The following is a 72,089-nucleotide window of genomic DNA, read 5'->3' on the forward strand; positions in this document are numbered from 1 at the left end:
CAGTCTATTTCATACCTCTCACAGAAACGTAATATACTATAAATAAATACTTCAAATACATGTAAAATATACTTTATGATTCAGATTGTATGAAAAGGAGCAAACGATTGAAGATTAATGAGAGTTTCAACCAAAAACAAGAGCAAGGTAACTCGGTGAGCGTCCTCTGGGAGACTCAAGTGGATCAAAGCAACTTCACTATGTCGTATTTTAATCTCATAGGATTACATTTCCTTAGAGGACGCATGTTTTGTGTCTCACTGCACAAACTTCCAGAGTGCAAATCAGCTAGATCAAAGCCATTTTGTAGTGTATACATGTGTGTGTTTGTGTGTGTGTGTGTGTGTGTGTGTGTGTGTGTGTGTGTGTGTTTGTGGGTAAAGCTGAAGACTCACGCCCCACTGCAGACTGAGTGACGAGGCTGCCTCTTGAAAAACTAGAGCCGCAGTGCTTTCACTCTGCACCAAACATCATAAGAGCAGAGAGGAAGAGATGCTACGTTGACTCTCTTTCCACACTAATGGTCTGGGTTTCGCAAAATGAATGGCTGCCAAATGCAGTACACCAACAACAACAACAACAACAACAACAACAACAACATGTTTTGGACACAATAACAGTGAGGGGAAACATGACACTTTAATATATGAAAAGTAACTGTTATGCTGTTTTTCTGTCTATGCCCTAGGAGGTTTGGTCGAGCCAGTACCTAAACTGAGAAGTTGTGCAAGTAAATACTAAAAAATTCATGTTGTAATGTGAATTATTGACTTGAAATCGACTTTGTTCAAACCTCCTTCTGCAGTCCTGATGTTTTGTTGATTGAAATGTTGTTTATGATCTCTTTCTGGAAGGTTCAAGTGTTACAAAACTAGATTATCTCAAAGCACATGTGCCGAACACTGTGCTTGTACGTGTCTTTAAACCACGGTTACATAGATATTACTCTCAACGATGCCGTAGGAAATGTAAAAGCTACTATGGCAACAGGTCTTTTAAGAGCAACACATAGAAAGGAAAGCAGTCAGTTTAGTGGCTCCTCAGAATAAAACCATGAGAGCAAATTGCTGCTGATGGAAACTTGCCATGGCAACAGTTTTCTCTCCAATGTTGGCGAGAAAAAAATGCTTGAAAACTTAAAAGGTCCCATCATGTCATGGCCATTTCTACTGATCATAGTTCCATCGTTGAGGTCTACTAGAATAGAGTTACATTGTGCAATTTTTCAAACTCACATTGGTTTCTTATACAGCATCTCTGTAAAGTATGTGTATTCACTCTCTGTCCTACACAGCCTCCCCCCCCCCCTGTGAGCCCACTGTGCTCTGATTGGTCGGGACGTTGCGAGGCTCGTTGCTGCGAGGAGCGGACATGTGAAGCATTTTTTTAAAGTACAGATACTGTGTTTGTTGTGGAGACTTTGGAAGCAGCCTTCATTCATTTGAGGTGCAGAAGGACCTGCTTGGCTGACATGAATCAAGGAGTCTGAACCAAAACAGAGCGTTTAAAGCAGCGTTGTGTCCGTGGATGTATAATAAGAACTGGATGCAGCGTGGGAGGCGGGGCCTCGTTCATTCCTATGAGAGTTGCTCATTGGCGCATGAAGACAAAATGGCTACTTTTGAGAGAGCGAAACGTCACGAAAGTATTCATATAATCATATCCATGGGTAAAGGTAAAACCATAGGCTGTATATATAAATGAACGTAGTGTCCGCGACGTCACCCATAGAATTCTGCAGAGTTGCCGAGAAGCCTAAAGTAGGCGTGTCGGCCACTAACGGCTCGACAGCGACGTCAGAGTCTAACTCCCGCCTGCTCCAGCCTGATCCAAATAAGGGCAAAGAGGCTGAACCTCCAAAAGCCATAAGATAAGTCCGACATTTAAATGAAGAATACTCCACCAGGCACCAACACAACAAACAGGTCCGGGTTCAAGTTGTGTTCCCGGGATCAGCCGAGCAGTTGAGCCCCTGTAGCATCCTGGAGCTTACTGAGCTAACGGAGCTACTAGCAGAGAGACAGAAAGCTAGAAGCAGCACTCACTGCAGAGACCTGTCACTCAAGGCGACCACGCCCTAATTTATGCAAACACTTTAACACCTAATATAACTAAAAGGGTTGCGTTATAAAACAATTCACCCCCACACAGTAGTCATGAAGAGGGGATCTAACTATACAGAGAATATGGTTTTTTGAACCACGATGTAAACATGTTTATTTCTGCTGTAAAGTTGATCATTTTAACATGGGGGTCTATGGAAATTGCTCCCTTCTGCAGACTGCTCCTACTGGCCACTAGATGAACTGCAGTTTGAGGCACTTCCTTATTGGTCTCCCGGCTTTTCCCCAGAGTTTGCCGCTTGGGTAAAACTCATGTAGTACGGAACTCGTCACATGAACGTGCCGGGCGGCGCGGTCCCGTGAGTTAGATCTGCGTTCAAAATGCCGAGGAAAATAACTCTCAGAATAACGTTATTAGCACATTTTACAACTTGAGGACCGAATGTTTTTAATAAGGGCTATACAAATGTTCATTTAGTTAAAAAAAAAAAAAAATCCAACGATTTATGTTAGTCAATGGGAAAAAGTATTTCCGGGCCCAGCGACTGATACGGAAGTGCAGTACCGCCGTTTGGCCACAACGAATATTTTCCTCAGAATCCGGCGCACTTCCTGGGGGCTTGGTGTGACCCACACGTTTAACTTAAGGTATGAAATTATAGAAAAGCGGTTTCAAAGGCAGCTTTGATAGTGGGTTTGAACCGCTAAACTTCATTTATCACAGGAATTACAGTGGCATATTACGTAAATATTGGTAAATGTAAATAAAATACACCAGAAAAAGTTGCCGCTGCCCAAAATGTAGACTGACTGAAAAAGATAAGGTTGATTGAAGGATTATATATCACTCTTGCTGATTTAGATACATTAAGATAGCTTTCTGCAGCTATGGTTAAGGTAGAGAGTACTTTAGAGAGTCTGCATTGAAGGGTCATAATGTTGGGGGACTTGTATTAGCCTGGTTTAATAAAAGAGCGGTCAAAATCAAAGGGGACGAAGAAATTATATCTTGATTTTAGACTCGTAAACATGGGATTAAAAGCTTACAAAAATGCCGGATGATTCATACTTCTAAGATGCCGAGTACCCAGTCATGCTGACCTCAAGAAGTACGATTATTTCATCTAATATACATTATAATTGTACAGCTTGTTCACTCTCTTAAAAGATCCCTAAAGGCCTAATCACCAAATCAAATGTCTCTTAAATCAGTCCCTGCCTGCCAAGAAGTATTCGGGCGGTGTTCCACATTTTATGTCCAAGTTTCGAAGATAGTGAACCCTAATTGTTCCTGATAGTATAGCCAACGATGTGTACATGCTTTTGAATGAATGGCAGCATCTACCTCTGTAAGAATGTGTGTGTAAAGCACTTAATAGATGTGGTCCATTTACCATTCAAGCAACACATCCAAAAGTGCTCTGTCAACGAGAAATTACTTTTGGATTACCGGTAATTGCTTTATTTGTTTCCACCATAAAAGGGAGTATGTAGGATTATCGTTCATTATTTTGTTCTCTAGGCCTTGTTCCTGAAGTTAATCCTCATTGAAAGTGTTTTATTTTTATACCGCCTGCACACAGGAAGCTGGAAGGTCATTATCTCGTGGACGGGGTGATATTTCAAACAGGATGTGTGGAGGCAGGTTGGATTTCAATGGCTGCTATTTTGTGGGTTGATGTTCTAAATATAGTCGACAGGGGCACCGTGAGAAGATGGCAGGCAATGACCTGGTGTCCCGTCTCTTGATATTTAAAGGAGGCCAAGGAGAGTCATGCAAAAAAGGGAAGTACTGCGCAATGGATCAAAGTATTTGAAGGTATATCAAAAGGTACAGATAGAGACACTTGGCCTTTTTGTTTATATCTACGATGCTGTCGACTGGCAGCTTTAGACTTTTCTCAGGAATTGTCGATGTAACACCCAGCTTTTTCCCCCTCTTGTAAGCCATGTAAAGGTTTCCGGTGTTGTGTCAAATTATGCACCCCCGTCGTGAAATGCACCCCTTGACACGGGAACGCGCATTTGAACGTATAGTCCGCTATTCTATGTTGTCTTGTTGATGGTTGGGTTGTCGAATCCTGGATTTTGCATCCATTCGTCACTTATTTTTCATTAAATTTTTTATTTAATATATGTTTTTATTTAATTGTGACGTCCTCAAGGTTCAAGGTTCTTTATTGTCAAACTAACATAGCTACAGAGTAATCATGTCGTTGCAAATCTTAGGTCACAGGCTTCTCTGTCCTGTCTGTATATTTGTGCTTTACAATGTATTGTTTATTTTTACATCAAGTGCTTGAGGGTGGGATTGGTTGCCACGATATGCACTAGCCTTGCTATCTCTGACAATAAACCCATCACATACATGAAACTTGCTCCATTTATTGTTACTAGTCCTACAACTATACCCTCCAAAGTGCTTGAGGGTGGGATTAATAGAAGCATCTTTTTGTGGGGGGTGCTTTTTACGGCAGGCCAGGGGGTGCATTTCACGACGGGGGTGCATAATTTGACACAACACCGGTACCTACTTCCTGTATATTGTGTGTATGTCTTTGCTTTATTGTAACTAAAAGAACAATTACACATAGAGAGGATTGGCAATTAACCTCTTAATGAAGTGGTTTCCGTCACTCAACAGAAACTGCTTTTCCTCAGAGTCTCACATCACCTCCTGATTAACAGTAGAGTCTTTTCCCGTAAAAGGTCCAGGAGAGAAAGATGACGATAACCCCCCCCCTTCTTCACACAACTGCTGTTAAAATGCCCCTTAAGGCACTTCCTACACGTTGCAAAAAAGTACAATCGTAAATGTTCTGAGGGATTTGGTGTTTCTCTACAAACGCTGAACAATTACTTTACTCTAGAGAAGTCCTTGGAGCTTGTAGAGCAACTTCACACCAACAAGCCGTCTTTGGTGTTGGTACTGCTTTCTCTGAGCTGTGATTTGAATCATGGGGATGAAATACAGAGTGCTAAGCTTTCTGCAAGTTCTGGCAGTCTGAAGTGAAGTTAGCTTGCACTTCCCAGGTGTCTTCAATCACACTTTATGAGCTGATTATTTGGGCTTGTATGCAAAGTGTGTAATGATATGATAATAAGGAGGTTGACACTGCATCTCCTAGCAACACCAGTCATCAGATGTCTCTGTTATGTCTGGCTGTTTCCACAAATATGTCCAGAACGACGTCAACAAATTGACATTTATATCAGCTGCAAAATCATTATACTTAATATCATTTTAAGATGAACTCTAGATATACTTTTGTAGATAATTCAAAGTGTTTTTATGCATTAAGAAAGGGATCTGTAAACACAGAACAGTGATAGAAAGTTCCCCGACCGTAATGCAATCACATGTACATTTCTCCAGCTTCCTTTCTCTCTGAACAAAGTGCTTTTTGTTGCAGAAACTTGAGCGCAACCTCATTCAAAGCCAGTCTAAATCTACTCTCTGCAGAGATGGCAAAAGTACACACATCCTTTACTCAAGTAGAAGTACAGATACTGGTGTTTAAAAATACTGAAAGTAGAAGTACTGACTAAACTTATTTACTCAAGTCAAAGTAAAGAGGCTTTGAAATGTACTTCAGTAAAAAGTACCCATAACTAGCAGCTGTTTTAAAGAGTACCTGACCTCCCTTTATATTAATAGAACAATAATGTCATTGTTAGCTAATGAATGTTTCCATGGTGACCAACGGCAACATGACAACGTTTCCATTGGTCCCTCTTCTTTAGAGAAGACCAGGAAATGATGGATACACGGATCGTGTTCAAATCAATAGGCACGCAATGACTCTAAATAATAATGATCACGCCACCAAACACACATTCAAACTAAAGGAACCAGACTGTTTGGAAAATGAGAGAAGTAGAAAGTACAGGTATTTGAGTTCAACATGTAAGAAGTAGAAAGTACAGATATTTGAGTTCAACATGTGAGAAGTAGAAAGTACAGGTATTTGAGTTCAACATGTAAGAAGTAGAAAGTACAGGTATTTGTGTTCAACATGTAAGAAGTAGAAAGTACAGGTATTTGTGTTCAACATGTAAGAAGTAGAAAGTACAGGTATTTGTGTTCAACATGTAAGAAGTAGAAAGTACAGGTATTTGAGTTCAAAGTGTAAGAAGTAGAAAGTACAGGTATTTGAGTTCAACATGTAAGAAGTAGAAAGTACAGGTATTTGAGTTCAACATGTAAGAAGTAGAAAGTACAGGTATTTGAGTTCAACATGTAAGAAGTAAAAGTAAAAAGTCGTCAGAAAAATAAGTAGTGGAGTAAAGTGCTGATACCAGAAACATGTACTTAAGTACAGTAACGAAGTGTCTTTGTTCTCCACTACTTCCCACCTCTGACTCTCTGATAGTCTGAACAGACACTATTGATCTGAAGAATTTATATTTGAAAGAGTACCAATGCAAGTACTGACAGTCAACACATCTATCGCCACTACTACAGATACAGATGTGTCATCACAGAGTTCAAGGGATGTCCTAACGTAAAACTGTTTTTAAAAAAAAGGTATAAGGACATGATTTTCACAAGATAAAAGGAAGAAACTGTTTAAGGTTTATTTAATTATTTGGTTTGTTATTTTATCTTTTCTTGATTACCATTTACCTCTTTTATGTATTTGTTTATTTATTAGTTGTTTTTATGTTTTTCAATAACAAATGTATTTTTTTAAGAAAAGAGAAATATATAAGTTAATAATTGAGTTTTGGGGAGAAGGGGTGGGATTAAATAAGTGTAAACTTCTTCCCACCCCTTTTTGGATGTGTAATTAGTTAGATAATTTCTTTATATATAATTTAGAATCAGTAATATTTTTGTTTATCAATTTGACACTGCTTAAGTTTGTACAGGATAATAATTCTCATGATACATTTCTGTATTATTGTTCTACACATTCGAAATAAATCAAATCAAGATCAAAGCAAATCTATATCTGACCTCACCACCTTCAAAAAACTTACAAAAACTCACCTCTTCAAACTGGCTTTTAATGTGTGATTTTTGTTTTATTGCTTAGAATTAGAATATGGAGGGATGAACCCCTCTGTAATGGTCTCACATGCAGAGCACACAGCGACATGTGTTCTCTGCTTTTAACCCATCCTAGCACCAGGAGTCTAGCACTAGGAGCCGTGGGCAGCTAGTGTACAGCGCCCGGGGAGCCATGGGAGTGAGGGGGGAAGGGGGGTGTCCGGTGCCTTGTTCAAGGGCACCACGGCAGGGCAGGAGGTGAACTGGGACCTCTCCAAGTAGCAGTCCACACTCCATATTTAGGTCTGGTCGGGGACTTGAACCGGCGACCCCACGGCTCCCAGTCCAAGCCCCTACTGACTGAGCCACTGCCGGATTTCAATGTGATTTTTACTATATTTAATTGTTGTCCTTTTTTTTTGTTACTGTCTTTAAAGCGACTTTGAGCACCTGTAAAAGCGCTTACAAAATAAATCTATTATTATTATTATTATTATTATTATTAAATCAAATTGATGTTTAAAAGAGTACCAATGCAACTACTGACAGTCAACAGCACATCTGAAGAGAACTGCAAACACTATTCAGTCCAAAACACTCACATCTACCACAGATACTAGTCACCACAGAGTGAAACTACACGCTTCCTAGCAACGCTTCCCAGTATGGAGCTCCGTGACACACCCACCTGGCAGAGAGATGGGGGACAGCTCGTTATAGCCCCCGAAGGAGGCATTTCGGATGAGTTTGCGTCCGTCGGGGTGCGGAGGTCGGAGCGACGCTGTGCCGCCGCACGTGGAGAAACGGCGACGACTCAGCAGACCCTCCTGCTTCATCATCTGGAAATGTGGGGGGGGGGGGGGGGGGTGGAGGATGAAGGATGGATGAAGGATGAGGGAGTGCTAAGCTAAGGAAACTCACGGGAGGAAGATCGACGGGGAATCCACGCAGCTAGTGAGCCAACAAAAAGCGAATAAACCCACCGAAAAAACCACACACACATGAACACACACAGAGTAGCTGCTCTCCTCTGTGCTCCTCAAGCAGACTGCTGCCTCACACACTCCCACTCTCTGCCCTGTGTTTGAAAGCAGCAGCCTATAAGTACTTAATAATGAGTAAGCTGAGCTCCTCCCTCTCCCTCTCCCGTAGACGGAGAGTAGAGCTACATCTTTGCTCGAAAACAAGCCCTCATGCTCCACAATTCATCCTTTTGTAAAATAGGATGGTTTATTTAAAAAATGCAGGTGTTAATAAGTAACTAGTTAATTAGTAATAAGCATAAAACTGGATATATGACACTTGATTTGAGGTGGTACTGGTATACCAATGATCATTTTATCGGTAAAGTATTCCTTTTAAAGCCGTGAAATGTCCCTTTTTTGTGTTCTTCTTATCTCATTATTCTCTTGTTGTCTTCACTGAGGTAACACAGCTTGTAAACTGTGAGTACACACACACTAACACACACACACACAATCACAAAACACAGGCTCTATTGAGGACAGAAGGAAGCACACCAGGGCCCAGTCAAGCCCTATATATTCCCCAGGCGTAAACTAATTACTTCCAACACAGGTTACTTTTCAAACTGACAAATAGCCGCAGGGAAGTGAATACATCTTTCTATTTCCAGATGTCCTATGTTCAGCTTCATGGAGCTCGGATGTACAGAGACACACAAAGGCTCCAGTGTACGGTTAGAAAGGCTTAAAACAAGTCTTTGTCCGTGACCAAGCAAGTGACAAGAATAGTACATTGATTTGTTTTGTGTGACGCATGTAGGACTTTGTTTTTTGGGAAATGTTATCTCAAGGGCGCAAATCCAGCTGTAGTTTCAGGGATATGTTGCTCAGACCAAATGAAAAGACGTTGTTGAGAACAAGTCAGTCTTTTGCATGCTTTGGTTAGCTATTAGGGCGGCACGATATTGGAAAAAACTGACATTGCGATTTTTTCCCCCTGCGATATGAAAAAAATACAGGAATTGAAGAAAACACCGTTTTTTTTCCCCGCAAACCATCCTTTCTCGAACTTTAATGCTATACAATTGGTATTTTTTTTAACTATATCAGGGCTCGACAGTAACGGTTACCAGGTTGCCATTGGCAACCATTTAGAAAAAACGTCAACCACTTCTTGGCCTTTGGTTGCCATCAGTGGCAACCCGTTTTTAACAAAGAAATAAGGACAGCAATGTTAATTATTGTTGTGACCAGTCGGAACCTGATACTTAATTATACAATTGGTATTTTTTAAACTATATTTAACCGGATGAAGGATTTTAGTCACGGACGTCTGGATCTTAAGTTATCAGAGCAACAAGCTGAGCTAGCGCGGTTAGCAGCGCCGAACGCCCCTGGAGAAACACATGAAACTACTTTATTTAGTGTTTTCACCTTTAATCACCGGGTCCGTTTGCTTTGGAGGTTTGATTGTGATTGGTGGTTTGCTGTCACTCACTCAAGTACCCCTGACATGAGAGCCGCGCAAGTTTTCCTTTTGTAGCAAGCAGCAAAATAATTGTAACATGAAGTGTTTGAGTTAATTTACCTACTTAATATCGCGAGTCCTAAAAAAAAAAGAATATCGTGCATGCGGATATCGCGATTATCGTCACGAAACGATATATCGTGCAGCCCTAGTAGCTATGTTAAGTAGTTGAAGGTAATTCACTCATTCAAGGCGTCAGTGGTTACTGTATCTCTGCTAAAATGATCCACGACGGCCTGGAGATGAAAACCAAAACAACCGTCTCTGAGCTGACTGATGAATATTTGAGCCAATACATTTTGAGCCCAATCACATTCAAAAGTGCTTGAATTAGCGAAGGTAATTAGGATGTTCTGTGAGTATAATTCAGAGCCCAGACCTAATTAACCTGCTCGCAGAAGGAAAGGTCCATTAGTGCTGGTGTTTGAGTGGCTCTTGAGAAACATTATCATTATCTCCAGGGCATTGTGACGTTATTTCCAGGAGTTTAGGCGTGACTTTTCTTAATGAGAACTGATTCTGGATAATCCTACCCCTCACGACGTTCACTGACTCAACACATCGAGCAAATGAAAGGTGTTGAATATGGAAGGCATAATACTAACTGTGGTATATGTAATCAAATGTGTGTGTGTGTGTGTGTGTGTGTGTGTGTGTGTGTGTGTGTGTGTGTGTGTGTGTGTGTAAAGCACCACTGCTGTGTACCATCGGTTTGCATTTCTGCACTTGCATGTATTGATCAAACAGAAACAGTGACTCAGCGGATCACTTAAGGATTAATGAGAGCTGTGGCTGAACCCATTTGTTTTTACTTACCAAACCTGAAGTGGTGCAAATTAAACGTTTATGATAAATAGTCTCAAATAAAGAAGGATTAGACTTGCTACCATCTAAATAACTGACAACATGTCGACCCTGACGAATGTAGATTATCTTAAGAATCAGATACAGGTTGAGATGGCTGAGAATAACACTTTTGAAGCCTTTCATGTCTTACTCATTTCCACTGAGAAACATTTTATTGGCGACAACACCAGTGTTCGAAATGGGGGGGAGCTCCCCTGAAGCCCCTGTCGCGAAATTGACACCCGATGGACATACGAATATGGAATTGTGAATCTCGCACGAAGATGGCCTCGAACCCCACACGAAGGCAACTTTTACATTACATTTAAGACAAACAACTGCAACGAAAGTAACACAAACAATGATGTTAAAGTATTATGATACTGTACTGATATTTTCAGACTTTGTTCTTTACTTTCTCCGTCTTTATATGAAGAAGATATTAAGTTTTCTCCGTCGTGTTGTTTCCATAGCAACAACAACTTCCTCGCCTTCAAAATAATATATGATATCCTTTTTAGTTTCACAGAACACAAATTGGGTTATTTACATAATATGTTTACATGATTTTGTTGTTCAATAAAACAACCAGATGGACACACGATAAAGGAAATGTTCAAATTCGGCTCTGATCGTAGCGACATCGGGACATTCGTGAGGGCATGCCAAAGATTTTGCCTTAATCGTGTGTCCATCGGGTGTCAATTTCGGGACAGTGTGACGTGGGCTTTAAGGCCGACTTTGAGATAAATAGGGGGAGCCCAAAATAATCGTGCATATTTGTGTCACACAGATTAGAAATGTTTAGTTTCTGTAAATACAAGTTCTTGAAATAAATAATAGACATTGTTCATTACAGTTTCTGAATATCTGTTTTATATCTGTGAATATTTCTGGGCGTTGCCATCTGTACGTGGGGTCGCTGCATTCTTTACGCTACTTACGTTGCTATGGTTACGGCAGGCGATACTGGCGCGGTATTTGATATTTTCATACTGATATTTTTTTTATCTCTGGCTTTGTAATAACAAATATGGCGGAACGAAAAAACAGCCAAGCCCCGCAGCTTTTGGATTCACAAGCAAAGAAGTCTAAAAATGACAACGTGAACGGAACAACTTTCAGTTGGCTAAAGTCAGAACCACCAGTGGATAGTAATCCTTGTAGTCATTCATAAAACTAATGAATAAGAAACCTCAAAATGAACTCAAACCACGACCACACTGCAGTCGAACTATGGCACCATGAGTGCAATGCAGTCTCTAACTATCCAAAGCAGGTGATACATGCACCGCATACAGAAGGTCACATGTAGACACATCTAGTCTTACATAAACGTTGCGAGGAGACTATGTAAGCCTTGGATTAGCGGAGCAACAAAGAGGCTTTCTGATCACTAACCTCCTCCAGGCATCTCACAGTAAGAAGTGGATCCTGTTTCTGTCCACATGACATGAGTACAAACCATGGTGTGATCTTTGTTCTATCCTCACAAGGGCTCACGTAGACAACACACACACACATAGAGGAAGACGGGTAGATTCACATAAGGAGGTTCAAAACACATCAACAAGTTCTACCTTGGTAGTTGTCGCTCCGTCGTAACGTAACCTTGCTTTCCTTCAGGCTCAAACCTAAATAAAAGTGTCCCAAAGCACCTCGATCGTCCGAACCATGCTACACCTCTTCCTAATTTAGTTCCAGGTTGCATCGGTCAAATCGAGCGTCCGGACGTCCGAGCAGAGCTCAGATCCAAAGGCTGAGATGTTACCCATCGCTTTAACATCCACAGACTCTTTGTTTTAGACGCTGCAATATCTCCGCTGCCGAGCTTTGTACCTCTTAGAGATCAGGCTCAGTGAGTCATTGGATGAGAGCAAGGGATGGAGAAGGAATGCTGGATTGTCAGTGGCTAAAGGAGAAGCTAAGACCAGCGTCCATGTTGTTAACCCCGTCCGACAGGAAGTAATCCCTGAAGCTGAGCTTAGATCCAATTGACCCCACCTGCTCCGCTTTCCAATCTTCTCCTACCTTTTGTTATGCTCCCCACAAAATGGAACCAACGCTGAGTTCTTTTAAAGGTCACCTATTCTGCAAAATCCACTTGTCCACGTCTCTTCTACATCAACATGTGTCCCCTCTTCTTCATGTCTCTTCTACATCAACATGTGTCCCCTCTTCTTCATGTCTCTTCTACATCTACATGTGTCCCCTCTGTCCCCCTGAATCTCCTCCTAGAGCACCATTGAGTTCTTTGTAACCAAATGTCTCTCAGAGGGGCGTGGGGAGGGGCTCCTTATTTTCATCTTAAGTAACAGACAGAGAATCAGCACTTTGGAAACAGGGCTGAAACAGAGGGGATTATGGGTAATGCTGCAATGATCTGTTTGGTGTTTATAACAGTATACTAGGAGACCTTTAAGTCGCACTTTTTACAATGTTGTTTTTAAACTATTCTGTTTTTATGAATCTGTCATTCCATTGTGTTTATTTATTGTGTTCGTAGACATACTACTATTAGTAGTAATAGTAGTATGTCTATTACTACTATTTATTATGTGTTAGTTTTGATGTAAGCCTCTGTGTATGAAAATGTGCGATATAAATAAACGTACCGTACTTTCAACTTCCTTTAAACTCTCTGGTACAGGTGGACTCTCTGTTTACCTGGAAAGAGAACTGCAAGTCGTTGTAAAGACGGTTAAAGCGAGAGCAGCTCCAAAGCCGATTGAGGAAGATTTGTCAAACAAACTCTCTGGGTTTATTTCTGTTCTCTGTGAGTCATAAGGAGAGGAAGAATCGCTTGGCAGACGGACCAAAGATGCCTCAGTTCGTCAGGAAACTCACATTGAAGATACTTTATAGAAGCAGTTGGAATCATAAACAATAACAGACATGTTGTATTATACTATCCCCATCATTAATCTCATCAATAACAGTACGGACGGAGAGCGGCACTGCAACACAAGCAAGTGGAATCTTTAGTTTCTGAATATATGTCTTGTACTGAGTGGTAGTAAACTATCTGCATTACAATCATGGTGACCCAGAAACAAAATGGCCTCTGTGGTGAGCGAGGTAATATGATACTATCACCGTAATTAATTAATTAGGAGACATACTGTGCTGAGTCATTAAGGGATAATGTAAGGTCATGCAATATGTGCCTATATGAGGGGATTGTGTTGGATGACTGAGGTGTAATTTGCAAGTAAACACTCGACATCATACACTGTCTTTTTGTTCGAGAAGTTATACAAGTAATAGCTTTATGAGACACAACACAACCTCCAATGAAGCCTCTTCAAAAGGGCTAAAAACTGCAGTACATAAAATGGCAGCTTCGAGTCAAATAAACAGAGGTAGAATTTAGAGATATAGAAATAAGCATGCTTTGAAGCCAGGTACAAAAAAGGCGGTTCATTTGTATTCTAATGATCTTGTTTGATTGAAGGTTTAAGGTTCCACATTATTAGATGCTTGGCCACCATGTGGAACAAGTGTCAGTGGTTTCTAGTAAGGAGAAAGGGGAGAATCTGGGTAGTATAATACTTCATTACTTGTTCTTTGCTGGACTATTTTTTAGCTAAGTTACACGAGATGCTTTGACAGAGATGGAACATTTGGTGAACCTTTTTTTATCGGTGCATTTGGTCATAAATAGAGCTGCACTGTTTCATTGTTTAAAGATGAATACATTTCAGCTGATACAGACGTCAGTGCAGCCACACGTCTTCTTTCCAACTTTATTGTTTGACAACACTCTTATAGTTAGTCGTAGCTAAATCCGGGGACCTGCAGTTTATTATTGGACCACTCGGAGCTACATTTAAACTCAATCCTGATCTCGTAATGTTAACGTAAAATAAACATAGTCGGCATTCAGCCTGTGTTTTGGATCCCCTCCAAAATGTGAATTGCTCTTTCTAAGTCCATGCTGCACCCTTTACGCAAGTTTCATTCAAATCTAACCCATGAAATCCTGCAGACAGACAGTCAGAGATCCTAGCTGCTGCCACGCTAGATGATAGGCCAGAAAAAACCATCAAAATACCTTTAAGAAAGTCAGATTTGAACTGACACAAATTGCGTTAAGGTTACATCTCCCAGAGCCTTTCGCTTCGTGACTCCTTCCCTCGGAGTGGAAGTCAAGCGTCAAGAGTCAGCTGTCAATCATGTCGTCTTAACCCCTTTTTTATAGCATCATATAACCAATTCAAACCAAACTAATTGGAAAGACAAACACAAACACATTACGTCGACTATTGTAATTCTCTCCTCTACGGCATCAGCTCCACCCCCCTCAGTGGACTCCAGCGTGTTCAGAACGCAGCCGCCAAATCATGGCATCACATCACCCCGGTCCTCAAAGAACTCCACTGGCTTCCCGCTTCACAACGCATCCACTACAAACTCCTGGTCCTCACTTACAAAGCCCTCCGCCATCTGCCCCCCCCCCCTCATCCTCTACCAACCCCCCCGGTCCCTCAGATCCACCTCAGCCGGTTTGCTTTCCACCCCCAAGGCCAAACTCCGGAGCTTAGGGGACATAGCCTTCTCTGTGGCTCTGGAAGTCCCTCCCCCAAGACCTCCGTGAGTCTGAGTCCCTCACCCTGTTCCAGTCCCGCCTCAAAACCCACCTCTTCAACTCTGTATCCATAACGCCCCCCCCTCAATCAACTTCCTCCAGACTGCCCTTTCTGTTTATCTTATTTTATTTGTTGTGTTTTATTTTATTCATTTATTATTCTTTTTGGTTTTGTTTTGTTGTTTTTGTTTGTTTTTGCCTGTCCTTGTCTGTCTACCCTCCCCCGACTGTAAAGCGTCTTTGAGTTAGAGAAAAGCGCTATAGAAATATAATGTATTATTATTATTATCTGCGTGATAACAACAAGCTTAAATTACAGAACAGGTTGCTATAGAAATTTTTCGGCTTTGTTGTCCATCAATATATATGTTCACAAGTCATTCAAGGTTACATCAAGGGCATCAATACACACCGATTTTATGATGAGAAAGGAATCTGATTATTTCCCTTCTATGGCAGTGTCTTGATTTTGAAAAGTCGACTTGAAACCAGGTTTTATTTGGGAAGGAAACTGAATTATGATTTGCAATGACGTGCCTTCTTTGGAGAGGGCAGAGGGCTTGATTAATGATCAGATGTTATGCAAACAATACGGGTTTAGTTGTGCATGAATATAGCAAATTGGTCATTTAGAGGACGAACTTCTGGGTACAATCAAATGTAATTATGTTCCAATAGAAATACCCTCGAGCAATCACTTGTTGTCGTCGGGGGAAGCATCAGATAACTGGAAAAATACTGTCGTCATAAAGGCCCTTCGCACCTTAAGTGTGAATTTTCACCCGACTCCGACAATCCCCTTCTCAATTCAGAATGACCCACGTCATCTCCTAATGACTGAGGATCTTCAAACAGAGCAAAGTACAAACTGTGACGCCAGACCCAGGACTAGAAGGCGTGAAGTCCGTTGCCATGGATATCCGTTTTTGTGCTGGAGTGTCATAAACAAATTGAAAAAGAAGTGTTAGAGCCATTTTCCTTTTGTTATTCATGTCTGAATGTTAAATAATTAATTAGTTAGTTAATTAATCTTAATAATAATATAAATTAGATTATAATGTAAATTATCGGCTATTTTTGTGAGTCACACTTTGGTTTAAAGTGTATTAATTTAAGGCTCACTCATTATTTGTTATATGTGCGTCAGTATCCATGCATGGCTATATGCCTATATGGTAGGTTGATAGGACACAGCTGGGGGGGATGAGACGGGGAAACGGAAAAGTCTTTTGACCGTGTTCTTTTGTTCTGTTGGAGATAAACTTTGAGTTACTATGAAGCAAAGACATGTGTCCTCCTGTATATGCCGTGTGGATCAATGAATAAAGCTCATCTGATTCAACTACGATCTCCGCTGAATTGTTTGGAAACAAAGAGAGGCGCGTCAAAACCCACAACCCCGATAGAGGTGGTTATTAAATTGTAGACAAAGATTAAAAAGCCACCACATTAGTCAAAAGACTCCGTAAGCTGTGGGTAAAAACTTCGAAGGACAAGCACAGGATTCGTGTGGATTTCAGCTCTGCTTTGGAAACAGCGAATGGACGCTCTAAAGTGCAGAGGAGGAGGAGGCCGTGAGTAAGCCATGCCGGCCCGGAATTTATGAATGAAACGCAGTTTACAACGGGATCGCTTCGTCAAACAATGCAAGGACTGATGTGTCCATAGTTACGGATGTTTGACAAAAAGAACCGGGAAATCCATCCAGTGATGTCATGATGCTCACTGAGGATGATATGAAATGAAGATAATCCGCAATTGCTGTAGGAATGCTTAAACAGTGAAATGCATGAACGAACTATCACGCAGTTAAGGAAGCGGACGTTAAAGGAATGTTTGGCACGACAACAGGATTCACGAAAAGCAGTTCTTGGAAATATTAATGACTTTATTTAATGTGGATTCATTGAAGAAAAAAAGAAATTGCTGTTTTACCGACTCTTGCTTCACATATGGTGCAGTCAGGGTTTTTGAAGGGGAGGATGATGGACAGTCTGCTTTTGATGTTCTCCAGCTGCTGTATCAACACTCGCTTCCAGAGGACTCGTTTATATTCAATCATGTTGATATCAGTATACCGGAGCAACTAAAGTGTGCAGAACAGACGCAGAACTGCACATAGAAGGGGCTTCAACGACTCCATCTTTCTCCATGAAAACACGTCTTGCTCTTGATAAATATATGTTAATGACTACACACAATGTTTTGCAGCCGTTAGCGAGCTTTTTAAGAAGCTAAGTAAGTGGGTGATGTTGCATGAACACACGTGATGGGAAAGTGTGATGGCCACAGCCACACGGGGTAAACCAACTACACTGCATCCTCATCTTCAGTAGTTTTGCTTCAGTGCAGCTACAATGAAACATGCCAATTAACACCACACATTTGATCTAAAACTCTTTATTTGATTGTAATCTGACATTACTTCAAACAGTTTAGCACAGCTAACACAAGTCTTTCTTTGTATTAATTACTTTCTTTGTCTCTTGAGTTACCATGTCCATTGGGGGAGGTTACTTCCTGGTTCAGATTGGGACAAACCACCTGCTTCCATGTCAAAGGGGGGATTTGGGTTTTGTCAGTGTGTATGATGTGACTATTAATTATCCCTTGGGTTCAACTTGGTTTGGCCAAGCCACTATATAGGTTCCTTGGTTTTTCATTGTAGGGGGGTCAGTTTGTTGAGTTAACACCTGTTATGTTTCTTTGAGTTATTTTCTGTTGACCTCTTTTATAGTTATTATAGGATGTTTTTGTGGATTTTGGGTAAATAAAAACCCTAGTTTATTTAAGCCACTCGTGTGTCCTGTTGCCTTACTGCTTGGTCCCTGACAATAGGAAAGTCATAGAGTTGAATGTGTCTGATATGTTGAGTGGAGGTCAAAGATGTGTATCATTGCCATGTTAAGCTCACTCCCTCTTGTGGTAGGAAGTAGCTTTACAGCCTAGTTTTAAAAAACACACTCAAATAGATTCATGCAAATGGTTCAGCGATACTAGACTTGCCCAAATGTGAGCCTGAGGTTTAACAACCAAATGCAAAAGCCATCAGGGATGAGTCACATGATTGCAATTATAAGCTTTGCTTGTGAGGTTACACAAACACAGTTTTAGCTTCAAACTAGACCAGAACGTATTCCTTTCCTTGAAATGTAGCAGCAAACAAATGCTCCGATAGTTTTGACCAGTGATTAGATTTGAAACGGCTATTTGATTGGTCGATGGACAGCACATTAAAGCCAACTACTATGAAAATTGTTCATATTTAAGAGATTTTCAAGAAAAATGTAAGAAAATGATGTCTTCAGTTTCTCAGATATGGATGTTCCTGTTTGCAAAATGTATTGATATGATATATACATATTAAAACAAAGACGTTTAAGGACATCAACAAAAAGGGATTGACATTTTTTACTACTTTTTTTATATACTAAACATTTGATTGATGGAGAAAATGATCTGCAGATGTATAAGATAATGAAAGGAATCGTTGTAGCTCAACCCTAGCCCTACATCCAGACTACCAACAGCAGGCCAAACAAAAACATTCATATCATTTGCATATTAAGCTTTGCCCTTCCCATCACTGAAGCCTGTAGAGAAACACATTTCCCTGTGATGTCATGATACAAAATCAGACTACTGGTATATACATCCTTGGATACTTCGATCACAAGGGGGCACTGCAACACAAGAACACAGCACCATCAGAGTGAGTTGTAATGAGAGCAAGCATTTCCAGACAGATTCTGACGACGTCTGAGGATCAAACATCTGCAGTAACACTGGAAATCATCCCCGCTGATACTTTGAGATATGTGGAGTTCTAGGTATTATACAGCAGCGATGTGATCTACTGCATATCAGAATCAGAATCAGAATCCGTCCCACAGTGGGGACATCTACAAATATATAAAACTATAAAAGGCTGAAGCAAGACAAAAAAGAGAGGACATGATGGCTGAGCATCAGTAGAGGAGGGACAGTTAGCCTCCAATGAAAAACACACATGGTCCTCTTACCTAGGGTGACCTAGTAAGTTCTGGTGTGATGGCGTGAGTATTGGAGATAAGCTTCTCTCCCATATGATGAAGCTAGAGGGTGTGTGTTGCTCAAAGTGCAAAAGCAGATAACATGCCCAGGTTACTCGAGATCATCCTCAGACATGTTGTGAACAGCTGCACCCAGCAAACGTGTCACTGTGCATGAGAAATAGGGCTGAACGATTCATCGATTTGAAATGATGCAATTATCATATGGTGTGTCAGTCCTCCACACCAATCAGAAGTGCTGTGCTCCACATGTACCAGTCATTGTTAACCAATCAGAAGTGGCCCATGATAGAAGGTGATAGACAGATTGATCCAATCACCTGCCAAGTATTTTTGAAAGTGCCTGCCCTTTCCAAATGGCTTCCAGTGGAGCTCTAGATGGTTTGGTGAAACCATCTGAGTCAGGTTAGTAATGCTCCATCACATGTTTCTATTACAGGGTGAGTCTTAAACTGAAGCTTGACTTTAAAGCAACCCAACGGAAGTTTCCTGTAAGTTCAGTTCTTTCACTCGTAGATCGGGCTGCAGGGGTGCTAGAGACGGGAGCACGTTGATGCGACCTTCCTAGCCGGAGATATGGCCGCATTTTATAATAAACTTCCGTTGGGTCGCTTAAAAACAAATATCGCAAATCGAATCGCAATCTCTGTTAGATTATTTCCCCAAATCGTGCAGCCCTAATAAGAAAGTGTGCACAATCGCTGCATTGACTGTAATTCTGCATTTAATGTGGAGGGGTTCATCAAAATCAGATTTCTGGAGACCACCAACACATTATTTTAGTAACAAATCACCTCTCTTGGATAACTTAAAATCACACTGTACATGTTACACTTATATTCAATCTAATATGTAATAATCCATTCCTTGCACAATTATTGGGTACCACTTTACAATAAGACTACCCTTATAAAGGATTCATAAAGGGTTTATAATTAGGTTATTAATTAGGTTGTAAACACTTTATTAATCATTAAGAACCATTTATAAACCAGTTACGTCAACACAGGCTCACTATTTGGCAAGATGACAAAGCCTTATATTGGCTACCTAGCTTACTTCGTCTTCTTCATCAGCCAGCTTCCTTGGTTCCTTGTTGCTCACTGAGTTGATTCCCCCCCCCCCCCCTTCCATCTTGATGTTTCTTGGCATCACTTTATGACCATTTATTTACGAGTTACTAAGATTTATAGTTGCCAAAAGGGAGCCTTATTGTAAAGTGTAAAACACACATTCCCATTTATTAATGAGTCACTACCGTTTCTAATACGGCTTAGCAGCACAGATAAATGTGGGCTCACTATTTGGCAAGCAACCGGTCACAGTCGCCCTGTTTATCTCATGTCTTATAAAAGCTTATTAAGGATTTATAAAGTGTTCACAACCTAATTAATAAATGAATTACAAACTATTCGTAAACCCTTTATAAAGGTAGTCTTATTGTAAAGTGCTACCGATTAATGTATATATAATATCCTTCTTCATACTTTGTTTATTATCTCCACATGTATATTTTATACTTTTTTATTTCTATTTGAGATGTTTACATTTTGGATTGTTTATTTCTAGTCTTTTCATTTCTCTAATGTACAAAGCCTTTTTTTATGCTGCTGCAACGCAAACATTTCCCAAATTGGGATCAATAAAGTACTTCTTATCGTATCGTATCGTATCTTACTTAATCCCATGCAAACCCTTACCCCATGGGTTTCTTACCGTGGGTGTAGCTGACCCCCGGGGTGAGTGCAGAGGGGGTGGTAACGAGTTCCCTGTTGGGCGTTTGAAGACCCGCCTCTTTCTCCTTCTCCTTCTCTTTCTCTTTCTCCTTGTCCTTGTCCTTGTCTTTGTCCTTGTCCTTCACCTGGCGCTGGCTCATCCTGCCTGGGGTCAGAAGGACGGGGTCATCACTGCTCACCACGGCAGCTACAGACGAGAAGAGGACATGATGACAGGGAAATCTAAACCAATCAGGAATAGACCCTCAAGAGAAGATGACATGTGTTATAGGAGGCAGCAGTTTCTAAAGACAGACATAACAAATATAATACAAAGAAAGCCACAAGTTAAATTAATTTAAAAAACAAAGCATGTAAGAACTGCTCCATGAAAAACTGCATTTAATGGTTTATTAAGGTGCTGTTCGAGCAATCACAACCTAAAATGCACCTGAGAAAGCCTATATTACCACTTAAGCATATTCCCTTATGTTATATGTTACCTAAACAACAGAGATGCCTCTAATATGTGACTGTGTGCACTGTCTTTAGCCATGTCTCTGAAAAGTCACAGGCTTACCGGGGGCGGAAAGGCTCTCTTTCAACTCTGCATGGTGCTAGCGGGCGGAAAGGATAGACACAGGAAAAGAAGAAATAAGAGATATTTGGGGGAGACAGAAAGAGAGAGAGAGAGAGAGAGAGAGGCAGAGATTTGGGGTGAGGATTAAAGGAGGGCAGAGGTGTGTCCACAATGCAGATGTTGGTTTGGAGACGGTAGTTGGCGGCAGCGGCAACACAGGACGACGACGATAAAAAAAAGAAAATAGGAGACAAGAGACAGAAAACAAAAGGAAAAACAAACATTAGTTGAACAGAAACTTGAATTGAAAACATGACTGGACAAAAAACTGGAAACAGATCGGAAACATTGGCAGATAATCAACGGGCACACATTAACACACACGAACACACACATTTGTTCCATCTTAGATTAGATTAGGATAAAGATTTGTTTTGTGCACTGCTACTGATTGTTATTATTTACTACTGTCTACAAGACGTCTTTACAATACATTAGATATTAGTTGTTCACCTGTAGTATAATTATAATCATATATAAATGCTGTTATTATTGTTTGTTTAGTGGTGGAAAAAGTTTGTAGATTCTTCACTGGAGTAAAAGTACTAATACCACACTGTAACAATACTCAACTTCAAGTCAAAGTGCTGCATCGAGAATGGTACCTAGGTCAAAGTATGTACGGTAAGTAATGGCGCATTTCCACTGCAGGGCCTCGCTCGGCTTAGTACGGTATAGCTAGGCCTTGGTAGGCCAGGCTCACTTTATGCTGCGTTTCCATTACAGTTTAGTAGCTGGGGCAGTAACTATAGTAACGCAGTGTAGGCGGAGCCGTGACGTCATCTTCAATGAGAACCACAAAATCAACATCAGCCGTTAGCTGTTAGCCCTCAGAGCTCACAGCTCCTCATATCTGTTCAGAAACTAGACAAAAGTTAAACAAGTACAAACCACAGACTGTCTGTGTCATGGAGAATACAGTCGCTGGTTTATTTATGTCTGTAGCCCGTTGTTGTGAGTGTGGACGGTCGGAGCATATACTGCGTTAGCTTAGCCGATCTCCATTCACTCCAGGTTGTTCTCCTGCCGTCTGTCTGCAGACTTGTCAAAGCATTAATTCATGGTTTTTACTAACCGGTATCAGTATGTTGTTACTTCGGCATCATTTAGAAACGTGTATTATAATTAAATCACGGTCACATATGTTCATCTGGTTGTAGTTGTAGCCCCCTTGCCAGCGATTCCCTCTGACCAATCAGCAGTCGAGTGTTCACGTCACTAGTTTAGCACACTCAGCCCGGTTGTTGGCCCGGTAAGAGCCTCGATTTTGGAGGGTCAGAAAAAAGGTGAAAAAGTAGCCCTGAGCCGGAACTACCCCTAGTGGAAAAGCAACAAAAAAGCGTGCTACGTGCTGTAAGTAAGTACGATTAGTGTAAACCCACTCAAGCTTTAGCTACTAGGATATAATGTCGGATGGTTAAAACTGTACAAAATAAACAGATTCTACTGTTTTTCCTAAGCATTGTGTTTCTAAAGCTGAATTCAGAAAGAAAATAAATCTGTAAATTAAATGTAGTGGAGATAAAAGTACAAATTGGGCTTCCAAAATGTAGTAGAGTAGAACTATACGGCAGTATAAAAGGACAATACTCAGGTACAGCACAAGCAGAAGTATGATTAACCAACAGAGCAGCATTAGAAGCTTGTCCAGATGTTTGTCTCCAGTCTCACACACCTCCACCTGCTGCTGCTCCTCAGCAGACGGTGGAAACACTTCACAGCTGGCCGCTTTAATCACACCGCTCACAATATCCATCCTCTGTCCTGCAAGCAACACGTCAGCAGCTACGTAGAAACCACACTCACATCCACAGCCGTCTGTCAGACTCACTAAATGTGCAACACAACGAAGAATACTCCTAATCGCTGCGGGAGGTCATTTGGCTGAACTCCCCGTTTCAAAACAACGAAGAATACTCCTAATCTCTGCGGGAGGTCATTTGGCTGAACTCCCTGTTTCAAAACAACGAAGAATACTCCTAATCTCTGCAGCGTCACGAGGACATTCGATCACATGGTGGAAATCCGTCTGGCTGAGAGGGAGATCTGACGTCACAGTCATACCTGGAAGAGCTGAGATTGCCCTAATCCACACACACACACACACACACACACACACACACACACACACACACACACACACACACACACACACACACACACACACACACACACACACACACACACACACACACACACACACACACACACACACACACACACACACACACACACACACACACACACACACACACACACACACACACACACACACACACACACACACACACACACACACACACACACACACACACACACACACACACACACACACACACACACACACACACACACGCCCCTCAGTGAGGGGAAACAAAAAGAAAAACGGTGCCACTGATTGGGTATTTCTCCCTAATCAGGAAGGGGAAAGCAAATCGCTGAAAGTTTGGACTGCTCAGAGCCACTATCTGAGAGGATAGACAATGCTTAGAGCTGCTTACAACAATAAGGCGGCCGGATTAGGAAGCTGTCAACAAACGTCAGACTCACTCTTGGTTGCAAAACACTGACCCGCACGCAGTTTGAAGGATCCCTAAACTGTCCAAAAATAATCCAGGCTTTCAAACCAGCTATAAATAGCTTTTCCAACCGGTTTGATAATGCTTACTTCCATGATCCAAGTCTATCACTTTCTGGCAACTTCCTTGATTGAAAGATTGCCTGACATTGATTCTCTGAATAATGATGAGTCATTATGCAAATGAGTGTGTGTAGGTGGCAGAGACACAAAAAGAAGAGCTATGAATAATCGTGAAGTGTCACTAATACAAGATATCATTTGTGGAGCAGTCTGAGAGGCGGGTGCAGTGTAATGAGAGACACAGTAGGATCACGGCATGTGGCAGGAACATATTAGCATTTGAGCAGCTTTGTGACTTTACAGGAACAATTCATCTGTGGAGGCTGGAGCTAAAACAAGGGAAGGCCAATTAAAGGGGATCTCTTGCAGCTAAAGTTTGACTCATCTAAAGGTCGCCTATTATGCAAAAACCACTTCTCCATGTCTCTTCTACATCAACATGTGTCCCCTCTTCTTCATGTCTCTTCTACATCAACATGTGTCCCCTCTTCTCCATGTCTCTTCTACATCAACATGTGTCCCGTCTTCTTCATGTCTCTTCTACATCAACATGTGTCCTCTCTTCTTCATGTCTCTTCGACATCAACATGTGTCCCCTCTTCTCCATGTCTCTTCTACATCAACATGTGTCCCCTCTTCTCCATGTCTCTTCTACATCAACATGTGTCCCCTCTTCTTCATGTCTCTTCTACATCAACATGTGTCCCCTCTTCTTCATGTCTCTTCTACATCAACATGTGTCCCCTCTTCTTCATGTCTCTTCGACATCAACATGTGTCCCCTCTTCTCCATGTCTCTTCTACATCAACATGTGTCCCCTCTTCTCCATGTCTCTTCTATATCAAGATGTGTCCCCTCTTCTCCATGTCTCTTCTACATCAACATGTGTCCCCTCTTCTTCGTGTCTCTTCTACATCAAGATGTGTCCCCTCTTCTCCATGTCTCTTCTACATCAACATGTGTCCCCTCTTCTCCATGTCTCTTCTACATCAACATGTGTCCCCTCTTCTCCATGTCTCTTCTACATCAACATGTGTCCCCTCTTCTTCATGTCTCTTCTACATCAACATGTGTCCCCTCTTCTTCATGTCTCTTCCACATCAACATGTGTCCCCTCTTCTCCATGTCTCTTCCACATCAACATGTGTCCCCTCTTCTCCATGTCTCTTCCACATCAACATGTGTCCCCTCTTCTTCATGTCTCTTCTACATCAACATGTGTCCCCTCTTCTTCATGTCTCTTCCACATCAACATGTGTCCCCTCTTCTCCATGTCTCTTCCACATCAACATGTGTCCCCTCTTCTCCATGTCTCTTCCACATCAACATGTGTCCCCTCTTCTTCATGTCTCTTCTACATCAACATGTGTCCCCTCTGTGGAAAGAGACTCTGAAAGTTTCAGGAACAAAGATTCTCTCTCTTTTTGATCCATTTCTATAAAAACCTGTCTGAAAATGAGCTGATCAGATTTTGGCCACTTTATGATGTCATAACAATGTGTTGGCTTATGTAACCATTAGCCAATCAGTAACCAAGGTAACCCCCCCCCCCCCCCCCCCCTCCCCCTTATCACCTGAATCTCCTCCTAGAGCACCATTGAGTTCTTTGTAACCAAATGTCTCTCAGAGGGGCGTGGGGAGGGGCTCCTTATTTTCATCTAAAGTAACAGACAGAGAATCAGCACTTTGGAAACAGGGCTGAAACAGAGGGGATTATGGGTAATGCTGCAATGATCTGTTTGGTGTTTCAGCCAATCAGAGACAGGCTCTGTATATATCTGAGACCTGTGATATATTGATGAAAAACAGTATGATAGTTGACCTTTAAAACTTGCAGAGAAGATTAACGTGCACTTTACAACCTGGTAGAGAAAACAGAGTCACACTCTCATATTTAAAAACCTGCTATTGAATACATATTGGAAAAAAGCTCCGTGCAATGTCATCATTATCTCAAAGTGAGGTGTGGTTGTCCAGCTGTCCTTCAGGGGAAACAAAGAAAGCTGTATTGTTCAAAAGGTGAGATTTTGGGGGAGTTTGTTGACATACAAGAACAGCCGGAGACTCAAGTTCTGTGTGAAGCAGGGAAATAAAACAAAAGCAGATATTCTGTTTTTTTACTTAATATCTTTTGTTTTTAGTGAAGCTAGTTTTTAGGGCCACCATTTTATTATCTTACCCTGTACGAATAGCAGTTATTCCACCAAGATATCTACTTTTATAGTATGTTTTAGACATGTCTGGTCCCTTCATGACACGATGAAAATGTATGAAAAGGGGAAACTCCAAAAAGCAGAATCGTTTATTTGATGTTGACTAAGAATAGACCATCCCCGAGTTGCACTTATTAAACCCACAGACAAACTATGTTAATGAATTACTGCAAAAATGACCTCCTCGTCCTCCGAACCTTTACAGGAAGCCCTGCGAGCTCTCTGTGTCCCTGAAGAGTGCTTACACAGGAGAGAATGCCATGACATATTACATCATGTTTAAATTACTCGCAGCACATTTCTGACCCAGTTTCTATTCAGCTACATAACGACACATTTCCTTTTGTCCTATATCTCAAGGGTACTTATTCAGATTAGATTCAGAACATGTTGATATATGAAATGTTTTTGTGTTCAAGCTACAGTACTAATATATATACATGCAGAGAAATATAACAAACAGATCCTCTAACCTGGTCTGTGTTGAAGTTGTTGAGCTCAGGATACATTTTTTCCTCGGAAATATCAAATAATAGGGAGACTAAGAAAAGAAGATGGAAATAATACAGAAATACAGCAATATGGTTCGACTGTAGATGCCAGACTGCTGCTTAGTCATCACAGCAGCTGTTGTTTAGCCAACACTAACGCAGACAGTTCATAGCGAAGCAGAGACAGCCAAAACTATTATCATCTTATCTATAGAATTGTATTCATTTTGTATACATCGTTTGTTTACTCACTTTTCATACTGTATGGTTTCTGCATTTACATATCCCTAAATATATATGTGTGAACTCTGCTGGAGGATGACCACAACATGTTCCTCTTTTATCAAAGTCGAACAAGGCACACTTTAGATCAGGGGTGTCAAACTCAATTTCATCACGGGCCACATCAGCATTATGGTTGCATTCAAAGACCGGTTGTAACTTTAAGACTATATAAAAACACATACATAAATATTTAATATATATAAAATAATGTATTGTTTTACCTTATTGCCTCTGCATTGGATTGTTATCGGATAGGGTAATAACTACATAATTAACTACGTCTGAAAGCAGAAGTCTATACGGCAAATAATTGCAAGTCTCTTCAGTGAGAATGTCAGAAAATGATTTAAAAAGAAAAGTCAAATTCTGGAAAAACAAAAAAAAGAAGTGAAATGTTGAAAAAAAGTCAAATTCAGAGAAAAAAGTCAAATTTGAGATGCATTGTGGGACATGTAGCTTATGGGCAACGTGCTTCTGTAAAGTAGCATGTAACCGTATAATAAACATATTATATTCTTTGCAAGCTCTTGTGGGGCCGCATAAAATGAAGTCACGGGCTGGATTTGGCCCCCGGGCCTTGAGTTTGACACCCCTGCTTCAGATGATTCACCTCGTTTTCACAAAATATTGACTTTTTCCAGTCTGAAGCTTCCTTGTATTTTATAAAAGGCACATGGCAGTCTTTGTACTTTGCAAGAAGAAAAAAATGTATAATGAAAAAAAGGCCTATCATGCAACACTATTTTCTAAACAGAGAAGCATTCATTTGTATAGTTTTATCTTAGATGATCACATTAAAATCATTACAAATCTAAAAAGAATGATAGTGTATGCACCTCTCCACTTGCAAAGTAATCGGCCATAATTACAATCTTATATTTATATTACAAAGGTCCCTTAAAGCAGGGGTGTCAAACTCAAGGCCCGGGGGCCAAATCCGGCCCGTGACTTCATTTTCTGTGGCCCCAAAAGAGCTTGCAAAGAATATAATATGTTTATTATACATACATGCTACTTTAGAGAAGCACGTTGCCCATAAACTAAATTTCCCACAATGCATCTCAAATTTGACTTTTTTTCTCAGAATAAGGTAATATAATACATTATTTTATATGATTAAATATTTATATATACATTTTTATATAGTCTTAAAGTTACAACTGGCCCTTTGAGTGCAACCATAATGCTGATGTGGCCCGTGATGAAATTGAGTTTGACACCCCTGCCTTAATGAATTATTTGCGGTTAGGTTGCATTTGACTAATGCTAAGCTAAGCTAATGCCTCAACATGTGGGCTTTGAATGAATAAGATGTTCTCCAGATAGGGGTGGGGGAGGAAATCTGAAGCCTTGTATGGCCTTACAGGAAATCCATAAAGAGATCATTCTTAGCTTCAGGGCAAATTTGGACACGAGAGCAAACGGAAGCAATCCCCCTGGATTTCTGTTTTTCATCCCTTCTCTGTATCTCTAAAAATAAAACCTAATGATGTCACCTCACAGGTGACTGCTAAGCAAGTAGACGGATGAAAAGATGCCTGTTGTTTGTAAGATGGGGCATTTTTATATTGGGTTTAATCTTTCATCAGGAAGTAGCAGGGGGGTGAGGAGGGGGATATCAGCTCAACAGTGGACCTCACGGGCTGCAGACAGCATATCACTAGACGGCAGCATTTCAGCACTTTAAAACAGGTGACATGGGTACAGGTTGGTTTCATGGACCCCACATAGAGTGGAGTTTCAGGTTCATCACAGCAGGGGGCTGACAGGAGGTGACATGTTCTTAAGAGGTAGCAATATAGAACATCTGATAGAGTTGTGATGGGAGAAGGTTAAAATACTTTAAGTGCAAATGCTATTTATTTTTGTTATTACTTACATACAAAGCATCTGAGGTTAATACGTAATGGATAATGTTTGCCTCACTTTCTGTCTCTCTTCCTCTGCTGTTCCCTTTAGTGTTTACTTCCTGTTTGTCTTCTTCTGCTGTTCCCTTTAGTGTTTAATTTCTGTCCGTCTTCTTCTGCTGTTCCCTTTAGTGTTTAATTTCTGTCCGTCTTCCTCTGCTGTTCCCTTTAGCGTTTAATTCCTGTCTGTCTTTTTCCGCTCTTCCCTTTAGTGTTTACTTCCTGTTTGTCTTCTTCTGCTGTTCCCTATAGTCTTTACTTCCTGTCGATGTTTTTCTGCTGTTCCCTTTACTGTTTATTTCTGCGACATAGTGCCAGTCTGGTAAGTCTTTAAAATACAGAATGTACAATAAGTCTTGTTCCAAAATACATGATTTACTTCTGATTAACTATTTTTTACATTATTGTTTTGCTACTTTTATTATTAAAACAGATTCTCAACTGGAAAAAATGTAAGAATTCCATGCATCGGCCTACAGTGGGAAAATTGTGTAATCTGTTGGAATAGAGTAGAAATATCAAATATCACTACTTGTATTCTAAATGAAATGTTGACATTACAAAATGCATGGTTTTATACTGGAATGGCAGTGAGATCAAAAAATGTGGTCTGAATGGAAATCAATGAGGCATTTTTTAGATAAATGAAATAATTAAAATAATGAAACGGGCATTCAAAGGGTTAACTTCCTGACAATGATTGAATGTTTGGTAGTTTTGAGTACGTTAGAAGTTGTATTTGTGATTCATGAAAAAAAAAAAGTAGAAAAAGATATTGATGTATGATGATTTAATAGCAGTTATTATGGGCGTGTACATTTTTGCCACGAAGGTGTCCAGAGGTAGTATCTGATACTACGTAAAAAGTAATAATGCAGTGAAATCAATTTTGTTGCTAATCTTTGACACATCCAAGACTCTAATAACCACCAAAGTTCCATCCCTCTACTAATTATTATATTGAATAATATTCATTTTTTGTGTTTTCTTTTAAGAGAAATTAAATAATTCAAACAATGAAACAGGCATTTAAAGGGTTAAAATCCGGAACATTATTGAATGTTTGGTAGTTTTCAGCACGTTAGAAGTTGTTCAAGTGATTCATGGAAAAAAAAGTTTTAAAAAATATTGATGTATGATGATTTAATAGAAGTTATTATGAGCGTGTACATTTTCGCCACGAAGGGGTCTAGAGGGTGCAAAATGCATCACGAAAGTATACAAAACATGTAAGAGTAAACGACAATGGATTTCAAAAATTTGACTCAAAAGAAGACTTCTTGCAAAAATACATGCCAAAAGCTGTAACACAGCTGAAATGATCACCAAATCAAAAAAAAAAGTCAGGAAAAATGTACAAAAATGCCCGAGGAGGGCACAAGGGTTAAACATGTATTGTTACCTGTGGTGTTTATTTTAATTATTTTATTATCTTTGCTTTGTAATGCCTGTTGTAAAATGCCATTATATAATGTGTTTTTACTGTATTTATTCTTAAAAAGTATTTGTATTTGTTTTGTAAAGCACTTTGAATTGTCGCGTACAGAAAAGTGCTGTATAAATACGATCATTTCCTGATAACGAAAATACTGACGGGCTTTCAGGAGAGGGGGAGGAAAAGAGAGACTCCGTATATTATTCTTATATTATTATATAGAGTCGTTATTTATTTGTTTTAAAGCTCAATAAATAACAAAGAAGACCTCTGACCGGCACTTTTTGAATTTTGTCCGGAAGATTTAAACTTTAACGGACATGTTGACCCGCGGAAAAAAATGTTAACGGAAACTCACGGTTCCCTCGTCCCTTGGAGGAGGCGGAGAGGTGGGTGATTTTCATCTGCTTGTCTACCGGGGAGATTTACAGCAGGAGCTCACGCTTGCCTCGGGGAGGGAGAAAAAGAGCCAGAGCCCCTGCCTCTCCCCACCTCTGCTGCTAAATCTACCGCGGAGAATAAACAGAAGGGCAACCATGGCAACCATGCATGCTCGTGAAGTCTTCTTCGCTGCTTTTGGTGTATTTTGTGGCAGAAGTACGGCGCCACTTACGGCATATGCACTACAGCGTCTCCAGCGGCTCGAGCGGTCTCGTGTGGACGGACACGTTTCTGGTGCCGATTGCGTGTTGACGGGAGACTTTTTTGATATCGAATTTGTTTGTTTTCGTTATCGTCCCCGTGTGGCTAGTGTCTGAATGTCCTTTTCCAATCTGAGAGTAACATGGTAACAAAGGTATCCCAACTGTAGCTGTGAACATGACAGGATGTCTGATTACCTAGAAGAGCATCAGGACTGTTTGAGGCATATGATAGCTATGTGATTAACATGATGACTCAGCCTCTATGGAGAGAGACATATGACAAGCATGATCATTTCTGACGTGGAGCTAATCTGAAGTAAACATTGAATACTGCTTTCTATTCCTCCATCTTGTGACTGTGTAACTCTCTCTCTTGGATATCAGCATGTGAAGGACACTGTTCAGGAACTAGTTGATGCTCTGTATGTGATGACTACTTCCATTCTGGAGAGGATCACAGATACATGGATCCTGAGATTCAAGCTCAAACCGGGGACGAGTGATATTTTTATAACAACCCAGGCAGCAATTAAGAATCTTGAGGACATGTTGCTGTTTTTAACTGCAGCAGGTTTTTAAATTGGACTTGCATTAAGTAGCTATTGTGTTTCTATTATGTACTCAATGTTGTGACTTCTTGTGTTGCAGGGAACCAGAGAGCGACCTCCCTTCTCTGTCATTAGCCTTGATTAGAGCCATGGCTTTGGCTTTCAGCCTTTCGCCGTCCTCCGGTTCAGACACATTCAAGGATCTCTCTTACAAACAGGGAAAACCTGTGCCAAGCAACTCTCTCCACTACGCTAATGGAAGCAGCATGATCTGCCCCAGAGCAAAGAGTGGTATCGAATGATGGCTTTTATTCACTGACGACACAACAACAAGCTCGAATACACAGTAGACTGTGTCCAAGAATGACAAAAAGCAGAGAAAGAAACATTTTTTAAGGCTAATTACCAGGTTTTTTAACATCCTCCCCCAGAACAACACAGTATGATCATCTTCAACTGACATACAGTCACTCATGCTTCCTGTTATGACAGTAAACAGTGTCAAAGTTCACTTATAAAGAAAGGAGGAAATGCGTACCGTATGTCAGTCAGCCGAGGGAGGTGCGCTTGTCACTGCTTCTTGGAGAAACTAAACCTGGTACGACATGCCACTGAGCTCAGCCCCGTCTCTCCACACACACTCACACACACACACACTGAAGGGAGGAGACAAGGCAGAGGGAACAAGCATGCAAGAGAATTCAAGCCTCTCTCTCTCTCTCTCTCTCTCTCTCTCTCTCTCTGATGATGAGCGTCCTTTCCTCTTGTTCTTGTCGTCTACTGGTAATTGTCCTGTAAATGTGTTACATCACTGGCATGTCTTTAGTCTTCCTCAGCTTTTATCTGGCCTCAAAGACACTCATCCTGTTCGCTCTCCTTATCTCCCCATCCATCTCTCTATAAACAACCTATCAGTGCCTTCTCCCTTCTCAACATGTTTTTCAGACCAACATCATCTCACACACAAAACAGCCAAAACCACACAACCACAAAACCAGGAAGTTGGCAACCACTGTTTATAAACCGCCGCTAATAGCTTAGCGTGCCACTTTAGCACAGATACTGTAACGTGGAAGGCTCTTGTTGACTGAAGACCTTCTGCACCAATAAACCAAGGCCACTGATCCAATCTCCCATGGCCATAATGGAAACCCCTGAGGGCGACACATGCATTGACTCAACCGCCATGTGAGCTTTAATGCAAACTTAAGTGCACTCTGCTGGGCTACCATTAACCTGCAGACATGTTTTGCCACATGAAGTTTTCCTTTCTTCTCTGGATTGTTTCTAGCTCTTATGGTAAGCTCTGAAGACACTCCTGGAAAAACCACAGACTGAACATACTGTATGTCGAAGAGTTTGTCAGTACTGTAGATGTATTATCTGTTGGTGGTTTATGAATGCATGAACACACTGGATTCAATTGGCTTTAAATGTATTCTTCCTTAAGAGGGGGAGGCGTGTGGCACAGTGGATTAGTGCGTTGGTGTTTGGATCAGGGGGTCACAGGTTAAAACCCCACTGCAGTCAGCATGTCGTTGTGTCCCTGAGACACTTCACCCCAAATTGCTCCTGTGGGGAGCGTCCACAGCATTGAGTAGCTTTGGATAAAAGTGACGTCTAATGTAATGAGTAAATAATATGCAAAAAAAGATTCATTCGATGTTTCTTCCATGTCTAAACAAACACATTTAGTCTTTTTAATTCATCCTAATCCCCCTTCAAGTTATTTTAAAGACACTGTTTGCTTTAATACAATTTCTCTTTGCTCGTAGAGATGTCAGTCTGTCATGTAAATACTTTTTAGGATGTGCTGGTTTATACATATCAGTCCAGGAAGTGGCTAGGCCCGGCCAAGAAATTGTCTGGCTCACAATTCCTCATAACAACACAATGTGTAGTGGTACACATGGAACAAAAAAAATATTCTGAGGGTGGAAGTTATCTAATTGTTTCTTAGCACTCCTACACAGGACCAGTTATAAGGGAGTAGTCTAGTCTGCTGAGAGATGTGACTAGGATTCACTTCATTTGGGCATCTGGGCCAAAAAGGCATGTTCCTGACCTGAAGGAAGGAAGTAACCCAAACGTTCTTCAAAGAGATTAAAAATAGTAGAATCAAACAAACCGAAAAACTGCATCCATCACTCGTCTTATTTTCAATTGAACACTGGACTTTTCAATTACACTAAAGAGCTCAGCTGCTGCAGAGTTTGATTTACACTGTTACTTTGACAATGATGTCTTCAGAGTCAATTGCTTCAGAAGCGAGGCAAGAATCCTTCCTGGCATTCGGAAAACGAAGAGTGGAACAGGCGAGCAAGTGTGCAGGTGTGCGTAATATGAGAGGCCTCGCCTTACATTTTCCGCCACAGATTTGGGGAAATTGGTCCGTGCGCAAAGCATTGTGGGGATTTTAAGGACGCGAAGTCTACCCATGTGCAGCCTCGAAATTTCCCCCAAACCAAGGACGCGGCCTCGGTGGAATTCCAAGTATGCTGGACATTGGAACGGTCCTGCTGCGCCACTTGATGACGTAGCATCCTTGAAATATTGGCTTGGAAGCCAGTTTCTTCGAGATTGAGAAACGGCCTGTGGCAGCAGATAAAAAGCCCTAACAGTCACTTGGTATGTTTGTTCTTAAAAGATGCTGCAATTCACTCAAATACTTTCAACTAGGCGATGAAGCTGTTTTTAAAGAACGGAGGATTTGCAATTGATCTTAACACGTTACAAGAAATATATAATTCAACAGCTTCTATACATTTATGAATGCTTGAACGGCCTCAGCAATCGACCGCTCTTTTATGTAAGGTAGGGCTGTATATAGAGCTTCCATGCATGAGTCAGAGGTAAACATACTTTATCAGAAGTGCAGCAGCCTGTGAGCGACACTCAATACACCACCCTCCAGGAGCCAGAGGAAGTGGATACTCCAATGTGTGTGTGTGTGTGTGTGTGTGTGTGTGTGTGTGTGTGTGTGTGTGTGTGTGTGTGTGTGTGTGTGTGTGTGTGTGTGTGTGTGTGTGTGTGTGTGTGTGTGTGTGTGTGTGTGTGTGTGTGTGTGTGTGTGTGTGTGTGTGTGTGTGTGTGTGTGGAGAACAAAGGGCTTAGTGTGTTTTAAACAATACCTCCAGGGGGTAAAAGACACTACTGTTAATGGAACACACACACACCATGTTTGAGCCACCAATCCAATATACAGTATGTGATGCTGCCGTTTTCTCTCCTTATGTTAATCCATCTCCACCAAGATGATGTTTTCTGTCAGGGAGGGGCTAAGTCAAATCTCTCCAAATCCTGAGAATCTGCAACTGCACATACATTATCTAAAGTTACATTTTTCAGACTCACATTTGCATATTTTAGTCATCTGAGTCCTGCTAAGCCACAGAGAATTAGACTGCATTTCCTGTTTACTCTAAGTGATTTGCATCAGTGGTGAGAATGTGTTAGCTTGGTTCTCTCAGGCCGGATGAAACATCTCACTGTCAAACTGCCAAACTAAGTATTTGCACTCAAGTATTGGGCTTAACTGCATAATAAAGGTACTTTAATTTGTTATTACTGCCACTATATACTTCAACTCATACTCAACTGCAATGTGCTTATGGAACAAATCCACAAGAAAGCCCTTGAAGAAAGATCTTAAAAATGATAAACTACCTTAATTAGAGATGTCCTGATCCGATCTCGTGATTGGGGATCGGAGCCGATCACGTGATTTTCAAAAGATCGGAATCGGGAGAAAAAAATCGGGGATCGGGATTTATTTTTTTTATATATAAAATATTTTTATTAATTTATTTAATGTTACAAAACAAACATGACCATGTTCACGTCTTAAAGTCATCGTGAGGCCTTAGTTTTGCTTTAAAATTACACAACATCATGTATGTTTTGCTTCTTTGGGGCTTGTTTTCAGACCTGGTTATTTCTCTCAAATCTGGCAACAGAGTGGGCGCAGTGTCTAATAGTAGCAGTAAGCTAACGAGAGGCTACGTTCAGCTGGTGACTCGGGAGTCGGGACCGAGCAAATGTCAGGAGTTTGGAAGTATTATAAAATTGAAAGCGAAGGCAGTGTAACAGCCAGATGCAATGTTTGCAAGGTGGAGGTTCCGCGTGGTGGAAAGAACAGAGCTACGTTCAACACGACCAATCTAATACGCCACCTGAGAAACAAACATCAACAACACGACGAGTACACAGCGGCCACTCAGGTAACGGCACTGAAACAACCGACACTTTCAGAGACTTTTAAAAGGAAAGAGAAACTGCCCCAGAACAGTGAAAAGCCCAAAAAATAACAGCCAAGCTAGCTGAATTCATCGCGTTGGATCACCAGCCGATATCTGTTACCTTGTTTTTCTCTTAATGCATTGCATAAAGATCGGATCGGGAAAAATCGGTATCGGCAGATTGTCAAAATCCAATGTTCGGAATCGGATCGGGAGCAAAAAAAGGCGATCGTGACATCCCTAACCCTAATAACAAGTATTTTTTATCAGAATAAACATAACTTCATAGAGTCTATTCCCATACTGATACACAAACAACCCTTTGTATTGTTTTGACAGATGTCCAAATCTAAAATGGCAGCTCTTCCGATCTTGTAGAAACACACACTTTTTTTGTTCGAGTCGACGACAAGGAATCCGATTCTGACGTACAAAATAATTGATGAGTGGACACATTCCAGTTTCTCCAAGGCTTTAAACAAAAGTAAACTTATTGCACGTAATGCAACAAGGGTTTCTTTTTAAGATTATTTTGATCATCGATCATCAAAACAGAGTGCCAATTTGTATCTATCTAGATCTAATCTAGATTCTGATTTATAAAATGATGTATATCTCGCTCTTCCTCCTCATCATCATTCCCAGCCATGTCCGACCTAGTCACAGATCCTGTTCTCTTTTCCTAAGTTACCTCAATCAATTGTGAAATTACACATAAGCCGCCTATGCGTCTTCCTCTCCTCTCTATTCTGAACAGCAGGTCACCGGCTCTTTCATTATAGTATGTACAAAGTAAATGAGAGCTGACGGAATAGTGGTGGATGTTTTAAACAGAGGGGGGGCTGGCAGCCATAAAGCTTCCTGAAGAGAAGCAGCGGATACCTGGCGAGCTTCCCAGAGCCTTTCATCTGGTGTTGGGACTCATACTCTCCTCCAACTGGCACTTTAAAGGGGACCTATCATGCAAAATGCACTTTTTGATGATGTCTTTTATACATAAAGGTGTGTCGGGGAACTCACGCAGCGTCAGAAAATAAAACCCTCTCTCTTTTCTTCCGTACTCAAATCTCTAAAAACGGGGAACAACGGAGCTGATCCAGATTTGCGTCCGATATGACGTAATATCTGAAATGTGGACCCACGGCCCTATCAGAAACGTTGATAACAGAAACAATGCCCGACTGTTTTGGACGTAATATGGTCGGTGTTTACATTAGCATGGCTAACACTCAGAGCTAACCTGTACTGGAGAGCATGTGTGTGAAGAAGCAGGAAGTAAAAAAGGAACTCACCTTGTGGTATAACCGGCAAGAGAGAAAGCCTTTGAGCTCCATACTGTTTCAGAGAGAATCCTTGATAATCCAAGATATGGCATTTCATCACGGCAGCATTTAGTTTAGACAGTAGCTGCCGGGTCCCGCATTTTTTATTTGTTATCAATTATTTATTTTTAAAAAAGATTTACACCCAAAATCAGCATTCGAAAGAAACAATAAACCCTCCGACGTGGCTTTCAAACCAATCAGCAGTTTAATTATGCAGCCACTCAAAAAGGCTCCTGAGAAGGCGGGGGGGGAATTAACTTGCAGTACTAACAGATATGGAGTGTTATTAAAACTCACTCCCACTCTCAGAGAGTAGGAAAGCGCTTTTAGCTCCCGTACAATCCCATTGTGTGTCATTGTCTGCTGAAGCCTGCGGGAGATGGCCAGCTGCACCATCACCCCACTTATCTACAGTTATAATTGCCCCTAAAGCTCACGGCTAAAATGGCTATTGAGGATTATGATGAAGGTGAAATGAAAAAGCACGATCGCAATCTAAAGAGACGAGAAGAGGGGAGGATAGGATTTCCTGCTTCCTCTAACAAAACAAGAACCAAACAAATCGACCACATCCATATTTTAGTCTACACGAGACAGCCACAAAGAATACACAATGTACGTAAGCCACTTTGAACAAAGCACCTGCTATGTATCACAGATGTATGATAAGTATTGACCAAAGTGTAGTAAATTATTATTAGTATGTATTAGGGCTGAACGATATATTGTGTCATGGCGATAACCGCGATATGCGCATGGGACGTGCGATTTTATTAATCTTTATTATTTTTTAATTTATTTTTTAGGACGGGGGATATTAAGTAGGTAAATTGACTCAAACACGTCATGTTACAATTATTTTGCTGCTTGCTACAAAAGGAAAACTTGCGCGGCTCTCATGTCGGGGGTACTTGAGTGAGTGACACGCAGCAAACCACCAATCACAATCATTCTTGATCAGATCACAGCAGGCCCCGCCCCGCTAGTTTGCAGACCATCAAAACACCGGTAAAAAATGAGCGAGGCACAGGAGGACAATACCGGAGAGAATTAAGATTTACTTCCAAAAAGAAAAGCAACATCTGCCATCTGGAACTATTTTGGAGACAAAAAGGTTCTTCTCTTCTTCACAGATGAACCCCCTTATTTGAGGGTAAGCAACCTGCATTATCATGACATGTTAGATCATGACTTAAGGTTTGATGAGTCAACCAGTTAAGATCCAGACGTCCGTGACTAAAATCCTTCATCCGGTTAAATATAGTTAAAGAAAACGCAATATATATCGCAGGGGAAAAAAATATTGCAATGTCAGTTTTTTTCAATATCGTGCAGCCCTATGTATCATTAACAAATCTTTGTCAGCTGATAGAACATATGATACATACATCCCTAAAAGTATATAACGTAATCTAACACTATGGAAGCTGGTTAACAATTTGGATAACGATTGAACATTGATCGTTTGGCTTGCTTTATAAAGTGATTGTTATTTTGTATATATTGATTGTTGTGCTTTTATTTATGTCTTAATGTGTGCATATGTATAAATGTGTCTGTTGTGTATATATACATGTTTTTATATATATTGTTTTTGCATTCGGGATTGTGGGAAACGGTATTTCGATCTCTCTGTCTGTACACACGAACTGGAAGATTGACAATAAAGTTGACTTTGATATTAACGTGTGGGAGCAAACTGGAGACACTACTGGTTCCCATCCATGCTCGATCACATAAGAATAATAATCCCGTATGAGACAATAAGTCAGAGCACGGTTTGGATGCCTCGCTCCTAACTGGTTTCAAACATACTGTATTCGTCTGATTGGCTCAGATCGACCCATTTCTAGAGGAGCAGTGGCTGCAAGGTTCTTCCTAAACATTCAGAGAGGTGCTTTCTGACTTCTGATAATAGCTGAAGGGGCGCTGCTAATTCAGTGGCATCAGAGCGATGTGAGTTTAAAGGGGGATTCAAAGGGCGGAGAGAAGTTGTCTGTTCAAAGCAAAGACACTAAAACTGATTGTGTGTAATTGTATAGGTACACTATTCACAGATTTTTCATTTACCTCCTCTGTCTCTTGATAAAATCTGATTCGTTGATTTAGTTAAAACTTAAACAAAACTATATAAAGACAACACAAAATGTCATATAGTAAATATTGTTTGTCTTCTGAGTCTTTTATTTTAAGGTCAGGTTAACATGAAGCATCCAACAGGAAGTGGCAACAACTACATATTATAGAGCATTCTGAGAGGTCTGTTTCATCACCACTTCTCCTCCAATGAAGGAGTGCTTCAAAAACTGTGTGACCTTTAATTATCCGTGTCCAGAGCGAGTGTATCTGTCTCAGGGGCTTGCTGGTTTAATGCCAAACCTACAGTGTGTTGTGGATTTTTATTAAATGTATTTTGAATATCACACAGAACGAATGACTTGGTGTGCATGTTGTGTTTAACAAGTGTGATTGGGAGACAAAGGAAAGCGCAGCATCACACAGACACACACACACACACACACACACACACACACACACACACACACACACACACACACACACACACACACACACACACACACACACACACACACACACACACACACACACACACACACACACACACACACACACACACACACACACACACACACACACACACACACACACACACACACACACACACACCTGAAGCTAATTACTGGGGATCAGAGAGTGCGTTCCTGAAGCGTTCAGACTATACTTGGAGGTTGAGTGAAGCCCACCAATTAACATTAAAAAGGGACAATTATCGGAGGCAGGGTGGGTGGATTTAAGGTGACTTTCACCATCTTTAGTGGAGACTTTAGATAAGATGGTGTGCTTTGTATGCAGTGGTAGAGTTCAGGGGCTGCAGCTGTTGTTCTTTTGGGAAAAAACTACTCATTGCGATATGATTTGACGAGAGAAAGTGATCGTTTTTGAGACACTATTTATTGAAAAATATATTTAAATGATGTGATACCCCAAACGTGGGTATCTGTGCCAAACAAGGATACTTTTATTAAGTCTGTAGAATACCTTTTGTAGGAAGGGACTTCTCTGCAGCTCTTACATACTTCACAATTCTACCAAAAATTGCACCAAGTCCGATATTAATATTGCAGTCTTCGAGAATTGTGATTTCCATAAAGATGTCATTAATTCTGCAGCCCTAGTAAATTCCAAAATGCTCAATGACACATGTTACTTAATCAGTCAGAATATTTGTATATAGCAGTTACAAGGAACCTACGTGTTATGATATATTTCTAAACTTCACCCATTTCTCATTTTGGAATAGCAGCGTGTTGAGTACCTGGGTCATGTGACAGTGAGCCATAGAGTAAGGGTGTGTGTGGACTCACCAGAGTTTTCTCAGGCTCCTGCTGGGACTCAGAGGAAGTCTCCATGTTTGTTTTGATCCAGAGCCCGGCCTGTCAGCGCTGCTCGGACCGCTGCATATCTGAGAGAGAGAGAAGAAGAACAGTGTTATCACTATCCACTAAAGGACAATATGTTTAGTGCAATTCCTTTCACTTAGTTTTTTGTAGGTTTGTTTATACAAAACACATTCTCTACAACACATCATAGTTGGTTTAGTTTCTCCCTTTCACTCTACTCTACTATACAATCAGTGCTGTAGTCAAGTCACCAATTCACGAGTCCAAGTCCCTCTCGAGTCCCCACTTTTCGAGTCCGAGTCCAAGTCCGAGTCACAAGTCTTCATGTATTAATCTTCGTGGATATATTTGTTGAAAAAATTGTTACTTTGCACAATTGTAATGTATATAGTATCGGTCGTATATCTATCTATATGTTTCTCTTTTTGAAGTGGATTGTTCTATTGAAGAGTATTGTCTTATGTATATTCTTTATTGTGTATTCTTTATACATCTATAATCAATCTATCGATCGATCGATCTATATGCATGCATGCACTGAAAAATCCACTTTAATTATAAGTATTATGTCCACAGATTTCACACAACACCGTATTAGATTATTTGAAAGCAATAACATTAAGTTGAACCTAATATTTTGTATTAAAACTTAGAAATATTGTTTTCAACTAACCTAATACAGTTGTGTGAAATCTGTGGACACAATACATTTAATTAAAGTCAACAGTTCGGTGTGTATGCATCTGTTGATTTACATTCAGCACACAATCGTCCATCAAAGGAGCCCTTGAAGGGTCAGACTCATGTGTCCTCCCTGCAGTCACTGTACCTGCACAGAATACATTACAACACTAGCCCTCCAGTTCATAACTGTCCTCCCACTGATTCAAACACTGCACTCAGACCTCAACATGAACAAGCGGGACCATCTGGTAATTACACTCTGTGCTTTTCAGGAGATTATTTTGGGCGGTGCAGTTGCCTGCCAACATGTGGTCGTCCTAAAAAGGCTTTTAAGATTATAAAGGGGACCCACTTTATCTGATTGCTGCTTCAAGTGGATATTTTAATGATAAGGACCAAACTGAGATACAGCATCAGACCACGGGGGGGCCATAAGGGGACCAGAGAAAGAAGAAAATATATATATTTTAAAAAAAAATGTATTTCTTTAAGAACAAATAAATATATATATGTTAATAATTGAGTTTTTGGGAGAAGTGGTGGGATTTTTTTTCCGGATGTGTAATTAAGTTGATTATTTGTTTGTATATAATTTAGAATTACTCTTATTTTTTTAAATCAATTTTGACATTGCTTAATTTTGTATTGTATAATAATTCTCATGTTAAATTTGTGTATTAATATTTTTACACATTCAAAATAAATCTAATCAAATCAATATTTTGAAAATCGGCATCAAACGAAGTGTTGAATCGAGCAGAAGAAACTCCACGCTTTACTATTGTAGTAAAGTATAGTAGTAGTATTTGTACTTCACTATTTCCCACAAATCAAATCAAGAGGAAGATGCTGCGACCTACAGAGAGAACATGAGTTTCTTCAGAGGTGCCAAGAGGAAGTAAAGCAGCTTCAGGAAACTCTTAAAACCAGTTAACCCCTGAGCCTGTGTTCCAGGTCTCAGGCTCGAAAATGACATTCCCAGAACAAATGACCATAACTTCCCTTCTAAAAGGGTTAAATTAATAATCTGTTTCCTCAAAGCAATGATAAACCTGTGAGTTGGATGTAGAAAAGTCAGAATAATATAGAATTACGTAAACTCAGATTGAACATAGTAAAAAAAATGTAAACGATAGTGTCCTTCCAAAAAAGACTTTTGGGAAAACCACCCTTGAATGATGGGATCGGAGATTAAAAGCTTTAGGAATCCAAACTATAACATATAATAAGTACCCTGTATCAAGATTGATGCAAAACAAGTGGAATTTGACCTTTTTAGAGAGATTTAGCAAAAAACAACACTTCTGGGGTCATTTGGGTGGATTTTCCATATCTCTGGCCCCCCCGGTCCATTTTGATGATTGACATCTCTTTTTAACCGTTAGAGCCAATGGGATCGAGGGGAAGTTCCTAAAATCCATCTAAACATCACCCATTGGTGAATGAGTGATGCGTAGCCAAAATGCCGAAAACCGGAAGCTGTCATACATTCTCGTAGCAGCTAATATGAAAACTCTGTTATTGACACAGATATGAAGATGGATTATCAGTAATCATTTCAAAGTGACACAGACACATTGGATTAACCTTCAGCAGCGCTTTTATCATTGTAATGCTATTGAACACAATGTTTGATCAGAACAACAGCATGGGTAAGAATTTCTCCCGTGTTTGCTCCGTAATGCTACGTGGTGTGATGTCTGGTTCTGCTTCCCATGTCACGAGTTTTGATCGCTCAGTGATGATACTTATATGTCTGTAATCTGTTGAATCTCAGCTTGCTAATCGATATCTTGTTTGTGCAGATCCGATAAGTAATAAGGGTATTTTACCTTGAGTGCTGTGCTAATTGCGTTTGCATTTTTTCGCTCAGGGCTAATTCAGAGCCTTTGTTATTACCCTTTTGTTTCGTTTTGCTAAAAATTTATAATATTGTCTGATTGCTGAGTTTGTTCCCGTTAAGTGGGTATGACACATTCATAGTTTATCAAATGTTAAGAAGCCCTCAGACGCTGTTTCTTGCAAGATGTTGCGTTTTGCCCCCGTGGGGTTTAACTAGTTTTACAGGAGGACATTCGGACAAAAAGAAGGTCACATAATGCACCAGCTCTTGATTCATCTCTCCAGCCAGCACACACTTCTTCTGGCCTTGACTCTCAAGGACTGTCACACAGAGACAGATGCTTTCCACTCTTTCTCTAAAACAGGCTTTAGCGATGCATGACTCAGCAGCAGCCTGACAGAGGAGGTGGGGAATCAACAGAGGAATAAAGGCCCATGACTGACTACATGGAGCGTTAGGATGATAAGACACTCTCTTTGTTCAAAGTTCTAACTCTGAAGGTAGAGCTGGGCATTTACACTCTTTTTCATTAGGACTTTGGCCTCTAGTGGTGCGCCTCGAACGACTCAAGGTTTGAAAGGCTTGATAGGAAGGCGTCTTGAAGCATGGAGATGGTCTGGTTTACCATGCTTTGAGGGTGTGACATTAGCTTCGAAGTAGCCCTCTTCTTGCAGCTGACCTAATGGGACCATTAGGCGCATTCACACCGCAGTACTTTTCCCACAAAGGTTCATGAGAACTTAGTTCATCAGAACTTTTTAGTTCTGATGAACTAAGTACAGATCGCGCTCACACCGGAATAAGTCCCTGGGGGTGAATTAGGCAAATGAAGCCGCTGACGTCACTTCTTCTTCTTCTGCTTTGGGTTTACTGGCAGGCCGCTAACAACTTCACGGCGTATACTGCCGCCCAAAGTCCCCGGCCGGAAGTCCCTAGAGTCAGAGTAAATCGCCAGAACGCCGACACCTCCTCATCTCCACCGCTCCCATGTTTTATTTTGTGTTGCCATAAGTTAGTCTCTCTGCGTTTCTGCGCTGGGCTAATGCTAATGCTAATAATGCTAATGCGAGGATAATAAAATGGTGGCTTCACAACACTTTCTTTGAGTTTTACGGGGCGTGGTTTGCAATCCGCCCAGCCAATCAGAAATATAGCTCTTTTCTCACAAGAAAGCCACATGAGAGTCCCTGCTCTCTAGCGGGACGGAAAAGGGGGTAAAAAGGTTCTCATGAACTAATTTTAATTCCGGCTCTTTTTGGTGTGAACGCGACATTTCGGAACTATATCGGAACTAAAGTGGGAAAAGTACTCCGGTGTGAACGCGGCTATCGGCACAGGTTTGAAGGCTTTTGGATGGGAATAGCTCAATGATTCATGTTTTTATTAACTTTCTTATCAGCAGTTTCACCGGCAGAACTATATTGGTTTTGTTCTATATTTAGGTTTATGGTCAAATAAATGCACAACTAATGATATTTACCATTAGCCTCAGCTGTACTTTGTGGCAAAAACTAAGATAGATAAATGGTAATCAATACATCTGTAATCATCAGTGTGGTACCTTTGTCACTGTAAGCATGTTAGCACGCTGATGTTAGCATTTAGCTCAAAGCACTGCTATGCCTAAGTACAAAGCGCTGCTAGCATGGCTCGGCACCTTCTATTTTTTATTGTCAAAATACGAATGCCTTTTTAAGCTTTTTCTATATTTTCAAAACACGGAACTAGCCGTGTTGGAGACTCTGATTCACCTAATAAACAATGGACACGCCAGTCACAGACAATCCACTCTGCTACTACACTACCGTCTTTATTTTCTACAACACTTTTCTGACACCTCTCCCCTTGCTGGCCCATAACAATCTGTCTCAGCCGCACCACAGCAGTGTGCCAGCTGAGAGCTTTGAGCCAATGCCAAAGATAGAGGGCAAACACACGGGGAATCCTAAAATGTGTGGCTTGGCAGTGTCCCGAAAACAAGGCGTGAAACAGCTGCAGAGGGGTTCCTCCACAGAGCCAAAAGATCACAGGGAACCTTTTCAAAGAATATATACCTTTAGGCGATCAGAGTGCAGAGTCAAGTTTAAGAGCGTAAACACATGGTTTGTGAATATGCAAACCTGCAAACAAAACTAAAATAACATGCACAGGATCTCAGTCTAGTGGCACAGGAAACTTGGACTAATGTGCAACAAACCCTGTTTCTTTGAGATGAATATTGGTGGATAAACGATGGATTTATGACAATACCATAATAAAAACAATGAGAAAGGTTTCTGCGCAGAATGATGACACAAAATCCCTTTCATTAAGTACAACTGATTTCCCTCAAAGGTTATTTATGTTCCCCATGTTATGTAATATATAAATACAAAAATAAACCGTTGACATTTTTTTCTTTCATCAGCTTTAAATAGGATTTGATCAATATGCACTTTTATTTAGGGCTGCATATTACTAACGGCAGGCTGTTAAATAGTGCATATATCACAACAACAAAAAGTATGCATTGTTTTAAGAGCAGGCTGTTTAACAAGAAACAAACATCACAGGAAATGCTCAGGTTGAAAATAATAGGATGTTGGTCGGATGACTTGTTGCTATTGTTTTGAATGTGCAGCAGTGGAAACGTTCACTTTGATTGTTTTGAGAGTGGAGCTCAGCTGAAGGGCGGGCAAGGGTAGCAATCATTTCAGAGACTAAACTGATCGTAGGGACGCTGCTGTCTGACAGCCAGGATCTGCTGTCACTGCTGAGCGTTTGAGAAATGATTACATGTTGTTAAGTGAGATATACGGAGCCAACATGCTGGATGAGAGATACAAGCAAGGCGTGAGGTTGTAATGTTTCATGTTTCCTCTGTTTACCACTTCAATACAATTCAAACCACAGTATTTTTTGTTTTTGTCTGAGCGTCATCAACGTGGACAATTCCCTTCGAACGCATCTTAAAGCTCACAATTAACGAACTAGGCCAAAAGTAGGCTTTTTTAATTAATTATCATTTAGGTAATTGAGGAATTTAGATGATATGGACCCAGAACCCAGAAGTAGAGATTAAACACTGCCCCATGTATCTTAAAAACAGGTTACCAGGGTCTACACCTCACATCTCTAAAAAAAAAAACAGCATGACACAGAATCTCTTTTTCTTTAATATCTAATTCTGTGAAATATGGTTAAGCTATTTGGAGAAGTGTAAGCTGTACTCTGCTCTGTTTGTGGACTTGCTTCTATTGTATTTTTGTTGAATTTGTTAATATGCAAATGTTATTATATTCTTGGTTTGCACTTTAAACTGATTTCTAGTAACTGCACACTTCATTTTATTTATTTTTAGCATTATTTTTGTAATCTGCCATATGTCTAATGTTGGGGAATGTTCGGTTGTGTTTGTGTAAAAATATATAATGGTATCACTAACATCCATTTTCTGTGGGAATTGGCACGTGGACTACCAGCAGCAAGTCAGTCACCTTAAAAAAAGATGATATGCAAAAGATGATGACGGACATATCATTTGATAAATCAGAGCGACATGTGGATGGGAGTGCTGATGAGCGGGATGAAAGCTCTGAACTCCCGCGGTGTCAAGGAGACCGTGTGACCTCGGCTGTTCCATCCCATAATAGACAAACGCTGCTTCCTAACGTACGGCACGAAACGAGAGGAAAACCAGACAGAACTACAGAACTGCGCGGTGAGGAAATGTGTGTGACGCACAGAGTCCCAGTTATTATATATATGTGTGTGTGTGTGTGTGTGTGTGTGTGTGTGTGTGTGTGTGTGTGTGTGTGTGTGTGTGTGTGTGTGTGTGTGTGTGATGCCTCTTGCGTAACAGAAGAGAGAGGCTGAGATGTCAGCACAATCAGCCTTAAGATCGTTGGTTTTAGAGGACTTGCGGGCATCAAAAGGGTGTAAAAAGTGCAAAGGTCACAGCGACAGATGATATTCCTGTGACCCGATAATGACCTTTGAGAAAAAATGAGTTCATGGTGGACAAAAAAAAAAAACAGCCTGAGCCGGAGGATGAATCGCAATCCTAATCCAAACACGACGGATGCTGTCAGCAGCTTTATGATTTAACTCCTCGTCTCAGGCTGGGATTTCAACAGTTCTCTGCAGCCTGACACCTCCGGACACACTCCCAGTATCGACTCAATATGTGACCTCGTGAATCAGCATCTGTTAACCCAGCCGAGCGCACACATTTACGCCCAAAAGAAGCGTCGAGAGTGATATTATAAAACCCACAGCGACATAAAAACAGACTATATTCATCCAGGTGGAGTTCAGGAGCATTTCCCCACAGAGGCAGCATGCACATGTGCAAGAGGGAGGGGAATGAAGGACCTACCTCGTGCAGCTCGGGTGGCAGAAAACATTACATTCACAACCGAGCCTCTGAGAGAGGACGAGGGAGAGGAGGAGAGAGAAAGAGAGGCACACATAGAGATGACATCACCATATTTGTCTTCCTCCTTCTCTGTGATGTAGGCTATGTGCTGCAGGCTGAGCAGCAGTGAGAGCTCCTTCTGTGTGAGAGCAGGAGAAAGCTTTCCATAAAAAGCATTTCCTGCTGGATGTGAAGTCGATATACGGTGAGGGACCCAGGCTAAGTGCTGAAACACACACCAGGAGGGAAAGAGAATACACACGAGTAACGCAGTATTATGTTGGTGGTGTATTGCTTGGTTTGGTGAAGTTGACATATTCGAAATTGAAGCCAAAGCTGCCCTCAAGGAGATTCTCCATGGGCTCCACTTTATGTAAATCAATTGGAAACACATTTGATCTCAATCATGAAGCCTAAGAGGTTTCATTTGAAATGCTACATCCAATAGATTTCATTTATTCTATGACTGTTTGTACTCAGGACGAGGAAATTCAGGACGAGTACATTTTTATAAACTTTAATGGTGATGGATTTGATACAAATATTGTTTTTTTTGTAAAACTGGGAACATTTCACATTCACAAGAAACGACATTTTGCACATTAGAATAATAACAATATGGCACCGCTATCAAAAATAAGAAGGCAATCAAAACCAAATTAGTATTTGATCAATATTTGTACTTAAAGTATTTTCGTTATATGTCTTTCTTTATACTTTTTTCTTTATGTTGTTTGCTGTGTACGTTTACCTGTCTACCCCTGATGTCAATATTCGGTGGTTACATCCATGTATGATGGACATACATATTTTATTGATAAAGCGAAAAAGTATTATGTTGGTGGTTTCTCAAAAACACTAGATTTCTTTTATCAGAACTACCTGCATGTACACCTATTCGAAATGGCCACATAATGAAGCACCAGTATCATGGTTCCAGTCTTTCCCGCATTTAACCTCCTCAATACATCTACCTTTTTTATCTTTTGGGCAACAGCTGTTCTGGTAAAAGCTTTGGACAAAATCTCTCCTCTGCATAGCGTCTACTTCCACCTTAAATATCCCCCTTGGCTCTTTACTAAATCTTACAAAATGTTGCCAGCGAATGAGGTCTGAAAGAGAGACTAGGACCTTGTCTGACCTTTCTGGATGACCATGTGAGGAGGGGATTACAGCACTGCAATGAAAAGTCATCTTCAGTGGGATTAATGAGACTGAAGACGGTGACCGAGGCATGTAATGTGGAGACAGTGTTTTCAGAAAGTGTGACACAGACTTACAGCAAGTTCTGTGAGATGAAGGACAGAGCACAGTCTAAAAAAAGTCTAAAAAAGTCTTCCGTCCACACGAGACCGCTCGAAAGCGCTGGAGACGCTGTAGTGCATATGCCGGGCCTGTAAGTGGCGCTGTACTTTAGCCACAAAATACATCAAAAGCAGCGAAGAAGACCCCGAGCGTGGTTGCCATGGTTGCCCTTCTTTTTATGCCCCGCGGTGGATTTAGCAACATGTAGTTCATGTAATTCTCCATGTCCACTTGTTGCTGATGGTTGTGATGTAGATTTTGCACTAACATCTGTAGCACTAGCAGTAGCACTAGCAGTAGCTACTGACCATGCTACAGCAGTGAGCAGCAGAGGCGGGGCTATGGCTTCATCGTTATCAGGAAATGATCGTATAGGGCGTACACACGGAGCCGTTTGGCACCCAGAACGTTCCGTTTGCAGATCTATCCTTGGGACCCGTTATCGTTAGCGGGTATCCGTTTCCGCGACGGCCTCGTGTGAACGAACGGGCTACACGAAAGAGAAAGGTAGCGGATACAACCGTTCTCATGTAAACAGCACCAAAGAAATTTAAAAAAGGACATCTTTGTTTTAGAAAGAGGTGTTTTTTCCCTCAAATAACAGCAATGATCAGAGAATAAAAGCCTGCACAGCCTGAATGAACGACTGACGCCTTGCAAACGATCTGAAGCAGTTCTACTGTAGATTTGAAGACAGAGTTCAGTCCTGACACCATCCCCCATGATACCTCCCAACAGCTTCAGTCTCACACCTCCACGTCACCCTCCCGTTCAGTGTCCCTCTCTCCCACATCACTGACCTCCCGCGACACATCAAATTCTCTCTCGATCAATGAAAGGGATGTAAACAGACTTCTTTGAAAACTCAATAGCAGAAAAGCGGCTGGCCCTGACAATGTCTCCCCCTCCACCCTGAAGCTCTGTGCTGATCAGCTTTCTCCTCTGTTTACTGACATCTTCAACACCTCACTGGAGACATGCCACGTCCCAGCATGCTTCAAAACCTCCACCATCATCCCGGTTCCCAAGAAAACAAGGATCACAGGATTAAATGACTACAGACGCCCTGACCTCCGTGGTTATGTGGTCCTTTGAGCACCTTGTCCTGTCCCACATCAAATCCATCACAGACCCCCTCCTGGACCCCCTCCTGGACCCCCTCCTGGACCCCCTCCTGGACCCCCTGCAGTTCGCCTACAGAGCCAACAGGTCTGTGGACGACGCTGTCAACATGGCCCTTCACTTCCTCCTCCAGCACACTCGTTCAGACGACACCACCCTCATCGGACTCATCTCTGGTGGGGACGAGTCTGCCTACAGGTGGGAGATGGACCATCTGGTGACCTGGTGCAGGGACAACCACCTGGAGCTCTCAAGACAGTGGAGATGGTTGTGGACTTTAGGAAGAACGCAGCCTCCCGACCTGCACGCCTCCAGGACCCTGAGGCGGGCAGGGAAGATAGTGGCCGACACCTGCCACAAACTGTTCAGCCCCTCCCCTCTGGCAGGAGGCTGCGCTCCATCAGGACACAAACCTCTCGCCACCTGAACAGTTTCTTCCCCTCCGCTACCGGCCTCTTAAACAAGGCCCGCCCCCCACTGACTCTTTACCTCTGACACAACGTAGACTCTATATGCATTACATTAATGCACACAATGTTCAATACTGCTTACTGCACATATTCTTATATCATAGATTATATTCTATAACTCACTGCTATTTAACTATATTTTATTACAGCGTCCTTAAAGATTCTTTGTTTTATATTTTATGTATGACATCAAGTCAAATCCCTCGTATGTGTCTGATTCTGAATACAAGGTGTAGAGATGGGTCCACAGAGATAACTTATCTAAACAGAGAGAAAATGAGTTTTGAGACAATGCTAAAATATTGATGAGAGCAGCAGGATGTTAAAGTAAATCTTATGACAACACCTCATCTCAAAATAATCTTTTTTTAGCCAAGAGATTGAGGAAAAAGTCCAAGAGCTTGAGGAAAAAGTCTTTCAAGGACAATCAGTAAGGAGGCAGGATAAAGATTGAATTAACTTCTTTCTTTAAGGTCTCGCTAACCCTGGCATTGTGACACTGGGGATTTGAGATAGGAGAGACACTAAATGCCATCTAGTCATTCATCAGCACAAATCATCGGTCCGCTAAAACGTGACTCAGAAGGATCAGAGATGAGTTCAGAGATGTGACACCAAATGCAATGTCTTCGTGAATAATGCATCTCAAGATTGTGTCACCGTCACGCTCCCTTTCCTCTTGGGTCGTGTCTTACAGCCAACAGAAAAGCTGTTCAGTTTTGTTGACCACAAGTCAGCAAACTTTCAGGTCAAAATGTAACTGTATTGTTGCTGACACTGTACACTGAGCTCAGCAAAACAAAGCATCACCACAAGCTCATGAAAAGCCATGCATTCCTCAAAGAGATGCAGCTGTGCACAGGAATCTGAGTGAGTAAATTGGGTCAAGAGAAAGCAGCGCATGTACAACACTTGTATCTCTCTAGCTAAACAACAAGGACTGCTGAACAGAGGGCGAAGTAGGGATCTGCCAAACATCGTTATTGTCCAATATTCACCATGCTGACTGCCATCATCCTTTAAGCAAATGAGATTACATTCACTACAGCAGCGGCCAAATGTTGTCTATCGTGTCTGTGTGGCATTAAAGTTGTTTCTCACGGTCAAAGTAGAACAAAGCTGGCATACGCAGCTGCTGATTGGCCGAAGACGCAACGACTCTGTCACGAGGCGAGAGCAGAACAGGGGCCCTCGCTTGTTTCCAAAGGATATATAAGTAGGGATGTCCCGATCACCTTTTTTTGCTCCCGATCCGATTCCGATTATTTGATTTTTGACAATTTGCCGATACCGATTTTTCCCAATTCGATCTTTATGCAATGCATTAAGAGAAAAAAAAGAAAAAAACATTCAAGTTGTCCCTTAAGGTTATTTTTTTATTTAAATTGGATATTCTATCCAACATGGATATAGCTTCTTTCTTTCACAGCAGTATTGGATCAGTTCAGTTGTGCAGCATTGGATCAAAACAGAATAAAGCTTATCAGTACTCGTTAGCTTACTGCTACAATTAGACACTGCGCCCACTCTGCTGCCAGATTTGAGAGAAATAAGCAGGTCTATGAAAACAAGCCCCAAAGAAGCAACACATACATGATGTTCTGTAATTTGAAACCAAAACTAAGGCCTCAGGATGACTTTACGACTTGAACATGGTCATTTTTGTTTTGTAACATTGAATACAACATTTTAAAAAAGTATTTAAAAAAAAAAAAAAAAAATCCCGATCCCCGATTTTTTTCTCCCGATTCCGATCTTTTGAAAATCACGTGATCGGCTCCGATCCCCGATCACGTGATCGGATCGGGACATCTCTATATATAAGTATAAGTATTATACCACCATCTGTTTTTTGTACATGTTTTCTTTGACTTAATACGTGTATATTGCCTTTGTTACGGCAGGAACATATTTAACGCCACCACAACAAGAACAAAAAACCTTGCCCAAGGGATATTAGTAGAGAACTACAGCGAGAGAAAAGAAATATTCCCAAGGCCTTTGTTTCCATTGTCTCAAATTACATATTTCTCTGATCCTTTTAGAAGTGGATTGTAGTTGTTCCAACACTTTGCCTCAAGTAAAAACATTAGCACTCTGCAGTCACTTGCAAATGTTAATTCCGGGTGTTTTTTCTGTCTCTTCTTTGAGATATTATGTGATTCAGCTGTGATTCAATGCGAGGTGTGTTCGAAGGCTCCACCCGCGCTATACCAAAGACATTTCATGAGTCAACTCAGGAGCTTGCGGTGTTTTGTTGAGACTGGAAATGTCTCCAGCAACTGGTTAGCAAGATTCCAACAATTCATATCTTTAAAGGTGACTCAAGTCTCACAAACCAAGGAGCAAAGGATCAGATTATGTTGGTGTTCAGATCTTTCAATTTTAAAAAAGTGAATGAAGATGGTGAAACCTCTCTTTAAACTTAACAGATTGTTCATTAATCACAGAGGAAAAAGCAGGCCTTCACTGTTTTGTACCGCCCTGTACCACCAAATGCAAATATCACCTCTACCCCGCTTGCTCCCCAAAAGCACAAGAAGAAATAGAAGACGGTCAATTTGTTGTTTGTTGTGAAAATGTGCCTGTGAGTGCATTCTTTTGGGAAGGTTTGAAACACACACTGGCCTGATTTACCGCCACATTTTTGCAACCATAGTTGAACTGTAATTACAAATAAAATAAGTAGACTTCTATAAAGCACATCTGTTCGCGATCTGGCATGGACAGATGTTGATGTCATGACTCATCATTTAGCTGGAAAGTATGAGAAGAAAATTAAGTCTGCCTGTGAAATTCCTGCGTTATGTAACTCTGTTCCTAACATGACTTTGTGGTTACCTGCAGACTGCCTGAATTATCATGCATGCATACACAGAAAAGTAAGTAGGCCATCTTAAAGTCATCTTCATGTTTTCCAGTTTGAAGGACACATGCTACCACACAACTGTAAAAAACTACAGCTTGGGGAAATGGTGGAAGTCAGCGTTTCCGCCAGGGGGGCGCCTTGCCTTCATTTGACACCCTTAGTTTGGTGGCATTCTTTTCGCCGCCAGCAAAGCGTGTTCCTGTGACGGAAAGTGTACTGCCGGCGAGCCTTGGCGGGGCCGTGCTAGTGGAGCACGCGCGTGAACTGCGAGCGCCGGAGCCTCGCAGTGGCGAAACTGAGGCTCTGTGGCTCAGTGGGTAGTGTGCTGGACTTCGAATCAGGGGGTAACAAGTTTGAGTCCCACTGCAGTCAGCATTTAGTTGTGTCCCTGAGACTAGGGATGTCCCGATCACCTTTTTTTGCTCCCGATCCGATTCCGATTTTTGGTTTTGACAATTTGCCGATACCGATTTTTCCCGATCCGATCTTTATGCAATGCATTAAGAGAAAAAAAAGAAAAAAACCATTCAAGTTGTCCCTTAAAGTTATTATTTTATTTAAATTGGATATTCTATCCAACATGGATATAGCTTCTTTCTTTCACAGCAGCATTGGATCAGTTCAGTTGTGCAGCATTGGATCAAAACAAAATAAAGCTTTCAGTACTCGTTAGCTTACTGCTACTATTAGACACTGCGCCCACTCTGTTGCCAGATTTGAGAGAAATAATCAACCAGGTCTATGAAAACAAGCCCCAAAGAAGCAACACATACATGATGTTGTGTAATTTGAAACCAAAACTAAGGCCTCAGGATGACTTTAAGACTTGAACATGGTCATTTTTGTTTTTTAACATTGAATACAAAATAAAAAAAAGTATTTATATAAAAAAAAAAAAAAAAAAAAAAATCCCGATCCCAGATTTTTTTCTCCCGATTCCGATCTTTTGAAAATCACGTGATCGGCTCCGATCCCCGATAACGTGATCGGATCGGGACATCTCTACCTGAGACACTTCACCCCAAATTGCTCCTGTGGGGATTGTCCACAGTACTGAATGTATGTAAGTGGCTTTGGATAAAAGCGTCTAACAAATAACATGTAATGTACACTGTGGTAAAATGAAGAGCCGTTTACTGAGCCGAGCCAAATGATCCGGCCGGAATTCACATCACTAATACGTGAAGAGATCGAATCTATAAAGGGGCGGTTCAATTCAAAATTCAAGTCACGTGACACGACCTCTCGGGGTGGACGCCCTCTCAGCCCTGGTCTGGCGGAAACACTGGTGTAAGGAATTCAGTAGATTAAGGTTTCGTCCATGAATCACTTGATAAAGAAAGATTCACATGAGACATGATTTCATTTGTGAGCAGTTTGAATCAGTGAGACATAGAAAACTAAAGAGATGATACTTTTATTCTACATTACAGATGTTTTGAAGCCAGTATTGCATCTAAAGCCACTTCTAGTTGAGTTTCGAGGCCCTTGAACAAGCAACAAATCCTCCTCAGCAGTGGACTTGTTGTAAAGCTGCCACTAGCAACCACTCTCTCCATTAAACCCTTACTTCACCAGGCAGACCTATTGAAGGTGTGTGTGTACGGTCTTGTTTGATGCCCTAGGGTAGTTAAACCTCTTGAAATAATGAAGGCTGAAACAATTAGACGCTTGCATTGTAATAAAAAGAGCTGTTAGGTAAGCTTCGGATGGTGATAAAGACTGTTGAACTCAAGACAAAAGGGACAGAATGTACCGGGATGTGTGTGATGCTGTTGGATGAATCCAAGAAAGGAGAGCCAACTATCTCACTTGGAGGACATCTGGCATTCGTCAGAGCAAATGCATCTAATCAGCCGTCCCACAGCTAGTGGCCCGAGTGTCCCAGCTGGGAGATTAGGCTCTGGCCTTGGCTTTAAATTCACTTTATGAGCAACACAGCGTTTGTTATGGCTTCTAAGAGTGAGACAGTCTGGAGGCCCAGAGAGACAAGGCTGCTGTGGTGTCTAACTCACATCTGAATATTTGTTCAGTCAAGGGCAATAATTAAAAAGTCACCTTAACTTTTTCAATTGTTATGTGTTTTGTTTTAATGACTTTTTCTAGTTCATGTTCAAAAAGCAGATTGTTTTCCGTGTAAAGATAACATGTTGTTGTTCTTGTTAAAGATGTTTAATCCCTAAGAGACTTTATTTGTGTTCAAGGTCGTCTCTCATCAGTGTGTGTGTGTGTGTGTGTGTGTGTGTGTGTGTGTGTGTGTGTGTGTGTGTGTGTGTGTGTGTGTGTGTGTGTGTGTGTGTGTGTGTGTGTGTGTGTGTGTGGCCATATCTCCGGCTAGGAAGGTTGCATCAACGTGCTCCCGTCTCTAGCACCCCTGCAGCCCGAGCTACGAGTGAAAGAACTGAACTTACTGTAAGTTCAGTTCTTTCACTCGTAGCTTTAAAGTCAAGCTTCAGTTTAAGATTCACCCTGTAATAGCAACATGTGATGGAGCATTACTAACCTGACTCAGATGGTTTATTTCACCAAACCATCTAAAGCTCCATTGGAAGCCATTTGGAAAAGTATTTCAAAAATACTTGGCAGGTGATTGGATCAATCTGTCTATCACCTTCTATCATGGGCCACTTCTGATTGGTTAACAATGACTGGTACATGTGGAGCACAGCACTTCTGATTGTTGTGGATGACTGACACACAAGAAGAACAAACAAAAAAAAATGTGTATGTTTGAGATCTCATATGTATATTGATGTTTAGATGTCACAATTGTACAAAGCTTTCACAATACATACGTCACTATGGTCATGCTAATAAAGCTATTTGAATTGAATTGATGTTTCTTATGATTTTACATCAAAAGGCTAACTTTCTTTTGTCTATTCCCTTCTAGAAAACAATACAACGCAAATAAAACCTCCTGTTGACACAAGACTCCACCCATACACTACCTTGTTTACTTAATGTATTGCAGGAAAGATTAATCAAAACGCTCAAAACACTTTGCGACAAGGCATTGTTACATGTCTAGTGTCCAAAGAAACGGCCTCTCTCCTGGCAACAAGTCAGTGCTCTGTCCCAGCACTTGGCATCATTATGATTAATGATGCCATACTTAGATACTTAGAAAATCAGATAATGTGTGCTCATATTTATTTGACTGCAGTACATTAATATAAAAAGCTGTATCTCATGGTAAATGTTCCACTAAAGCACATTTTCCATGGCATTAGTTCCCAAAAAAGACTTTCAACCAGATACCAATAAATAGTCTTTTTTATGCAAAAATGTTAACTGATAAATTGAGAAGCTATTGCTCAATAACTTTTTAGTTTATGTGTGTTGTTGTGAATCATTAAAGATATTTAGAAGACTTCCAAACAATTGTCAATACTAATATATTCCCAGAGCAGTCTCAGAATCAAAAAGCCTTTTTTCGTCCAACAGTAGGGAAATGTATCGCGTCACCACGGCAAGGTACAGATAAAAAGGCAAAAGTGAAATACTTCTGCATTCAAATGAAAGCCACGTGCGTCTTCCACAAGCTGTGGTTGGTGAAGGGCAGAATGGAAACTTCATTTGGCTGACAAATGAGCTCCAGTGACCCTGGATTGAGAGCCTTTATTTCAGCAAAACGAGGATGGAAAACATGGAAATAAAGAAGTGAGTGGCAGGACCTAAATTCCAGAATAGACTCACTCATAAAACCTCAGGTCAGTTTGCTTCATCTTTCTATTGTCACAAGTAAGCGTCTAAAGACCAGAGAAGTTGGCTCCGTAAAAGTTATAGTAAACAACTTTAGACGCTGATATCAGATATCTGAAAACAAACCAGGACGAGACGCCGGATGCATTGATTGCCTGAATAAGGAACAGTTCTTACTGCCAGCCAGTGTCCTGTTTCTTCTGGCAGGTGAAAGTGTAAACAGATACCAGGGCAGAGGAGGCAGCGGACATACAACACTGCAACAACATCATATATGATATATATCAAGCCTTCATAACCTTCAGCATCCAGCTGGTTGAATTCCACATATGTATTTGTAACTACAATAAGGAGTATTTTATTCCTGTACTATTTAATCTTAGATTCCGCTTTTAGCTCATCTTATTATTTTATATGTATATAGTTTACTTCTTAGACATTTACCTGTACATTGGTCTTTGCAACATTCTATTGCACTATTTTATTTCAGTTTTCTTCTTATATCTTATATATATTTATGTTGCATTGCTGAAGGAGCCTGGGACTGAAAGGTCCCATCATGTCATGGCCATTTCTACTGATCATAATTCCAGTGTTGAGGTCTACTAGAATAGATTTATATTGTTCAATTTTCCAAACCCACATTGGTTTCTCATATGGCATCTCTGTATAGTATGTGTATTCACTCTCTGTCCTAAACGGCTTGTTGGAGCTCCTGCCCCCCTCCCTGTGAGCCCAGTGGCCGTCTGCGAGACACAGCGAAACCCAGCCCGAAACACACACACACCCGCAGCCTGGCTGGGAGTTTGTGTGTGTGCTCAGGCTGAGTTCCGCGGTGTCTCGCGGACCCTACACCAGTGAGCCAGCTCACACTGTCCGCTCCTCGCAGCAGCGAGCCTCGCAATGTCCCGCCGAGTGTGTGTGTGTGAGGAAGTCCACGGATTGGTCCAAACGTAACGGCTCCGCGGACGTAACGTAACGGCTCCGCGGATTGGACCAATCTGCGGAGCCGTTACGTTACGTCACTATACCCAAATACGTCACTATACCCAAGAAGCAAACAATGGAAAAAGAGAAATCTCCAACGAGGCGTTCTGGGGCAGTATAGACAGGTATTTTCTGTGTTAGAGTTTTACTCGCTACAGGCCAGGGTGTACTTTGAGGGTTTGTGACTGCAGACCGTTTACATGCAGAAAAAGCTACATAACACACAAGGGGACGGGTAATAACCAGAAAAGCATGACATGGGACCTTTAAGATTTCCATTGCCATTACTACACTGAAGCTACTCTACATATGGCATTAACACCTTTGAATCTGTGGATGTTTGAGGTTGGTGCAGGTGGGGGAAACAGCTGGGGAGTTGGGACAAGAAAAGCAGCAACATTTGCATCACTGAGGTAATATCACACACCACAGTCAAAAAGATGCACTATTTCTACCACACATTTCCTAGATAGAGTGAGGCTGCAGGAAATTATTAAGCAATTTTCTGCTGCATAGCACATCGCGTCCTGATTACACGGGAAGCTAATGTCACACACTTGTAACTAAATGAAGATTATTGCTAAATATGTTCACACTGAGATGCATGTGAAACGTATGGAGACGGAGCAGCTGCTTCACCTAACATTTAACAACCTGGTTTATTACATAATAGTACGCAATGCCCGACTGCAGAGTCACCGCTGTCAACCATGGATGTATAAAGAGGACCCCATTCATTTCGATGAGTTACGTGGCGCATGAAGAGCAAAAGTACCCGTATGTGGGCCCACTGAGCATGCGCAGTTGAGCTTTCCCTTAAACCCAGCCTCCTATCTCCTAAGTGTCAAATAAATTTAGAGAAAATAACTCTGGATTCAACTTTTAGAGCATTTTAGACCCGAATGATTCAAATAAGGGCTATAAACGTGTTCGTGTTGGGTAGTTTAATAAGCCCATAAAATGTTATATTATTGATTTACAGACGTCTCTTTCCTCCTTGCCCAGTGACGTCACTTGCAATGTAATACCGCCGTTTGGCCACTACGTAGAATTTGCATCAACATCCAGCGCACTTCCTAGGGTTTTCTGCCAACTGGCAAATTAGCAATTAGGCTAACTGCCTTTAATCAACATTAACAGGTGGTGGAAAGGCAGTGTTGCGTTTAAATTGTATTTTTGTCTTACCTTTGCTTCGTTGTGGTGTCCCGGTAGGTCTTTCGAGTGTCTCTCGGAAGATAAAGCGGTTGTAAATATCCAGGAGGTTCGTCTCTCTGCTAACTGTAAGCTAGTTACTGTTTATTACTAACGTTAGATATTTACTGCTTTCAGTTGGTGGTAGAAAAGCTTCGTCTTCAGCCAAACGGCGACAAAATTAAAGTTTAGACAGTTAACGTTAACTTCAGAGTACAATATATTCTTTATACCAGCTGTTGACCACAGATATACAGTCAACTTGTTAGCCCGCCTGCCTGATTCTGTCATGGGTTTGGTTTGACTGGAGTGATGTCAAGAAAACCAGAATGCACTGTACTTCCTGTTAGACCTTTCAACATACAAGCATCACACAAAAACAATATATTTTTCATTTTTAATTGTTTGAATTCAACTAATAATAATAATAATAATAATAATAATAATAATAATAATAATAATAATAATAATAATAATAAAACGTAATATTGATGTAGTGCTTAAAGAGACTTTGAGGAAGAGGACAAACAAATGAATAAAAATAATTAAATGCAATGTAATTATGATTTAATATTATTATTTATGTATTTATTTGTTTGTTTATTAGTTAATTTCTTTGTAATGATGTTACACACATTTCCCAAACTTTACAGGTTTATAAGAGACCACATTTACAGTTGCAGTGTTGACACATGTATTTCACTAAATATATAAATATATTTGTATCGCTGTTTATATTTGTGTGTCCCCTTTGAATACCCTTTTCTGTCTACAGACCACTTTTGCCAAGACAAGACAAGTCTGATCATGTCTTTACTCTATTCATGTATCTTTTACTACAGTAAAACAATGTGAAAACCTTTATTTTAATATCTGTATTTTCTGTTATTGATTTTGTTTATGTTTTTTTTTTATCAGGATGGAAGTTGAAATCAAATATCAAACATATAATAATAAAATAAAGGAAGATTGTCAAGATGTCAAGAACAGCATGACAAACAACAATTAAATGCTATATGTAGTGTCGTTCGCTAAAGTATAAAAAGGAGAAAATACGAGAATGCTTATTCCTAAAAATAAATCGTAAAGATATATTTAAGCAATAGCTCACGACAAGCCGTGGTATACGGTCATTATATCACAGTTAAGGGGCGTGGTATGCAGTTAAATCGACCAGACTTCTTTCTGCAGATGTGAGCTTCCTTAACAACGGTCAATAAGTCCTTGCTGCACGTTATCCCTTACATGTTTCCATCTTAAGCTTTGTTAGTTAGTTCGTTTCGTAACGGACGTAATGTAACGGTTGTAACGGTTGTAGCTTTTCTCAGACGCGGAGGGATACATGACTTGTTGTGAAAAGTAACTACAATTCTACAATCAGATTGCTTGATTTGACTTGTCCGTTTTATAAATATATTTTTATATTTTACGCTATTTATTAACTCGCTGTTATTCTTCCTGTTAGGCGTATTATTATATTTAATAATTATTGTTAATATTATTATTATTAACAATAATTATGTAATTGTTAGTAGTAGTACTTTTTCAATTTTGAACTACGCTCAAATTCCTGACTTTATTTTGAAGGCCAAGCACTCAAGTTCCTGTCTGTGATGTATAAACATGACGGCTTGACGCAACAACAGAGTCGTCCTCCTTCTCTGCTGATCATCTGATCTGCCTGACTGGACAGCACATCGCCAACATGTGATTTGGTCATGAATGAACTGTATCTATCAAATTCAATTTACTAACATAAATAACTTAATTATGTCATGTAGCTGTGTAACGCGATTGTGTCTGTTGCTATAATATTATGTGTTCATTTATTAATGATTATGTAACATCACAGCAATATCATGTCTAGTCAGTGTCATGTCTGCAAGTTGTGGTACAATTGTTATGTTATGCTTGTGTGTGGTGTGATCATGTGATAGACGTGCTTCTACATTTGATTTGTTCCCGTAATATTAGATAAACACATGTAGGTTTACAAACTGTACAGCTGTTTTCAGTGCATGCATGCTTTGGTAAAGGGTGACATCCTGTGGCTGATGGAGGTTTAGCTTTAGTGAAGTGTGATGGGACATGGAGAACATCTAGAGGCAGAAATCAGTAACTGCAATGTTGTCCATGCTTTCCGTTTTTTTATTAGAAGTAAGTCAGATGTTATGTGTAGGGGAGAAGGGGTTAAGTTGAGCCAATGGGTAAAATGAACCACCCCCTGTAACCAGGCAACGCCTTATAGCTGAAACCAAGTGACCAGAAATTATGCAAGCTCCACCCATTTATCATTGCCTGTGAAAGAGAGACGCTCATTGTGGTCTGGTGAACATTTTTACAAAAAAACGTTTTTTGCTTGTTAAAGTACATTTTCTAGATGTTAGCTATATCGGCTGTCATGTCAAAAAAAAGTATCCGGGTTTAAACACATATATTGTATATGTTGATGTGTTGGCAGCGTAATAAACCATGTGAATCATTAAGCTAAAGATGACTCTGAATTTTAATGCTAGGCTATTTTTTCTAAAATGGTGGCTATGGGGTAAAGTGAACCATGGGCCTTGGGGTAAGTTGAGCCAGTTTTTCAATGGAGAAATTAATTAAAGTAGGCCAAGTTGATAATAAGAGCTCATTGTAGGCTACATTTAAAGTTGAATTTAGCCTGTGTTTGATTGGTAAGATGTATGAAATTGTATCACCATTTGTATGATTACTTTTCTTTTTAACATGTTAAAAAAAAATCTATCAATTCAATCGAAATGTATATTAAAGATATTTTAAAAACTAAGCTTGTATTTGCTTTGTTATTTATTGTTTATAGTTACCTTTAAGATTTGTTGTAGGTATGCCCAGGTTTGAACAGGTATGCCCAGGTTTGAACAGTGGTTCAATTTACCCCCTGACCTGGATCAACTTACCCCTACACTCGGGCAAGTTGAGCCACAAGATTATTTTTTTAAAGAAGTAATATTTTCACTGCCCTTGATCAAGTATTAATTATTATCATTGCCATTGATAGGGGACATCCTGAATTATGTGTGTGTTTTCATGTGTCATTTCTCCTTGCTTAAAGCAGGGGTTCCCAAACTTTTCTGCCCGCGACCCCCAAAATGGGGGGGGGGGGGGGGGTGGTGGTGGGGTGGGGGTGCTAGTGAATTAATATTTTCCGCTCTGGTATGAAAAACACTGCGCTAGTGGATTGTCAAAGAAAAAACTGTCTATGCAAACGTTATTATTAATAATAATTTATCAAAATAATTATACTCCGGGGGTCGCGACCCCCACTTTGGGAACCCCTGGCTTAGAGGACAGCATAACTAAAAAATGGCTCAATTTACCCCACTCTCCCCTACACAGGGGCGGACTGGCCATCGGGACGTTCGGGACGAATCCCGATGGGCCGGGCAAAAAACAGTCATCAAATAAAAGAAAGTAACCGGAGGAGTTAAAGGAGAGTGACAGGGAGCATGAGAAGAAGAGGGAGAGAAAGTTTCGGCCAGCTTGATCGATGGAGTTGTCTTCTAGTGGTGCAGTGACGCGTCCTAAAACCCTTTAATAATCTATCGATTAGATTTATGATTCGAAAATTATAAAAGTAGGGTAGACATGTGGATATTATCCGGCTGAACAAAACGTGCATTTATCAAACAGGTTTGTTTTCCACAGACCTTATTTCCAGCTATTTTCCAAAACCCTGTGGAGAAATCCCATTGCTTTTTGTCGAGGGAACCAGCAGCTTACTTCCTGGTTTTAGGACGCATCACTGCATCTCTCAATATGATGCCAATATAAACAAGGTCTTCTGTCGGCTCTGTACATCAATGCCGACCTATGCTGACAGGTAAGTGAAGAGTAGACAATAGACACCCCCCCCCCCCCCCGTCGACAATTTACTAGCGGTATTTACTTGCGGTACCGCGGTGGGTCGGCTGTACCGAAGTGGGCCAGTCGAGAGTCCCGGGCTGATTTGTAGTCCCAGTCCGCCCCTGCATTTGTTAACTAGTACAGGATCTTTGTGGAAAACGCTTTGATTATTGTAATTTGTCTGAAAGGGAATTGTGTGAATATGAAAAGACAAGAAACAACATGAGCTTCAGTATTACAAATGAGGTGGGAAAGGTTTTTCCACTGGCATGCAAGTCTATTATTTTTTGTACATGATATGAAGTAGCCAGTAGCCTACGGATAAAAACACAGGATGTAAGACCACACGTTTCCTGTTAACTGTTTCCGCTTATGTCAAAATAGCTAACTAAACCAGGCGCTGAGCTGCACTATATGAACCCCTTTCGTCCACAAACCCATCTTTAAGTAAGGTAGCTGGTGGTTGGTTTTCACATTTTCAAATGTAGTTTCTCAGAGGGTGCTGTTAAAATAATGTGGTACTGACATTTTCAAAATTAGGGTCCGAGGTTAACTCATTTCAGGAGGAAGACACTTGATTTTAAGGTGGGGGGACTTATACATATCCAACCAACTCCACAATGGGGAGGTTTCTGTATTTAACAAATCATATCTTTCAAACCTTTTAAGCACAAGGTCACTCTGTTCCCACCTGACGATAAGAAGTCCATTATACCCTGAACAAAAGATATATAAAGTATATATTTTCTAGCTATTCAAATTAATTAATTTTTTGTGTAATATTTACACTTAGTAAAATATTTCCATTTCCTCATCACCTGTCCATTATGATTAAGTGTGTTACATAAAGCAGGCAAATCTGACATGTAGAGTTTGCAATAACGCATATTTGTAAATATACTTCATATTTTATATTATTAGTAGCCGGGGGTCACTTTCTATGTTTTAATGATGTGACCTTCTGAGTGGTCTGTCCTTCCTCAGAGTTTGAGTGACAGCTCCTCTCCCCTCTGTTTGTTTCCCCCACACAGCCTCTTGTTTCCCATCATGCTCAGCGAACATCACCACCAAGATGGCCGAAGCTATGGAGGAATATGAGAAAGAAGCTGGCTGCGTCCCTATTCTCCATCCGGAGGTGAGTTACTAACACTTCACACATTCACACGGACTCATGAACACCTACAAAACACTCAAAGCACGTCTGTGTGTGTGTAACTGGGATTTAGCCGTGCTTTTTTCGGAAACTCCCGATGCCCCCTGCAAAAAGCACCGGTGGGGGGTTGGCAGGAAGCTAACGATGCTAACGATGCTAATGCAAGCCCTTCTTCTGCTGCAAAGCAAGAAACACGCTGTGCAGATGTTGCTATTATGGTAACAAGGTGGTGTTTTCTGCAGCAGGAACTAGGACTATAAACCGTGTGTGTTTAAGTGTGTTATATAAAACATTAATGGTAATAATGCTTAATCCTTGCAGTCATACGACGTTAGCTTTGTAGCTAAACAGAGCTGCTGCTTGTGTAGCTGCACCAGTATCCCTTTTATTATGAATGGTACAGTGTAACAGCAAAAGTGACATATCAGCTAATAGATATAAGCTAACATTATGCTATTCCTTGCACACTTTAAGGTAATAACATCCTACTTTTACATTGTGTTAGCTGTAATTTGGCCCTCCATAGTGTTTCATTTGACAGATAGTCTACAGATTGGTATCTTTCATGGTACATTTGAATATATTTTACTTTTTAGCTCTGCTTCATTTTGTGTTTTCAAAGGTTTATAGTGTATTTTGTACTGTTTTTATTTTCAAATGAGGTGCAATGCCTTGTTTCGACATGCTGCTGTGACGAGAATGTCCCGATAAAGTATATCCTATCTTATTTTATACTAAATACAGAGAATAAAACACGTTAGTTCTGTAGCTAAACACTGTTGCTGCCTGTGTATCTGCAGTGATGTGAATTAGGGTCAAGTGTGTATGGGTTTATTAATCTGTGGTGTCTAGTAATGGGTCATAATAATAGGTCAATATTAACAGCTATACATGTAAAAAGGAATGAACATCCATCCTAGTGTTATATTTTGTACTGCCTTATTCGTCCCACAGAGAGGAAATGCACATCGTTAAAGCAATAGAAAAGCATGCATAACATATTAAAGTATAAATGACACGATTCACAATGAACAAAATACACATCCAGTATCAGTATTTACAGTGTAGCATGTATACAGTTGTGTGATTAAAGTATTAAAAGGTGGAAGTATAGATGAGAGTAACACCTACGTCACTTCCGGGCAAAAATTACGGCCCCGCCCACTTTTGGGGGACAACAACGCTGTCATTTGAATGGCGGTCAATACAAATTCTGAAGTTTTTGCCCATCCGATAAATTTTTTTTTTGAAAACCGTGGATTTTTGGATCTTCAAAGAGCTCGATTACGATGGCCAATCAGGCAAACAATTACATTCGATCATTGGTAATCGACAATCGGTCTTGATATATGGTTAAATTAAAATCAGTAGACGAGGCTGTAATTTCTCCAGCTGTTACTCTCATGAGTGAGGCGGAACATAATAGTTTTATCATGCCAAAAAGCTGCTGTGTCGTTTATTGCACCTCAAACATTAAAACAAATCCAGAGTTACGTGTTTCTACTTCCTCTAAGAAGAAAGGACAGTAACAGAAGATCTCTGTGGCTTCAGGCTCGATCGCCGTTCAAATGACAGCCGTTGTTTCCCCCAAAAGTGGGCGGGGCCGTAAAGTGACGTAGAAATCTATGAAAATCGATAGCCTACTGCTATATTTAACCATATATCGAGCCCGATCGTCTATTTCTAATGGCTTCATGCAATTGTTTGCCTGTCTGGCCATTGGAATCGGGCTCTTTGAAGATCCAAAAATCTCCGGTTTTCTTACATTTCTGATCGGATTGGCAAAAACTTCAGAATTTGTATTGACCGCCGTTCAACTGACAGCATTGTTTTCCCCCAAAAGTGGGCGGAGCCGTTATTTTTGCCCGGAAGTGACGCATTTGTTTCTCTCATCTATATATTTCTCTGTTATTTATAGGTGTATCACAGAAGTTGATATCTGTCATTATGTCATTGAGCATAGTCGTCTGTGTCCTTTATGGAGTTGTGAAAGTTTTGTTATGTTAGTAGACTGAACAATAAAGCCATTTGTTTAAAAAAAAAAAAAGCCAGTAAAGATTAGTGTTGAAATCACAGCATGTCAACAGTGTTGGCTAATAACAATTCAACATGTTGAATCGGCCGTGCGTCGGCCATGAAAGGCCAAATAAGGCGTGTCACGGCCGACGGTGCGGGACACACCAAATTGAGTTTGGGCGACAGGGCACGCTTCGTCGTCCGACTAACGAAAACGGGCGATTTCGGCCTGGTGTGTCCGGGCCTTAACGGGCATCACCTGCTCACTCACTCAATAAGACATAATCATATGCTGTTGTTAGCATTATATTCATCATGAACTTGAGTGGAGCTTCGAAAATGTAAAATACTCAACTCGTAAGCACCTTATACTCGTCTACTATTTTACAAATCAACTAAACATTAAGGAGTTTATGTAAAATGACAGGAAATGTGGTTTACAGCCTTTCCAATATGGAGATATCCAGATTTTTCTCGGGTTTACATCATAATAAATTGAACATCTTATGGATTTTGGTGTATTCTTTTCACAGTTTCCTGACTTTTTATAAACTGAACAATCTTGAAAAATGTTTGAGTTTCAGCCCTTAACCTGAGGCTGTATCTTCACCCCTTATTTGGTTTTACATCATGTGTGCGTTTGCTCTTTTCATGTATGCAAAAATCCGTGTAACTGCTCTGGGTATAGGTTACACGGTTTTGCATATTGAATAAAGCCAGTTATCACCAGTTACTTTTTTTTGCAGGTAATCTAATCAGGAAGCGTCCACAGTTTGTCGCTTCAATGATACTTGGTTTGCTTTTGCCTCAGCAGACCTGTTCAACTTGTTGTTTTGCAGAGAGTAAGCCCAGTGTTACACTTCAGACTTCCTCAATAACTGGGCAGTGTGAAGTTCAGATTTATTTTAACTGCATCAGGAAGTGGTTTGGAGGCTTACAGGTGCTCCAATGTACTTTAAAAATAGGTTTACATGCACATAATGAGGTGATTGTCTTGAATATCTCGTGCCATTTTCACTGGTGATGACCTAAACATTTAGATTTAATAGCTAAATATAATACTCCTGTTTACACATTATGCCTTTGCCAATATGGAACATTAGTGATCCATAGATAGATTTTTGTATATTGTGGTATGGATCGTAGTTCATACGTGACTCCAAAATTGGAAAATGTGGTCCATAAGGGCTGCTATTGGAAAGACACACTGAATCTTAAACCAGTGTCATTGTGAGTTTGGTTTGCACTCGGGAAGGAGAGCCAGACTGTGACATCTAGTTTGTAATTTAATACTAATCTCTCTTTTGTGAGGAAGTTTGATCGGTTCATTTTCAGGTTACGAGCACCGTTTCTTCCTTATTTGCAGAGGGAAATCTAACCGCACCCGTTAACAAATGACCAGAACCTCCACTATTGATATGAAGCAGTTTGAAGAAGGTATATAAAGAGGACTGTAAATGCATTTTTCAAACTTTTACGAAAGACCATAGGGAGGCCGTGGCTCAGTGTGATGGAGCAAGTGCCTCTGCAGTCAGCATGTCGTTGAGACACTTCACCCCAAATTGCTCCGGAGGGATTGCCCACAGTAAGTCGCTTTGGACAAACGCGTCTAACAAGTGACATGTAATAGGACCAAGCATTTTGAACTGTAATGTTCTTTATTCTTGTTCTTTATTAGGATCCCCATTAGCACTAACATGAGCATTGGCTATTCTTCCTGGGGTCCTCACACTGGGGCTGTATTCTAATATTCGGGTGTGTGTCCGTCCGTGTGTGTCCGTGTGATGGAGGCTAATTGTTGTTTCCACGATGTTACTATGGCGGCTAATTTAATATGAGTTGCAGCCGTCACATCTGTGTTCCTGATTAGATCTTCAGCAGCAACAGGACCGCACAAGCCTGTCCTTGGATTTGACTGTAGCCCTTACAGTATTTCCCTCTTTCTAATACTATAATCAATTACTGGACTGAATGCTCAGGTGTTTTCCAGCAAGGCCATCCCCTGTAGTCTATTCAATCTTGTACTTTAATGTGGCTTTGCTCTCCTCACCTTTGGAGGATTATTGTCCCCGGATGAATCCAATGTATCTAATTGTTAAACTTGTCACAACAGAACTCACTTGTCCATAGCTTCTACTGGACTTATAACATTCACACTGTACATTCTATATTTATATTTAATTGAGTATCCCATTCCATGCAAACTTGATATAAATAATATCCTGCCTGTTTTGTTTCATGCTGCTTCAACACATGCCCCCCCCCCCCCAAAGATACTGATAATGATTTCTCAACATCGTTTACCGGGCACAGCAGAAATTGCTTCAACATTGAGTCAACACACACACCTTTTTACAATGTGTGCAGGTGTAAAAACCAACCTGGTTTAGCGTGTACTATCTTTTATATCGCTGGGATTGCATAAGCTTTTATTTCCCAACACACCCTTTAGGCTGCCTGTTCCTGACATGTGATTGAAATCTGAGGAGTTTAATTGTCACACACTGAATATGTCGTCTCTTATCTAATGTATAACGTTTGGCAATATGATTATATCCACAGAGACTATATACATTTATACTATATACATATTGCTGAAACGAATCTGTTTTCCTTATCAATATACCACTTGTCAACTTACTTGACTTCCTCTTGTCTGACCTACACTCTTAAACCTTAAGCTATTCAATGCACATATACCCTGGGAGAAAAACACATTTCCTCGAGAGTTTTTTGGGGCTTTTTGCTTTAAAACTGTACGGAAACGATTAACCGCTCGTCAAAATAGTAATTTATTATCTGTCTATCAATGAATATATCAATAGTGGGTCGTATCATTTTGAGGTATGATGATCTTATAGCAGCAGCACAACTTCATTGACTCTAAATCTCTCTTTTCTTTCAGGAAATCAAACCCCAGAGTCATTACAACCACGGCTACACTGAGACAGTCAGCCGTAAGAACCATGTGGACGACTACAGCACCTGGGACATCGTCAAAGCCACGCAGTGAGTGGACTTTTTGATTTGATGTAACCTCCAGAAATAAATCATACATTTACTTTGTTGTAATGTGTAACAGACGGTATAAAGAAGGTGTGTCGAAACAACATTTTGATGTATTTTACCGTGATGCTGTTCCGAATTTAGGGAACGTTGACAATAATCTTCCCATTTCTTCAACTAGTCTACTGGTTATTATCCATCAACTAATTAATGCAGAACATATTCTGTGTAATACATTACATGTTATCTGATGCCTTTACCCACTTACATAGACCACAGTACGATAAGAGAGCAATTTGGGGCTAAGCATCTTACCCCCTGATTGGTCGACGCTCTTTTAACCCCCTGTTTAACTGTCAATGAAACATAATATGTATAGCTAGTAGGGCTGTCTCGAATACCGAATATTCGGCCCGCGGGGGGGCATAGTAATCAGCAGCGAACCGCTTCAACACATGTATTTTGGTGTATTCACGGCATTCATTTTGTTATTCTACAGTATTGTTGATTTATAGTTATCAACCCAATTTGTGTTCTTTGAAATTGAAAAGGATATTGCATTGTGTTTGTTACTTTCGTTGCAGTTGTATATGTCTTAAGTGTAATTTGGCTTGGCTTCCTGTTTATGGACATGCTTTTATTTTGAAGGAGAGGTAGCGCTTTGACAGGAAGTTGTTGTTGCTATGGAAACAACGTGACTGAGATTAATGGAGAAAAGTAATATCTACATATAAAGATGGAAAAAGTAACGATAACGTTTATGGTTAAGTGTTAGCACCCCCCGAACAAGCTCTTACGTTGATATTGGAGATTTCAATAAATTCAATTTGGAAAAAAAATGGGAACAAAACGACTATCCGAGTAACGAAATTGAAACCCGAGTAGTACTCCAACGAACGAATATTCGGGTACAGCCCTAGTAGCTAGTCTGTGATTCAGATCCACTCTAAAAATGTGGTTCTTCTATGCAGATTATATATATACATTATAGTGATAATCCTAGCCAAAATAATTCACAATGTTATCTGAAAAATATGCTTAAAACTCTTCAAATGGCACCAAAACCAACTGGAGTTGCTTATCTTACATTAAATAATCATACTGCATCACAGAGGACACATATATTTATACTTGCATAAATTAGAGCTAAAAATAAGCAATATTGTGTAAGTCAGTTCTTTCTGTAATGATGAAGTGCAGCCAGCCGGTTGCAGACGGGTCTTGAATCACTTTCTTAAAAAAATAAAAAAGGGACCTCATGCATATTTACTTTATGATGGATGTGTTTTTCTGTTATCAAGATGACAAATATTTTTGCAATGCAACACATGTGAGGTTTTCTGATTCAGCGTGTGCCTAAAAAAGTAATTCCACGGGCTCAGAGAATTATGAGAGGATTTGTAAATGTCTTCCTCATGAGAACAGAACAGAAGCTTTGTCTGGGACGTCCCATTTAATTTAATGACATTTAACTACATTTTGGTTGTTTTGATTTAGCTTAAAGACAGCCGTTGTGTAGTTGCTTATATCTGTTTTTAAAAGCCAGTTTGTTGTCTGTGTATGTAAGTGTGTATTCTGTCAGTGTGTCATGTTTTCAACCCTGTGTTCATCAGTGTTTGCTCTAGGGATGCTCCGATCGATCGGCCGCCGGTCGTTATCGGCCGATATTCACATGACGTAAAATACATGACACTTTTCTAAGTGCGCGGCAAAACAAGCTCGCCAAAATGGCTTCACCGATCTGGCAGTATTTGAAGGTGTCCGAAATAGACAGTAAAATAGTGGAATGCAACGTGTGTGAAGCAGAAATCCTGCAGCTCCGCCCGCTGTGACGGACCGGTGAGCGGAGCAACACACACACTCACGGCCCGTCCACACAGCAGCGTTAAAAAATCTTCCAACGCTTCTGCCCATTCACTTTGAATGGGGTGACGTCACTTTGCCTCACTTTTCGCCGAACTGCATTGTGGGGAAGCAAAGCGGAGATTTCCAGGCATCTCAGGATTCAAAAGTTGAGCAATGTTCAACTTTTGAAGCTGAGGTGGAAGCGTCAGCCATTCAAATCCCGTTTATGCAAATCTGACAGTACAAGCGCTAGCCAATCAAACCGCGTGCAAGCTGGGAGAGACACACCGCAGTTCATTTTCTATATTCCTAACAAAATGGAGGAGAAATTAGTTATTGCGGTAGCAAATCACCCGGTTCTTTACGACCAGTCCCTATTAACTTACCGGGATACAAACCGGAGGAACCAGGCATGGAGGGAGGTGGCAGAGACAGTGGGTGAAGCTGGTAGGTTTTCACCTGTTTGGAGAGTTTATATCCAATTTACTTCGTTTTAACATCGCTATTGCTTTGTATGTCGGGGGCGGGGGATTCATGTGATTGGTTGTTGGTCACGTTGCTCGCAAAAAATCCCCAAGCTTCAGACACGCCCACCTCCAAGATTTTTTTCCGCTGCTGTGTGGACGTATCGTAAGAGTTAGACCTAACACACTTAGCTATTTGATCTACCTCTGGAACAAGCTAAACTAGTTATACATATATTTATTCTTCACTGTCGGGTCACTCCCTACTGGATCAGTGAGCTGCATGAGACGATACTCACGGGCTATATAAAAATGAGCCCCATTAACTGAGTTTTAAAGATCACTTTAAATGGGAGACCCCCATAGGCCGCGCCCACTCGATCTGCACCAAAAACCCCGATCGGAGCTTCCCTAGTTTGCACATATATTTGTTGTGTGATGATACTTAAAAATCGCTCTTCTTCCCTCAGGTACGGCATCTTCGAGCGCTGCAGGGAGTTGGTGGAGGCCGGCTTCGATGTCCGGCAGCCAGACAAAGAAAACGTAACGCTTCTCCATTGGGCCGCCATCAACAACAGGATAGATCTGGTCAAGTGAGTCCAATCATGTCAAGTGTTTGGTGGTGAC

General features: G+C 40.7%; 2 protein-coding genes across 2 annotated transcripts in view; one reads left to right on the forward strand and one right to left on the reverse strand.

The window, feature by feature from the left end:
* Positions 1 to 20,521: 20,521 nt before the first annotated feature.
* Positions 20,522 to 59,410, reverse strand: LOC307021901 (uncharacterized protein). Its single transcript, XM_079654427.1, has 4 exons — positions 59,106 to 59,410; positions 40,504 to 40,601; positions 21,331 to 21,367; positions 20,522 to 20,958 (listed from the first exon to the last, which is right to left on the reverse strand). Exons 2-4 carry the CDS (start codon positions 40,546 to 40,548, stop codon positions 20,732 to 20,734), a joined length of 309 nt encoding a protein of 102 aa, XP_079510553.1. The 5' UTR covers positions 40,549 to 40,601; positions 59,106 to 59,410; the 3' UTR covers positions 20,522 to 20,731.
* A 3,520-nt stretch (positions 59,411 to 62,930) lies between these two features.
* Positions 62,931 to 72,089, forward strand: part of LOC307022802 (palmitoyltransferase ZDHHC17-like) — a gene marked incomplete at its 3' end in the record, with an annotated part of 15,435 nt that continues 6,276 nt past the window's right edge. Inside the window, exons 1-4 of the mRNA XM_079655694.1 lie at positions 62,931 to 62,955; positions 64,010 to 64,113; positions 69,053 to 69,156; positions 71,933 to 72,055. Of these exons, the coding sequence (XP_079511820.1) occupies positions 62,946 to 62,955; positions 64,010 to 64,113; positions 69,053 to 69,156; positions 71,933 to 72,055 (341 nt within the window). The 5' untranslated portion in view covers positions 62,931 to 62,945. The remainder of the gene's footprint in view (positions 62,956 to 64,009; positions 64,114 to 69,052; positions 69,157 to 71,932; positions 72,056 to 72,089) is intronic.

Source organism: Notothenia rossii (assembly GCF_949606895.1).
Source record: "Notothenia rossii genome assembly, chromosome: 10".
In the NCBI taxonomy this organism is placed as follows: domain Eukaryota; kingdom Metazoa; phylum Chordata; class Actinopteri; order Perciformes; family Nototheniidae; genus Notothenia; species Notothenia rossii.

Excerpts from the sequence above, each read along its gene's own strand:
- LOC307021901 (XM_079654427.1), bottom strand. The coding sequence starts at position 40,548 with ATGGAGACTTCCTCTGAGTCCCAGCAGGAGCCTGAGAAAACTCTG. Across the intron at positions 21,368-40,503 it reads AGGAGCCTGAGAAAACTCTG|CACCATGCAGAGTTGAAAGA; the intron begins GTGAGTCCACAC and ends TCCGCCCGCTAG. Across the intron at positions 20,959-21,330 it reads AGAGAGCCTTTCCGCCCCCG|CTGCCGTGGTGAGCAGTGAT; the intron begins GTAAGCCTGTGA and ends TCTCGTCTGTAG.